This window comes from Periplaneta americana, chromosome 17 (genome assembly GCF_040183065.1).
Source record: "Periplaneta americana isolate PAMFEO1 chromosome 17, P.americana_PAMFEO1_priV1, whole genome shotgun sequence".
NCBI classification, from domain to species: domain Eukaryota; kingdom Metazoa; phylum Arthropoda; class Insecta; order Blattodea; family Blattidae; genus Periplaneta; species Periplaneta americana.
Window position 1 is genome coordinate 53,525,125 of NC_091133.1, and position 72,089 is coordinate 53,597,213.

Below are 72,089 nucleotides of genomic sequence, written 5' to 3' on the forward strand. Positions count from 1 at the left end.
ATCTGTGGTGTGACACCCCATCAAAGATCAAGACCGACCAGCTGGCTATTGGCCTCAAGCCCACATGTCTCAGCATAAGTATAAGATCATCCAGTCGACGAAGGTATCGTGTGGTTAGCACGATGATCCTCCCAGCTAGCTGGTTTTCATAACCAAATCCTTGCATAATTTTATATTTTAAGTATTTCATTGAATAGAAGTAATTTATACAAGTCCACCGCTGTGAAGTAACGGTTAGCCATCTTGGTCGTGAAATGAGCGGATTCAGGTTCAAATTCTAGTCAGGACAAGTAACCTGGTTGGGTTTCTTCTGGGGGGTTTTTCTTTAACCTCTCGAAGTAGAACTGCTGGGTAACTTTCGGCGTTGGAATCAGACTCATTTCATTAGTATCATTTTCATTAATCAGCTCAATAGTTTACAGGTCGACTAGAGGGACATTGCGAACGTGGTTCCAGGATCTGCCTATAAGCGACATCTGTCCGCGGGAGCTGCACATATCCAGCGAAGCCTCAGAAGCTTTAATGAGCGGATTGCTGGTGATCTGAGGAGTTTAGGTCCTTGGAAAAATGGCGCGTAGGTGCTTTCGTTGTCTCCATCTGATATTTGTTATTGAAGAACTGTAGACAATCACTTCGATTCATCCTGTCTTTACATTCAGCGGAGCTAGTCTTCAACAAACAAGAAAATTAGTCTTTAAATTTTATTTATAGGCCTACAGGTTAGACCTATCCTCTGATTTAAAATTGTAAATTACATTTTATTAAACGACGCTCGCAACTGCCGAGGTTATATCAGCGTCACCGGTGTGCCGGAATTTTGTCCCGCAGGAGTTATTTTACATGCCAGTAAATCTACGGACATGAGCCTATTGCAGTTAGGTACACTTAAAGGCCATCGACTTGATTTATAGTCACAAATACAATGTGATTTTGTGGTATAAAACATATCAATGAACGAAATATTTACTTTTGGTACTCAAAAAGAATATTTTGTCCACAGAACTCACGCTTTGCATTAAATCAAACCGAAACTAAGACCGGAGCTACATAGCGGCTTTCTCTACAATCTATTTCAGTTTGAGTCTTCTAGGGAGCAGCAAAAATTAAAAACTGAACATGTTCAAAGGCACACTATGCTGAATGTACAACAGTCTCCCCTACGCGTTACTTTAAACATAGTCACCATGCATTTAAATACTATTATAGTCGCAGGAAGTCGCAGGTTCTATTCCCGCTAGAGATTGTGTAATTTTTCTTTCATACCATGGCGTGATTGTGACTATAATAGTATTTAAATTCATTAATATGTCACATCAACGGACGTATATACGTCACCAAACATCGTAAGATGAAGATAGTCACCATGCTTGTACAAACACTTGTTACAACGGTAGACCAAGACATCGATATACAATGCTTGTCCAAACACTTGTTACAACGGCAGACCAAGGCATCAATGCGAGCATAGAAGAAATCTGCGTCAAGTCCCAGAAGTCACATCATGATGGCTTTGTGAACGACTGTATCGGTATTGAATCGCTTACTACCCAGTGCTTCTTCAATTGTCCGAAGAGATGTAAATCACTGATCGGGGCCGTAGGGTTGATGATCCAGTACCTCCCACTGGAAGCGCCGTTTCGTACCGTACTTCTCAACAAGTTGACGATGAATTCCTGCTGATGAGATGCTTTTGAGTACCAAAAACCGGATCACACTACGCAATTCCACTTTCGACCATGTTTACGTGCGCGCAACCATCTTACAACACTCATATTGCGAGTGTTTGGCGCTACATATGCGTCATCTAACAGCTGCATGATAAAGTTGTAGTTTGTTGCTACGGTCCTGGTGGAAAATTCGGACAAGAGAGGGAATGTGTCACCCGTGAGAGCTCTTGTCACAGTAATTTTAGAATTACCCTCGTACTTCATGCAGTGAAACTGAACTTTCTATCCAAACGCTCTTGATACGCGTGGCAGCATCGTGCTGTTGAAGTACTATCTCCGGCTACTCGAATTTCTCCCACTGTGCTTTTTTTTTCTATAACCGGTTCTGAACACTCACCTCGGTTAATCATACAGCTGAATTTTTTTAATGGATATCTGTATTGGTAGGCGGACAATCATGGATATTACTGCCTAACATTGTGGTATATTTAAGTGAAAGAATATGATCGAAGTCGGAAAAGCTGAAAGGAGGGAGGTAACTTGAATTTTAACCTCACCGCTCATCGAGTTTCTGTTTATTGGGCGGATTCTAATACTTATAGATAGGAACCACCGACCACTTGATATCTCTGCATAATGCAATTATGACTAAACCTTTTAAAAATTATACTTACCATCAGACCACAATCATAGTGCATAATTTTATTCGAGTTAGTGACCAACCATGCTCCCAATTCGCACGTACTCGTCTATTATTTAAGATTAGGAGCAATCGTGAGTCTGTGTGATTGGCGATCCATAGTACAGATATGGTTGATGGTACTGTATTCAACTGTCCAATCTAGCGTTTCACAATACACCACAAATGCTCAGTAGGGTTGAGGTCTGGGGACTCTGGGAGCCAGTCCAAGTGGCGAAAAGAATCATGGATAGTCTGTTTCAGAAACGGACGTACCGAAGTATCGTTAGCCTACAAATTTGACCTTAGGCAATTACAGATAAATCTGCAACCTCACCCATCACTGTCGTACAGCCACTGGTAACTCACACCGATACAGAACCGTGCTTTCTGCTTTTATCATTGCTATTTTCTTTTTTTTTCAATTTCAGTGTAGCGTAAGAATACCTACTGCATAAAAGTAGAAAATCCTTCTTTTCCTTCAGTGTGCGGAGAGTTAGCAAAAGTAAATTAATATGAATTTAAAATTATCTTGTAATTTTTTCTTCATTTCTAAAGATTCGTCCTTGAATTTGCACTACGTGAAGCTGACACGTTTCTCACATGAATGTTGCATTTAAACTCTCCCAATGACTCCCGCATAAAGGTGTGGTGTGACTTGCCTTAAGAAGGTCTATAAATTAATCAGTTGTTTTCATTCATTCATTCATTCGTACGCCAGTTCGCTCGTACATTCATTCAACATTCACTCACTAACTCACTAATTCCTTCACTAATTTTTTACTCATTAATTCACTCATCCACCCATTCATTCGGTCATTCACCCACTCACTCATTCCAGTCACTCTTTTAAATTTTAATGTTACTGTTTTTTACTTCACATAATTAGGAATATTAAATCCAGACGCTTGAGATGGGTAGATCATGTAGCACATATTGAAGAATCCAGAAATGCATATAAAGTGTTAGTTGGGAGGCTGGAGGGAATAAGATCTTTGGAGAAACCGAGATGTAGATGGAAGGATAATATTAAAATGGATTTGAGGGAGGTGGGATATGATGGTAGGGACTGAATTAATTTTGCTCAGGATAGGGACCGATGGCGGCAATGAAACTCCAGGTTCCTTAAAAGTCATACCACCACCACCACCACCACCACCACCATATTACTACCAATATTATTAAAACCACTACTACAACTACTGTGTATTAATTGAATGCAGAGTTGTAATTCAATGATTAAGAGTAATTTAAATTTCTGAAACAATTGTTTTGTCTGCAGAACCGTCATTTTTCTCTGATAATTTTTCTCAGAAAGTTTTCCATGCATTCTACTGAAGACAAGACTGCTGTTTCTTATACATAGAACTGAGTGCACTTCATAATAAGGGCGTACCATTTTAATTACAGCAGGCGAGACCAATTTCTTGGAATTAAACTACAATTATATCGTGCTCTGAATCAATGTGTCTCTTGACCTATTTGTCTACCTGGTAATTAAGTTCTATCTCCATAACCTTCATATTTGCATGACACTTCTTATTTTAATTTAATTATCATTACATCCTCATTATGTCCTGTAACTCAACAAAGTGAAGGAGTAGACTACGTAGGCCCACTATTATTTATATTCTAGAGCGTTTATACATGTTGTATTTATTTTTGTCTAAATAACTGAAAGTTCATAATAGATCATATTTATTAGTCGTGTCGTAAATATTTGCCAAAATTTACTCGAAATTAGTAATTTTTTTACAAGATTACAAGATTTTTATTGTAAGCAAAAATTACATATAATAACAAAGATTTTACAATACTATTGTAATACTCGCATATGAATATTCTTCAAAATTCGAAATTGATTACAAATCTCATAGTCAAATAGTCTACATGTTACAAATTATTGTATAAATACAAGGTAACTGGGTCACACCCGAAAAAGCAAGATACATGTGCCTATTCCTTAACTCGTATGAATTAACGTGAACCGCTCCCTTTTACCCAGTATAAAACACATATACTACCATAGGTTATATCCTTTTAAGGAGTTAGGTACGGCTTACAGCAGTAAAATTTTTGGAAATATTCAACATTTTTTCATCACTACTGTATCATGTATAATAATGAAAATTGGTATGTGTAAAATACTGTCCTTCTGCTATATGAAAAAAAAATATTTTTACGATTTAAAAAATATTATATATATAAATATATATATATATTTATATTTATTTTACAATTTCAAAATGGTGGCAGTTCACTGTGCAGTGATGAAGCCTTTCCCTCATAATTCATAAACTTGTTAGATTTTTTCATGTTCTCTCTCTTTTATTTTATTACTGAAACTCATGTTTATAACATCATGCTCTTTCAAGTACATTCCTTAATAAATAATATATATATATATATATATATATATATATATATTTTATTTCGTGTTAGAAGAAAGTACTGATACTTCACCATTTTTTAAATTAATTTATTTTTTACCAGACAATCTATCAAAGGTAGAGAAGTGGTCTTGCATCATATTGTAGATATAAAATGCATAAATACACACAAAAAATTTCATCACAGAATGTTGGATAGCTTTTGAGTAATGTGGGAAATGCTTCATCACTGCACAGTGAAATGAATTTTGAAAAAAAAAAAAATATATATATATATATTTTTAATTGTAAAAATATTTTTTCATGTAGCATAAGGATAGTGTTTTACACATACCAATTTTTAATTATTGTACAAGATACAGTAATGGAGGAAAAAAATGTTGAATATTTCCAAAAGTTTACTGCTGTAAGCTGTACCTAACCCCTTTAATTTTCAATTGTGACCTATTTCTAAACTTTGTTACATTCTTAATATATAATTTTGTTTATATTAAACAGGCAATATAATGGAACATATTTTAAAGGTTTTTAAAGTATATCTATTTTAGTCGCTTAAAGTCCTACATCATATATAACGACTACTATTGTAGTTACTGTTGGAAATGCTTGTTAGTGTTATAGTAGGAAATTTTGTCTATTATTTCGTGGTAATTGAAATCTAATTCAGCTTGCACCTTTAACTGCAAATTAAGTAGTTATTTTCATTTGTCGAAAACCGAGGGGGAAAAGAACTCAATCAGATTGGTTAGAACCGTGGATCGAACCGGTGACCTCCCGAATGCGAGACTAAGTCATCTCACTCCAATTTCTTTCCTTTTTTCCAATGGCAGGTACTTGACTTTTGTATAATTTTACCTAAGTGTACCCACCTAGGAGGAACAAGCTGTACTTGTAATAGATTCCTTGCTACAGAGCGTTGCCTTTGGTGCACCATGGAAGGTGGTCCACAGAGCACCAGTGTTGATTATGATAATCGGTGGACCAATGCTAGAATGATAGTAGGCAAACGGCAGTACCTCGCGAAAACTTTGTCCACTCAAATTCCACGTGGATTCACCGGTATTCGAACCCGCGTTACCAGCATATAAAGTTGACGCTCTAATCTTTCGGCTAACCGTGAGCCGATATTTAAAAATGTAGCTGTAATACTTCAGGAGAAGAACGCATTAAAATTAAAAAATAAAGTAGGCCTATCATTAAAAACATATAAAAAATTACGTGACATTATTATGCCTTCCTCATTCGTTCATATCGAGGTCAACATGGTGGAATAAGCACAACATATTTTTCAATCCTTTCCGAATCAAAACCTTAATGTAATAGTATACACACATAGAAATATATTTCTTCACTACTTTTGAAGCCCTGTCCTCCAAAATCGTGGATCTAGAAGGAAAAAGAAGACAAGAATGAAAAATATATAACTGTAAGAAGAATTACAGATAGTGATTGAAATAAACCTTGCGCACTTATTCCACTCATGTATCCACCGTGCTACCGCCACAATTAAATTTTGACTTGAAAGATAAATCATACCGGTAAGCAAAATTTTGTCTAGAGTGCTCTCATTATGGGACAGATATTTTATGTTACGACGATCAACGACACGGACTTCTCAGTTTACTTTCGTTCTGGAATGAGCAATTCTAAGAAATTTTATCACTCTCGATCGAGTTTTAACTGAAACACCTCCAATCCATTTGCAAGCGTGGAGAGAAGATGTATTGTATTTTCTAGGAAAAGATGATGTTTACAATTTTAGAGTCGAAAAACTACTGAAAATATCATATTAAGATGATTTTGAGACAGTGTGTGTATTTATTCTGTAACATCCTTTGAATTCTGACTGGCTAAATCTAATGGATCACAAAATACGGCTGGAGGAGTCCTGTATCTTCACACTGTATGTCATTAAAGTCAGTTCGGTTAAGATACATCGTGGTGTTAGGTGGGCGTGGTTCCATTCACCGTGGATAGTTGGTATACTAGAGTACGCCTCCATTGTCCTTTTAACCTCCTTAGGAGCACAGCAAAAAATGAAGCAGCGCTCGGCGTTCTCATAGTAACACGGCGTACATATGACGTCACAAGTGGTAATGCGTTACTCTGACAACAAAACGCGACGGTAGCGAATTCTGCTGGAAGAAGTCCAAACTGCTCCTCCGCAACAATGACTCGCCATGATTAATGGAGCGTCCTCATGACGATAATGACGTCAGAGTGATGTACTGTGACGTAACAGCCACTCAATTAACAACTGAGCCCGTCCCCGGGCGCGAAGTGCAGACCGCAGCTGTCCAACACAGCGGGTAGGTTCGTTCAACATGATCACAAGGAAGATACTCACTACACCAGTAATTTTTAAGTGACAAAAATACATGCCGCCATAGAAGGCAGAGAGATGGATATGAGATCTGAGGCGTAATTGGGCGTGGCTTCGAATCCCGTGTGGGTTGATTATCTGGTTGATATATTTCCGAAATTTTTCCAAAATGTAGTGCCAATATCAGGTGATCCCATGGCAAATCATTGGACTCATGTCATCAATTACAATCTCGATTCACCAATTGTAATAACAAGTACATCACATTAATATGAAAACGAAAAAGATCTATAATTAATCACAATCACAAGAATACTGTCAAACTCTGTAAGAGGAGCAAACTTGCAAGATGTGACATGTCACTTTTCAGAAAATGCTACAAATATGTGTGTATGTAATAAACGAATTCTTTTTCTGTGGTGAAATTTGATAATAATCTATACTTACTTATTTGCTTACGGCTTTTAAGGATCCAGCAGGTTCATTGCCACCCTCACATAAGCCTTCCATCGGTCCCTATCCTGTTTAAGATTAATCCAGTCTCTATCATCATATCCAAACTCCCTCAAATCCAGTTCAACATTATCCTCCTATCTACGTCTCGGCCTCCCCAAAAATATCTTTTTCCCTCCGGCCTACCAACTAATACTCTATATGCTTTTATGGATTCGTCCATACATGCTGCATGCCCTGCCCATCTCAAACGTCTGGATTTAATGTTCCTCATTAAGTCACATGAAGAATACAGCGCGTGCAGTTCTGCGTTGTGTAACTTTCTCCATTATTCATAACTTCATCCCTCTTAGCCTCAAATAAAGTAACGTTGCTAGGTGATATTGAGAACAAAGTGAGTAGTTTTGGGAAAATTGATAAAAACTGGAATAAATTTAATTTCTAAAAAAAATTGTACTTGGGGGAAAAAAATTGGGAAATGCGGATTGGGAGATAGAAATTGGAATAATTTTTTGGAAAAATTTTATTGGGAAAATAATTTTGGGAAAATTGTCCCTCCAACGCATGACCGACTTGTGGAAAACAGGCTCTTTTTTAAAAACTTGTTTCAGATGGTGCAAAACCAAGAAGCACCAGAACACTTAACTTAGAGAAACGAGTCCTCAATCATATTGAAGATAATAGCGGGAGTAGCGTCATAGACATAGCAGCAATTGAAAATATGAGTCATAAGGCAGTGTGGAGAATTCTACGAGAACAACAACTCCTTTGTCCATATCACCTTGAAAGAGTCCAAGGTGTTACAGATGCTTAATTTCCACCCAGAGCAGTATTTTGTACCTGGTTACAACAAACTTGTATTCAGAATCAACACTTCCTTTCTGCTATAATCGTCACCGATGAAGCGAAGTTTACCAGAATGGAGTGCAGATCTTTCGCAATATTCATGTATCAGATGACAGAAATCCCAAAAAAGTTTTGGAAATAAGACACCAACTAAAGTTGAGCATTAATGTTTGGGCTGAAATAATTGGCGACAAATTAATCGGCCCTTTCATTTTACCTGAAACATTGATTGCAGTATCATACTGCGACTTTATAACAAATGACACATGTTTTGTTGGAAAAGGTTCCACTGAACTTAATTCAGCGCATGTGGTTCATGCATGATAGGGCACCGCCTCATTTTCTCTTGCTGCTAGAGAAATTTTAAATCAGAGATTCTCTAATAAATGGATCGAGGAACCAACATTTTAGCCTGCTCGTTCACTTGACTTCAATCCTTTCTACTTATGGGGCCAAATAAAGGCCATTGTGTATTTAAGATCTATTCATAACTTGGAAATTCTTCGTCAGCGACTTGAAGAAGGATGTCAGCAGATAGGCTGACGCCTGGAATATGGGTGAGAGTAAGGCAGTCGATGATGAGGTGCTCAGAAGCCTGTATTAGAGCTCATGGTGGCCATTTTGAACACTTTCTGTAGAAATTAGAAATTTCTGTACAAGAAAAAATTATTGTAAGTTGCAAATAAAACTTTATCATCACAGATATGTACAACACAAAAAACAAAGCGAAATTGTCCATAAGTTTATATAATTTTTTTTCTTATATTCAAGTCATCTATCAAATCCCGAGTATTCACCTTCATTTTTATACACCCTATACAATAAGTAACGTATATTTACAATAGTTACTTTTATTTCCGCCATGTCGTCATACTGTCCCTTGAAATAAATTAAAAGGGACCAGTATGTTGCAATAAATGTAATAAATGCTACATTGCTATTTTTTGCACTCAACAATTATTCTGCATTAATTGGAGTTATGTATTGTAACTAATAAATGACGCATACACGGTAAGCCGTCTTGAAATCGATATGTTCAGCAATTACTGCAGTTAGACTTTATAATGCTATCATAGTGCGTTCTGAAATAATTTTCAGTCAGTCTTTGTAAGTAACATGTAAAGCTATTGCATTTAACCTTTTAATTAATATGTATTGCAAATATTTCTGACTGATTTTCAATTAATATGTTCTACAATCATTGCAGAGTCTGTAATTACTGAATGAAGTAACCTTTGTAGTCCGTGTTTGCAAGTAGCATGTAATAAAATTACAGTCATCGTTTGAATTAAAATGTGATGCAAACATTAAAGACTCTTTTGTAATTAATATATCATACTGCAAAAATTGAGGGGTGTTTAGCAAAAAGTCAGTTGCCCAAATTCAAATTTTGTGGGAATCTTAAAAAAACTTCACAGCATCAACAATAAATTGGCATTTGGCGTTAGTAATTTGTATGATCACACTTCTTAGTTATTACATTAAGTATCTGGAGTATTTTATTTACACATAACGCATAATATTTGGATAATGCGAGCAAAAAATCATTTGGACAAATTACATTTTTACTTGGAAATTTTCAAATTCACCATGCAGAATGCAAAATGCAACAAAACGCACTAGCGCATGCAGCTGTTACTCTGGTGAGATGGTGCTGCCAACACTGTGTAGATCAATGAAACCTGGACAACTGATATTCTTACAAGGAATAATGTGGACTACTGACTTTTTAACAGAAACACAATTTCTTAGAAGCCATTCGACACTGTACTATTGACGTTTATAAAGAGCTGAATACATGTGTTCATGCATGTCCCAGAGGAGCATCTGATGGCCGCTCTAACTAAAATTACCAGATTTAAGACAACTGACGTTTTTGCTAAATGCCCTTCAATTGCATTCAGACATTTTAATTGATGGGTGATATAGTCTTTGTAGTCTTTATAATTAACTTGAATTGAAATATTTTGTCATTCATTGTAATTAAAATATGAGGTAAATATAATAAAATAATTTGGTTTTAATACACGTATGTGTTGCAAACACTGCTCAGACTTTTCAGTTTAATAATTATGTGATCATTGTTGTCTCACTTTTTCAATTAACACGAGCTGAAATAATTTCAGTCAGTCCTTGTAATTTTATTAACATGTGAAAGAACTAGTGCATTCATTTTAATATTAACCTGTGGTGTAAATAGTACAATCTGTTTTACAATTAATATATAAGACTTATTACATATTACAAACAATATTACAGTAAGTTTACTTAATTGTGGGCCTATTAATGTTTGTAAATTTATAGATTTTGAAATGGCATATAACAGTGTTGCAAATGGATAGATTTGGAAGACGATGACTCGTTGAGAAATGTAGTCACTAAAATATATAGCTGCCGCATACACGACATATGTGTGCTAGAGAAATGACACTGCACTGGCCCGTAGTAGCGTTACGCTTTCTCCTCTACTCTACTCGCCTTGAGTTCTTTCTCTATTGCTTTGTTTGACTATTTCTCTTCTTCTTTCTTCATTTCTTCTTTATTTCTCAATTTATTCATTTCGCTATTTCTTCTTTTCCTTTTTGGTGTTTCCTTTCTTCCTCAATTTCTTAATTTCTGTCTCTTTTCTCCTTTTTTATGCCTTCTTTCTTTCTATATTCTTGATTTCTCTATTTATTTTCGTTTCTCCATTTCTTCTTCCATGCTCCATTTCTTGAATGATCTATATATTTTTTAATTTTTTGGTATTTTCTTTCATTCCCCAGTCCTTGACTGCTCTGTTTTGTCTTTTCTTCTTTCATTTCTGCTTTCTTACTGCAGTGAGTGACAACAAGCTTGCATACGAGTGGAAGGACAGCACTTTCAACAACTGCTGGACGTTAGATTTCATAATCCATTTCTGCTTCCGCCGTTGTGGACAGAATTTTACTGGCTGATGTTCGATCTGCCGCCCGGGAGCCAGATATCATGCTACGGCAGCCATATATATATATATATATATATATATATATATATATATATATATATGTTTCACGTGAATTGTACAAAAACTGTTCTACAATGATGATAACAGTCCAATATCAAGTGTTTCATTTGTTACTCTTTGCCGACAACCAAGTTGTGTATGCACAAGATGAAGTTGATATGCCCTACGTAACTAGAAAACTTATGAACGAGTATGGAAAATTGGAACTTATTATAAATTTAAATAAAACATATTTAATATGTTTGTATATGGAAAACATATACAAAACCATTGCATTTGATGGAATTAATAACTGAACGTTTTGAACTCAGCAATACACAGTGATAGTCATGTAATGGACACAGGCATTAAAATTAAAAAAAAATTAAATATTGAAATAAGATAGAATGTTTTTCAATAAAAAGAAAGAAGCCAAAACAAATTATATTCAACAGCTTGGGACAAAATATTCTTCATTGTTCTATATACACTTTTAACACATATATAATCACTGAATGACTTTATGACTACTGTGTTTCTATCATATTAACATAGTAGAGAGTTATAAAGTTAATAAGCAAAATATTCTATCATATATCGGAGAGATTTGGACTGTCACAGAACAGGTAAGTGAAATAGAAACATTTGAATTTGGTTTTCTAATAAGTTAGCAAAAAGAAGTGAGAATATATGGAAGTCATGGGTCCTACCTCCTCAGTGATTAAAAGAATACAGAATAGAGTCGTTAAATGTATGATCACATGATAGAACATATTAACCAGAATATTATGACATACACAGATATTAAACTGATCTCCGAGGGAGAAAAGAAATTGTGTTCACAAGCTCTTAAAATTGACATTTAATGTAATCATTTCAATCTGTCTTTGTGTATAGTCATTGTCGTTGTTTTTTTAATTATTCATATTCGATGAAATCAATGCAATTTTATTTGTAAATTGACATAATTAGAAAGCTAACACTGCAGTGTGTCTTTGTAATTTAAATCTCATTTAATAACTGCTGTCATACAATTGTAATATACATCTGATTTAATCATTGTAGCCATTCTTTGTAATTAATACCTGGAGTAATGCATGCATAATTCTTTGCACTTTTTATTCCTTGCAACATTTTAAATCGTTCTTTTCATTTCAATTCTGATATTGCAATGATTACAGTACTACTTCGTAATTTTATTGACATCCGAATCAATTATTGCGGTCATGCAATGTAACTGACATTAGATTTAAACGTAACAGTCATGAATTATTGTAATTTACATCTGATTTGACCATTGCAGTAATGCAATGTAACTGACAACTGACTTTAATTATTATTGTAGTGATGCATTATATTTTTGACGTTTGACTAAATCGTTGCAGTCACATATTTTAATTGGTATCTGAATCATTATAGTCATTGCAGTCATATCTCGTAACTGACATCCGATTTTTTCGTTACAGTCATTTAAAATTTATATCTGATTTAATTATTGCATGCATTCTTTGTAATTTGATATCTGACGTAAACTTTAAACCTATCTTATAATTATTAATATGTTATGTCATAAATGAAACTATGATTTGTAATTGATATCTCATATGTAAAAATTACATTTCTTTTCTTTTCGTAACTTACATTAGGTACAGAAAATTATTGTGAAACTTAATATTTAATATCCGATACAATAATTGCAGTAATCAGACTTTGTGTTTTATATTCAATGCAATCATTGCAATTAGTTTTTTGTACTTGATTACCGATGCCAACATTGCAGTTAGTCTTTGTACTTGATATCCGATGCCAACATTGCAGTAAGTCTTTGTACTTGATACCCGATGCCAACATTGCAGTAAGTCTTTGTATTTGATATCCGATGCCAACATTGCAGTAAGTCTTTGTATTTGATATCCGATACCAACATTGCAGTTGGTCTTTGTACTTGATATCTGATGCTAAAATTGAAGTAAGTCTTCGTATTTAATATCTGATGTCATAGTCTTTGTACTTGATATCCGATGCCAACATTGCAGTTAGTCTTTGTACTTCATATCTGATGCTAACATTGCAGTAAGTCTTCGTATTTGATATCCGATGTCATAGTCTTTGTACTTGATATCCGATGTCAACATTGCAGCAAGTCTTTGTATTTGATATTCTATGCAATCTGTACAACCAGCCCTTGTATTTTAAATCTAATACAATCATTGTATTCATTTTATTTGTTCGATATCCGATGCAATCACTGCAGTTACTCTTGTATTTGGCGTCTGTAACAATCATTGCAGTCTTGGCATCTGTTGCAATCATTAGAGTCACTCATAGAATTTGATACATGATGCTTTCATTTCAAGCCTTAATTGATATCTTACGTAATTACTACAGTTAGTTTTTGTAATAAATACATGATGCAATCAATGCAGACATTTTTTAAACTGATATCTTATATAATAACAGAATGTATTCTTTGTAATTCACATTTGACGTAATCATCTCTGTTTGTATTTGACATTCTTTGTATTTGATATATGATACTAACACTGCAATAAGCCTTCATAAATGACACGCGATGCAATCATTGCAGTTAATCTTTGTAACTGACATGATATAATCACTGCAGTCAGTCTTGTAATCATTGACCTATGATGCAAACATTGCAGTCAGTCTTTGTAATTGACATCTGATGCAATTGTTGCAGTCAGTCCTTGTACAGTAATCGGTATGTGATGCAATCATTGTAGTCAGTGTGTACTTGGCATATAGCAAATCATTACAGTTAGTCTTCTTACTAACATCTGATACAATCATTGCATTCATTTGTTTAATTATTGACATATGAAGTAATTATTGTTATTATTCCTTGTAAATGGCAACGAATGTGATCATTATAGTCAACCTTTTTATTATTTACATCAGATTTAGATATGGCTATCAGTCTTCGTAAGTAATAGATCGTTAATCATAACATTAAATTAACTATCTATAACCAACATGATTTCATTAATCAGCTTTATCCACAACATCGGCTCGTTCTAGGCCAGTGATGTCAAAGCAAGCGCATTTTTCTGACCTTGACGTCGTGCGCGGGCATCAAGCTCTAGGTATGGAAGGAGGAAGGGTTGTGTATATAAATGAGCAGCCTGTTGGATTAAGAAAACAGTGTACAAACTTCAAACGGAACGTGAAATTTTGTCATTATTTTTATATGGCTTCTTTCTGTTTGATAATGATTGTCTGTAAAACAAAAGTACTAATATCAATTTCTTAATATTGCAGTTGTGATATCCAGTGTCGAAATGTTAAAGGGATTTACTTCATGTTTCTTGTTTCCAGTTCATTGCAGTGTTGTTTGCCTTAGTGTAATTGACATAATTTTAATTGTTCTGTTCAATTGTTCCTGAACGGTTCCTCACTTAAGGCTTGGTCTGGCCCATTACGTCGCTATATGTGCGATAATTGTCCAAAACTACTGATCTGAGAGGCATTCATGAAGCCGATGCTGACAGAGGGTGCTGGGTCCCCTGTAAATTTCGTTATTCTGATTGCACTTTAATGACACTAAAAGCGGCTTTTAGCTAATTATGTCCCATAACCTCCACATTAACATATTGTACAGAGTGTAAGGTAACCTCGTCACCACAACGAAACTTATAATAGATCAGGAGGAGCGATGTTAAAAATCTAAATACACTTTTCTCTAACATTCATTGTCTTAAAAGAAAGTGTTATGTTTCTATGAAGCATTTGGCAACATCACGGCTACTGCAGTAACTCTAGCAAGCCCGGTCTGCACTCCTTAACTTCCCCTCCCTTTCTGCTGTGCTTAGTCGGTGCGCTGCGTTTCAAGATTTATTTTCACAATTTTCGGAATTATTCAATTTAAATTCATAACCAAACGGTTTGATTTGCAAAAAAAGATTCCAGACATTAACTGCTCTGATTATTTTTAAAGAAATCAGCCATTTCTCTGGGACCATTACCGCAATAGAGCGCTATAAACATTGACAAAGGCTATTTTTTTCCTGCTTGACGGTACTTCATCGAAAGAAAAGTGTAATAAAAGTTTTGTTGTATTTAACATGTAGAATCACCTCTTAAATTTAGTGCATCGGTTCCATTGCACCCTGTATAACGAATTAAACAGAATAAATTATGAAAGGTATTTAGACTTATCGTGTATAATGACAAAGTATGTGCCAATTACATAACAGCGTTCATTGGTCCACGTAGATAAATTATTATTAGAGTCATTCTTTAGGATGAGAACAGAGTGGAGAATGATAAATCCCCTTCGCCGGGAATATAACCCGGGGATACGTCAACTACCACGACACCACAGCTGTGCAGTTGTGTAACAAGATAACCGTATCTGCAAATAACCTAAGCGTATATTATAATGAGTTTATAAAATGCGTACCAGTGAAAAGTGGTTCGTATTAAAGTTTAAACAGCGGTTGGAGGTAGGGGGTGATTTAAAGTGGCATTACTCCACGGTGGAGCTACTTTCATCCCCCACAGATAAGTATAATTGTTGGATATTCGTACTTTTAATTAAGCCGCTATGGATGTAAATTTGTGAAAATTAAAACGAGTTCGAAATTCAAACAGCGGCGGGAAGTGTGACGGAGCTCATTTATTCCCCATTAATTTCCATATATTTTCCACCCCGCAGCAGGGACTCCGGGGTGAATGAACATCAAACACTCCATTAGAATCACGACCAACTCTTAACATTCTTATCGTTCTATCTTCAAGGATCTACTCTCGGATTCTGTCAACAAGACCGATGGAATTCCTCTACAGAACTATAGGAGGTGCTCATGCCATGCAAATAGCACTAACTCGAATCAGAAGAGTTGTTGGAACAATGTCAGGTACCTCTGCTTCCCTCATACTAAAGGAAGTATTCTTTATTTGGTAATATTCTGTCATAGTCTCTTATCTTTCTTGTTGCTTGTCTGTACAATGCTATTCCCGAATACTTAAGAAAACATCAGGTATTTCTATTTTTACTTCAGTTTTAGTAGGTTATTTAACGAAGCTGTATCATATGCTAGATTATTTAGAGTCAATGCAATTCAGGAACTGGATGTAGCTAATAAGACTGTTAGCAGGTTAATTTTGTTATTGCTTAGATGTTAAATATTTTAAGGGGAGAGGATGGTATTTTTTGGTGAAAAATGAGTAAATTAAAAAAAAAATCCTTAAAATACCCTGTGATATGTATGGAATGCATAGCATAACATTTTGTGGGTATTTGTGCCCTTATCAGATGTTGAGTTCCCATTTTAAAATTCCTGCGTTATGGATTTTTAAATCACTCTCCCGCTTTTATTATTATTTCCGGTAAATTAAAATTAAAAAAAAAATATTTTCTTTCAAAATACTCTTTTGCGTGGAATGCATTGCATAACATTTTGTGGGTATTTGTGCCCTTATCGGATGTTGCGTCGTCATTTTTAAACTTCCTGCACTATGGATTTTTAAATCACACGCTCGCTTTTATCGGTTTCCAGTAAGTTCATTTTTTTTTTGCTACATTGCCAGACAAAAAAGGATATAATTTCTGAACTATTAAAGATACATGCATGAAATTTAGAATACACATTATTTAGACTATTAGGAAACTTTTCTCTGTAACAGAATTTTGTTAATTGATTTCATTTTAAAAATATGTCCGTTTGTTTGCAAGAAAGGAAATTAGAAAATTGTTATTAAATTTTAATTGTTTATTTTACAAACGTAAGAACCAATATCAAAATTCTGTTACAGACGGTTTAAAACTGTTTGAACCTAGCTTTAAAAACGGTTTAGATATATCGGTTTTAGTACAATCCTGCATTGGGTATATATTTTTTTTTCAAATTTGGGCCCCCAAATAATTTTTTTTTTTTTTCAAAATATTTTTATTTGGTTGAGTTGCCACAGCTATGAGCTCTCTACATGCAAAAAATTAATATTTTACACCAAATAGGAAAAAAAGTTTTAAAAAATACCATCCTCTCCCCTTAAGCCTCTATTATTATGTTCAAAGTATCAGTTTTCTCTTTCTCCTCTAAATGGCAGCAGACATCTGTAAATCGTATGTACCTATTTGCATGCTTAACGCTGTTGCTACAGTGAAGTGCAAAGTGACGTAATTTTTAGTGGATTGTACTTCCATGCCATCACAGAGAATAGGACTTCTAAAATAATATGTGATATCGTTGTTAAATTGTTGCTGTTTAGTGAACTTCCCGAAGGCATATAACATGAATAAAGCATCACTCATGAATAAACTAAGCCAGGAGACAATGGGCTAGGGTGGCCAGTTCCTTTCCCCCTTCATACATAGTAACATAGCCACCGGCATGGCTCAGTCGGTTAAGGCGCTTGCCTGCCGGTGTGAAGTTGCGCTCGGGCGCGGGTTCGATTCCCGCTTGGGCTGATTACCTCTTTGGGTTTTTTCCGAGGATCTTCCCAACCGTAAAGTAAATGCTAGGTAATCTATGGTGAATCCTCGGCCTCATCTCGCCAAATACCATCTTGCTATCACCAATCTCATTGACTCTAAATAACATCGTAGTTGATACAGCGTCGTTAAATAACCAAGTAAAGAAAAACTAGTAACATATTACATTAATCACACTGCGACGCCGATATAACCACTGCAGTTGCGAGCGTCGTTAAATAAACCATAATTTTTTAATCGCACTTTAGATGTATACAAACAATTGTTCTTTCTCTGACACATATCGTCAAGTGAGATGTTCTACCTAATTATTAGTCTTCGAAGTTCGGGTTCCGATGGAGGAGATATAGGTTGACTGATAGCGGAGTGTTGGACGGTGGTGGAGGAACAGGCTAGAGCTTGTTTACTTTTTCCGGTCTGGTTGAAGGTTTCGTATTACTCGACCAAGGTGAGTGGAGCCACGGGCGTAATGTGAACTATCGCGATGCGGTATTACGAACGCAGGAGCAGTAGCGCCACGGCTCCGGGCTGCAGGACTCCACTGGCCTTGGTCGAGTAATACATAGTAGCACTGAAACTGGGGCAGTAGGGACAACATGAAGTCATTGCGATGTCGAAAACGAAATTCAATTGGAACAAATTCTTAAATATACGAGTACATTATTAAATTATTTCCACAAAAAGGAAAGCTTATAGTAGAAATAATAATTTTACTTGAAATGGCAAAATTCGTCACAATTGCTCGTCAGATAAATACAGCCTTCATTATGGACTAAAATTTTGAAGTACTGGTATCTATATTTAAAAATTAAACTGTATAAATCCTAATTAGAAATAGAAGATATTTAGAATATATAACTTAAATTATTATTAATACATATATTATATTTAGCATACTGTTTATTTTAAACAAGTTTCTTATTAACTTGTGATAAAGGTAGTTCATCTTAATTCATTTGATTCGCTTTTTACTCTATTTTGTTACCAAGTTAACCCATAACATTTTCATTTTGACTTCTTGCTAATATTAAATTCTTACTAAATAAAATACTTCGGTTATTTTCAGTTTAAATATATTACCTTCGTTTCTTGGTAATGAATTTTACTCATACAGGAGTAGATATATATTAAATAGAACATATTGTTTTCTAAATGTTTTATCTAAACATTCTTTCTTTTATAGTAATCTAATTAGTTTCAGACAAGTCTATTTTTGTGACTTATGTTTTATAATTACTGTGTTTATGTCGCCTTTTTTCTTATTTTGTAATTTATGTAGGCCTACAGTTACAAATTATATGTGTTCTTATAATAATAATAATAATAATAATAATAATAATAATAATAATAATAATGATAAAGTATTATTTTTGTTGTTTAGTCAACTGTCCGAAGACAAGTCTGAACCTCACTTATGAGGCAATTAGGACAGGAGATAATGGGGTAGCGTGGCTAGTTCCTGTCTCCCTAAACCACTACCACTATTATCACCACTACCACTACCACAATTATTATTATTATTATTATTATTATTATTATTATTATTATTATTATTATTATAAATATTAATTAATATAGAATTTATGCATTTCTTTTCACTCTTCTAAGTTTTTCAATTAAGATACACTGTAGTATGTTCAAATTAATATTCTAGAATAAACTTTACAGGAAAATAAAGTTCTAAAACATTCGGAACTTTTCTTTTGAGAACAAATAATAAGAAATTCGCGAAAGAGCCGATCTTGTATAAGAAGTTCAAGCCAGTTCATTCTCCTGAGTAAATAATGAATGCAGCGAAAGAAAATGAAAGAGATATAAAAGACTCCAATGATACAGGTGAACAAACTGTACAAATAGAAATCATAATCAGGAATGATGAAAACTTGCATTTCCTCTCAAATTCTGAAACATCTTCTTACTCAGTAAAGGTAAATAGTGAAAGAGACCCTTTCAAGCTTCAGAAGCAGTACAGAGTCTGTACTATTCATTACATTATGAACGGTCGTATATTCATAGCTTCACATTCTCTGCAGTAGAAAAGACATAAATCAAACCAGCTATCCAGAGAGCTATATTACCGACTATTACTATATTCCACATTCTTATTTATTATTATTATTATTATTATTATTATTATTATTATTATTATTATTATTATTATTCCACACCTGTGGAGTAACGGTCAGCGCGTCTGGCTGCGAAACCAAATGGCCCGGGTTCGAATCCCGGTCGGGGAAAGTTACCTGGTTGAGGTTTCTTCCGGGGTTTTCCCTCAACCCAATACGATCATATGTTGGGTAACTTTCGGTGTTGGACCCCGGACTCATTTCACCGGCATTATCATCTTCATATCATTCAGACGCTAAATAACCTAGATGTTGATACAGCGTCGTAAAATAACCCAAAAAAAATTATTATTATCATTATTATTATTATTATTATTATTATTATTATTATTATTATTATTATTATTATGATTAGTTATGAAAGTCATGCGCTGCTGAGTTCATGTTTTAAATCCAAACTAATTTTCAACATAAAAATTATAGGAAGGATATAAAGATAAAGTCTGACATTAAAGGAAGAAAAAAGAAAAAAAAAAACTTTATCAGAAAGTAGTCTGATACGCAGAAATGAAATCTTAATGAAGCATGAGTAGTCATAGGTTTCAATAACACACAAATACAAGGAAAACTGTAGTAAGCACATAGTTTCAGAATTCAACCAACAAAGCTAAAGAAATAAATGTATTACATGCTTCAATAAGCAAATAATAACATTTTTTTCTCATTCATCTTCCATCGAAGTAGAACGAAACTTTACATGTCAATGCTAGATTAGTAACACCTTCATATTTAGGCAGGGCTGATCATATTAGGAAGTTTAAATGTAGAAAACAAAGAACGGAGGTAGCAAAATTTTCCTTTGTTAACCGCACAATAGTAGACTGAACAGCTTACCTACGGCAAACTTTCAGGGTGGTCCTCTCAAAATCAGTACATTTAAGGAAAAGTTGAAAGGATTAGACTGACAATGTAATTTGTAGGTGCAGTGGAATTAACTAAGTTGATACGTAATTAAGTTGATATATGAATAAATTAAGGTGAGATGTAATTAATTAAGGTGATATGTAATTAATTAAGGTTATATATAATTACATAAATTGGTAATATTTGGGTGAAATAGGTTAGGTTTACTTTTGCTTATTGTAGGCGCTATTATAGCAAAGTTTTTATTTATAGTCCTAGGTTTGTTGCGTCTATTTATTTATAGTTAGAAGTAAATTTACGTTTATTTTATTTTTTATTGCTGTAATTATTGTATTATTGTAATGGTATTATTGTATGTTATATACCACTGCCACCGGATGTATACCCAGAGTGCAAAGAATTACCCTTTCAGAATCCCAAAAGACTGAGACCATGACCAGACCTTAGCCTCCATAGGCGTTTTTGAACACCTTTGAACGTTTGCAATAATCTCCTTATCTGCAAAAAGAAACCAATCTCAGCTCTATGCTTTGCACATACTTCATGTGCAATCGCTATTTTGGACACAAACTATATCACTGTCATTTAATGGAAAGTGACGAAACTACATGGAGTTATGCAAGAAGATTTCAAGGTGTTTTATGTATTAGTATTATTAAATTAAGTAGTGTCCGCAATATCAGTATAAATTATTCTTGTAGTTGGAGTGAAGGAATTAGTAGTAGTGAATTAAGTAGTGTCGGTAATATCAGCAGAAATTACTCTTGTATGGTCAGTAATATCAGTAGTAATAACTTTAGTGATTTTTAATTGTGATAACTGGATTAATAATAGTCATAAGAGTAGTACTAACAATAGCAGCAGATATTACTGCTCCTTTGGTTGTGGTAAAAGTATAGCTGTAATGTAAGGTGTTTCGATAATAAGAGTAGCGGTTACTGAAGTAATTATGAATGGCAAAGTCAATGGCGGTAGCAATAGTACTATTCCGCAACCAGGATATTAACCGTGAAAGGAATTTGTTTAGTATTGCGTCATCTATTGGAGTGAAGTAGATAGATAATATTACCGTTATGATGTCAGTTTAAAAAACATGCGCTCTCCTGCACATGTTATTTCCTGTATGGAGGGATTAAAAGACCAGGAGATTAACCGTGATCAAATTTTGTAACTAGGGTAATATAAATATGTGTGTATCAGTGTTATTGTTTGTGATTTCAGAGTTAGCCAATGGAGATGCGTGTACCCACGTGTGTGAACTTATGACATCTTATGACATCAACATTCATTCACAGCATTATCTCGATGCGTCGCATTCCCCTGAGACTTTCTCCTGGTTGGAGTACAGTAGCGATGTCAGTACTTTACCACAGTCTATACCAACAGTAATGTCAATATCGTCTATACTAGCAGTAATTATAGTAAAGGCAGTAGTATCGGTAATATCAGTTGTGTCCGTGGCAATTATTGTAGTAGTAATCATATAGACAGCAGTAATATAGTAATAGCATACTAATAATATCAATTACAACAGACTAGTAGTGGATGCAATACAGTAGTAATAGCTGCAGTCAATACTGTAGAAGTTGTAACAAAAGCAGTAGCAGTAGTATCTATTACTGTAGTAAGAGCAAGTCGGAAACGCTGTGAATAGCGACGACACGAAGTGGTCGTTGTTCGGAACCAGCCTAATGAAGCCAGGAATATCCGCGGTGCTGCAGTTCTCGTGATTAATTCGTCTTGCTCTTCGGCTCTCATCCCGGTGTCAACTTGCCGCCTTTGATCAAGGGTGGCAGGCGTTGATAAATGAGGGCGACCTTCACCCCGACACGTGAATCTACTTTGCTACGTCACTGTCAGCCGACACGAGCGCCCAAAGATGCCGTCAATTGTTTTATATTCTAATATTGTAACAATTCAGGATCCAAGCAAGGCTCTGTAATGTTGATCGGAATTTATTCATGTTTATTAGTCAAGTTAATAGAGAAAGTTTACTGTAAAAATAACGATAGATTATTTAAATATAGGTATTGCGTAAAAATAATAATCCAAGTTGTCTGTGCTGACTTTCTTTCCTGTCTCTTATCCATAAATAACAACCGTAAATAACTTTTTATAATGTTTTGCTACATATTTATATAAATTTTCAAAGTTCTGAACACATTAAATACAAGAATATATCTGCAGTGCCTGGGAAAAGTGACATAAGTCAGTTTCCACAAACATTTTTTGATAATTTATTGACAACTTACACTGGTTTATGTCGATTTGATTTTTTTCTGTATGAATTATTGTAATGGGAGAAATACTTATGTCTCTTTTTCCAAGCGAGCAGATGTTTCGTAAGTTGTCAATAAATTATCAAAAAAGGTTTGTTGAAACTGACTTATGTCACTTTTCCCAGGCACTGCAGATTATATTGTAATGGGTATAAAGGGCATCGAAGCTCTAAATAATGATACAAAAGATCAATTAGTATTTATTATGCCAGTATAAAACCCGACGATTCTAAATACTTGTAGTAGTAATAGTAGTAGTAGCAGGAATAGAGCAGAAGCAGTAGAAGTATAAACAGTAATAGAAGCCGTGGTTATACAAATACTAGTAATAGCAACAGTAATAGTAGAAGCATTATAGTAGAAACAATAGTAGTAGAATCAATAGTAATAACAGTAGTAGTAGTAATAGTAGTAGTAGCAGGAATAGAGCAGAAGCAGTAGTAGTATAAACATTAGTAGAAGCCGTGGCTATACAAATACTAGTAATAGAAACAGTAATAGTAAAAGCATTATAGTAGAAACAATAATAGTAGAAGTAATAGCAGTAGTAGTAGTAGTAGTAGTAGTAGTAATAGTAGTAGTAGCAGGAATAGAGCAGAAGCAGTAGTAGTATAAACATTAGTAGAAGCCGTGGCTATACAAATACTAGTAATAGAAACAGTAATAGTAAAAGCATTATAGTAGAAACAATAATAGTAGAAGTAATAGCAGTAGTAGTAGTAGTAGTAGTAGTAATAGTAGTAGTAGCAGGAATAGAGCAGAAGCAGTAGAAGTATAAACAGTAATAGAAGCCGTGGTTATACAAATACTAGTAATAGCAACAGTAATAGTAGAAGCATTATAGTAGAAACAATAGTAGTAGAATCAATAGTAATAACAGTAGTAGTAGTAATAGTAGTAGTAGCAGGAATAGAGCAGAAGCAGTAGTAGTATAAACATTAGTAGAAGCCGTGGCTATACAAATACTAGTAATAGCAACAGTAATAGTAAAAGCATTATAGTAGAAACAATAGTAGTAGAATCAATAGTAATAGCATTAGTAGTAGTAGTAGCAGGAATAGAGCAGAAGCAGTAGTAGTATAAACAGTAGTAGAAGCCGTGGTTATACAAATACTAGTAATAGCAACAGTAATAGTAGAAGCATTATAGTAGAAACAATAGTAGTAGAATCAATAGTAATAACAGTAGTAGTAGTAATAGTAGTAGTAGCAGGAATAGAGCAGAAGCAGTAGTAGTATAAACATTAGTAGAAGCCGTGGCTATACAAATACTAGTAATAGCAACAGTAATAGTAGAAGCATTATAGTAGAAACAATAGTAGTAGAATCAATAGTAATAACAGTAGTAGTAGTAATAGTAGTAGTAGCAGGAATAGAGCAGAAGCAGTAGTAGTATAAACATTAGTAGAAGCCGTGGCTATACAAATACTAGTAATAGCAACAGTAATAGTAGAAGCATTATAGTAGAAACAATAGTAGTAGAATCAATAGTAATAACAGTAGTAGTAGTAATAGTAGTAGTAGCAGGAATAGAGCAGAAGCAGTAGTAGTATAAACATTAGTAGAAGCCGTGGCTATACAAATACTAGTAATAGCAACAGTAATAGTAGAAGCATTATAGTAGAAACAATAGTAGTAGAATCAATAGTAATAACAGTAGTAGTAGTAATAGTAGTAGTAGCAGGAATAGAGCAGAAGCAGTAGTAGTATAAACATTAGTAGAAGCCGTGGCTATACAAATACTAGTAATAGAAACAGTAATAGTAAAAGCATTATAGTAGAAACAATAATAGTAGAAGTAATAGCAGTAGTAGTAGTAGTAGTAGTAGTAATAGTAGTAGTAGCAGGAATAGAGCAGAAGCGGTAGTAGTATAAACAGTAGTAGAAGCCGTGGCTATAAAAATACTAGTAATAGCAACAGTAATAGTAAAAGCATTATAGTAGAAACAATAGTAGTAGAATCAATAGTAATAGCATTAGTAGTAGTAGTAGTAATAGTAGTAGTAGCAGGAATAGAGCAGAAGCAGTAGTAGTATAAACAGTAGTAGAAGCCGTGGTTATACAAATACTAGTAATAGCAACAGTAATAGTAGAAGCATTATAGTATAAACAATAGTAGTAGAAGCAATAGTAAAAGCAGTAGTAGTAGTAGTAGTAGTAGTAGTAGTAGTAATAATAGTAGTAGTAGTAGCAGGTTATACAAATACTAGTAATAGCAACAGTAATAGTAGAAGCATTATTGTAGAAACAATAGTAGTAGAAGCAATAGTAGTAGTAGTAGTAGTAGTAGTAGTAGTAGTAGTAGCAGGAATAGAGCAGAAGCAGTAGTATAGTATAAACAGTAGTAGAAGCCGTGGCTATAAAAATACTAGTAATAGCAACAGTAATAGTAAAAGCATTATAGTAGAAACAATAGTAGTAGAATCAATAGTAATAACAGTAGTAGTAGTATTAGTAGTAGTAGCAGGAATAGAGCAGGAGCAGTAGTAGTATAAACAGTAGTAGAAGCCGTGGTTATACAAATACTAGTAATAGCAACAGTAATAGTAGAAGCATTATAGTATAAACAATAGTAGTAGAAGCAATAGTAAAAGCAGTAGTAGTAGTAGTAGTAGTAGTAATAATAGTAGTAGTAGTAGCAGGTTATACAAATACTAGTAATAGCAACAGTAATAGTAGAAGCATTATAGTAGAAACAATAGTAGTAGAAGCAATAGTAAAAGCAGTAGTAGTAGTAGTAGTAGTAGTAGTAATAATAGTAGTAGTAGTAGCAGGTTATACAAATACTAGTAATAGCAACAGTAATAGTAGAAGCATTATAGTATAAACAATAGTAGTAGAAGCAATAGTAAAAGCAGTAGTAGTAGTAGTAGTAGTAGTAATAATAGTAGTAGTAGTAGCAGGTTATACAAATACTAGTAATAGCAACAGTAATAGTAGAAGCATTATAGTAGAAACAATAGTAGTAGAAGCAATAGTAAAAGCAGTAGTAGTAGTAGTAGTAGTAGTAGTAATAATAGTAGTAGTAGTAGCAGGTTATACAAATACTAGTAATAGCAACAGTAATAGTAGAAGCATTATTGTAGAAACAATAGTAGTAGAAGCAATAGTAGTAGTAGTAGTAGTAGTAGTAGTAATAGTAGCAGGAATAGAGCACAAGCAGTAGTATAGTATGAACAGTAGTAGAAACCGTGGTTATACAAATACTAGTAATAGCAACAGTAATAGTAGAAGCATTATAGTAGAAACAATAGTAGTGGAAGCAATAGTAATAGCAATAGTAGTAGTAGTAGTAGTAGTAGTAGTAGTAGAAACAACTAATAGTGAAGCAGTAAGTAATAGAAATAGCAGTAATAGCATCAATAGTAGTAGAAGCAGTACTAGTAACAAGAGGAATGATGGTAGTAGTTGGAAATGTTGAGTCCCATGACACTAATAAATACCAAAACGTTTTACTTCTCAATCATATTTTTACAGTGAAAGCGAAAAAATGGATATTATGGAAGAATTATTTACTTTAGTAAAGAGTGTATTAACAAAGAGAATTAAACGGGACAAATTGCTTATCAAAAATAAGGGCTAGGTGGAACCTTCAAGCCAAGGAATGGTCTATGTGAACAGGTTATTAAACTATTAAGGGGAAGAATGGAAGAGTTATAAAGGGTGGAAGAGAATCTGTTACATTAATTCACAGAGGTCAATACGAAGAAGTTTTGTCAAATCAGTTTTTTGATACGTCAAATACTGTAGTTTTGAGAATACGAAATGTAACGTGTTGCAACACTGCAACGCTCCTTGAGGTCATTGCGCGGAAGTGGGGGTGAGTAACTGCAATTATCCACTCCTCAAGACTTGCGAGAGGAGAATGCAGACAAAAAGTCTCATACGTTTCGATCAAAATTACTTTACATTCGTAACACTTAACACATTACTCTAAACTTAATTTATTTTCTAAATCAATTTAGTTTTAATGTCTTCAAAGATAATAACTTAAATGGAGATTGAGTTACAGAATGTGTATTTGTAATAACGTTATTTTGAGTTAACATAAAATGTAAAGGAATATTTAATGAAAATAATTTTGTTTTATAAGAATGCACATTTTTACTATTTTTGTAATTACGTAAAAAGCAAAGAAATTAACAGTTACTGTGAATGTTATAGCGTAATAAATAATTTTAAAAATTAAACCATTTGCGTAATTAATTGATTCAATACTTTGTTTTCAGCTACAATAATTTGATCGAAATGTATCTGGTGAGACGTTTTGTTTACATTCTCCTCTCGCAAGTCTTGCGGAGTGGATGATTTCAGTTACCACTGGAAGCAATGATCTGAAGGAGCGTTCCAGCGTTTCAACACGTTACATTTCATGTTCTCAAAACTATTGGACGTATCAAAAATCTTATTCAACAAAACTTGTTCGTATTGATTTGATCTATTACTTGTGTGAATTACTGTAACAGTTTCCCTTCCATCCTGTATTTTACTGATAGAACCAAATAGAATTAAAGGGATCAATTTACATATCGTATTAGAAATTAAGCATGAGGAGGAACACCGTCATGGGAATAGGCCGTTAGGTTATTGCAAGGAAAAAATGGAACAAATGATTATTATTATTATTATTATTATTATTATTATTATTATTATTATTATTATTATTATTATTAATGACAGAACCAAACAGAATTAAACGGAACAAAAAATGGAACAAATGTATATTATTATTATTATCATTATTATTATTATTATTATTATTATTATTATTAAGTTAGAATTTATAAAACAGTTATATTACCGGTTCTTCTATATGGCTGTGAAACTTGGACTCTCACTCTGAGAGAGGAACATAGGTTAAGGGTGTTTGAGAATAAGGTGCTTAGGAAAATATTTGGGGCTAAGCGGGATGAAGTTACAGGAGAATGGAGAAAGTTACACAACACAGAACTGCACGCATTGTATTCTTCACCTGACATAATTAGGAACTTGAAATCCAGACGTTTGAGATGGGCAGGGCATGTAGCACGTATGGGCGAATCCAGAAATGCATATAGAGTGTTAGTTGGGAGACCGGAGGGAAAAAGACCTTTAGGAAGGCCGAGACGTAGATGGGAGGATAATATTAAAATGGATTTGAGGGAGGTGGGGTATGATGATAGAGACTGGCTTAATCTTGCACAGGATAGGGACCGATGGCGGGCTTATGTGAGGGCGGCAATGAACCTTCGGGTTCCTTAAAAGCCATTTGTAAGTATTATTATTATTATTATTATTATTATTATTATTATTATTATTATTATTATTATTGACAGAACCAAACAGAATTAAACGGAAGAAATTACTTAGGCATATAAAACAAAGGCCAGGAAAACCGTACACTAAAAGAATCCACGTAGGTTATTAAGTTATAATGAAATACTGGACAACCACACATCACAGCTGGGAGCAACTAATATCGTAAGAAACATCTTGAATATTAGGAAACGGAAACCAGTAAGAACCTCAAACCTATGAAAGAATTTATTACCTATGCGTAAAAGCTGTTAGATTATTTCAAGGGAGCAATAGAACAGCTAAAAGTTAGACGAATTGAGAATACTGGTACGTTAAAAAACAAAGACCAAGAAGATCCTTCAAACGACAGAAGAAATCATTATGTACACGAACATCCTAATAGTCTATTACAAGAACACAATTGGAGTCATACATTAAAGGTCGAATCAACAAGACTGTAAGAGAAAACTTGCATATTAGAATATGAAGCCCAAGAATACCTTCAGAACGACGAAAAAAGTTATCTATAAGAACAGCGTATTAAAATATTACAAGGATACAATAAAATAGGGACCAAACAAGACTGTAAGAGAAAACTTACGTACGTATTAGAAAATGAAGCCCAAGGATACTCTTCTAACGATGAGATACAAGTTATCTTTCCGTGCGTTTTTTTTTAAAGCGAAATGTGAGGCGCTGCACCAAGACCGTTATTTTATTACATTTCGTCGTTGTTCCTACAATAATTCCTATGTGCAAAATATAAAATTGTTCAGTAGGAAGCAAAAACACATTTAATCATCCCATAGCAGCCGTACAAAGGAGACAGTGAATTCTTACATTTTCGAAACAAAGAAATATACATATAGGAGATTTTTGTCCCGCGCCGTGGCGTCGTGGTCTAAGGCATCCGGCCTAGGACTCGCGTTACGGAATGCGCGCTGGTTCGAGTCCTCATGGACGAAGAAATTTTACATTCAAATATGCTTGAGGCAATGTTCTTGTGTAATATTTTAATTTGTTACTGTCAAATCCCACATGATCCTAACTGGTCACTTTCTAAACTGACATGTTCCAAACGGAGCACTCTCAGAACACTCATGATCCAAAGGTCATTGTCAGAACTCGTACGATCCATAATTTAAAGCCAAAGAATTTTTACTCCTGTATAAATAAATACGGTTACAAATCTGAATAGTAGTTTTTAATCATTGCTCTTTCATTTATTAACCTTCATTGTGAAGAAAATAGACTCCCAGTATTATAAATATGTTTTGCGTCATTTGTGAACATTTTCATTTCTGGAACAAATGAGTTATGACTAGGGCTAGGATTTTGATGACATATAAATCATGAAAAAATGTCCTAAAACAATGCATTTATGACCTAAAAATCTTTCAAAAATGCCCTTAAAATTCCCTAAAAAATGATCTTACATAATTGGCATAGTAGGAAAAGAGGTTTTGTATTACTTGATATTTAGACTAGTAATTAAATTAAATTTTACATAATTTTTATAAGTAGTACACTGTAATTAATTATTTTACCTGATGTTTCCATGTATGATCGTTCAACTCTGCGTCGGTATGTGGACGTGAGGTCAGCAGTCGGCTGGTCTGTCTTGGCCCTTCATGGGCTGTAGCGCCATGGATTTACTTTTAGTTTCCATGTAGTCCACCACAAGGCCACTCTTATCCGGAATTAGCAAGTATAGAGGAGTCTATATTGAAGGGGTGGTTCGACTGATCCATTACATGAGGTGTACTACATTAAAATGACAATATTTGTGTAGATAAACGAATAATATATCATACAAAATAATGGGTATTAATGGACAAAATATGTAAAGAATATATCAAAGGAAATAAACATTATTTTCATTAATAATGGGGATTTATGGCCAAAATTAAAGGAAAATGTCTAAAAATGATCGAATAAAAGAAAAGATGCTCTTATGAGTTGAAACAGGCTAAAAATTAAAAAAAAAATGCCCTAACAAATATGTCTTAAAACACTCATGGCCAGTTTGCCCAAGTAATTTTTAATTTTGCTTAACGAATGTTAAATTAACAGTCTGTTTATTTTTAACGCTTTGTTAATGTATTTTCCATTTGTTCAACATAATTTTGTTTAAGATAACCAACACTCAACTATAACGTCTGTTAGCACCATTTTAACTACTCAACAGCAGTTGGTAATGATTCTACACATGTAAGACAATTTTTGATTGGCTAAAATTAATCTTTAAATTCTATATTATAGAGTGAGTCATGAAACTTGTATAAAATGACAACCTGTTATAGTTGGCAACGCTCCATAAACAAACAGTTGACAAATGAAAGTTGTAGGTGACGTGCTGAATAATAATTACAAAGTAAGGTTATATTTCCTCTTTGCTACTATGGATACGAAATACGAAAGAAACAAAATAACACTGATATATTTAAACAGTCCAAAGTATTTTTTAAATGTTATATTACCAGTCATATGTTAAACATTCCCTACAGAGAGACACAAAATATTAATTTCGCAACTTCTGTTCGAACAGCTGTGGAGACATCAACAATATTTAACTATCTGCTAAACGAGTTAACTGCCCGAAATCGTACATTTAAAATTAATAAACTGTTAACAATCTGTTAAACCAAACTGGTGTTGAAAACATACAATCTTATTAATTAACAAACTGTTTACAGTTTAACAGTCGTTAAATTTTCTAACAATACTTGGAAAAACCGGCCATCAGTTTATCACATATACATATATATATATATATATATATATATATATATATATATATATATAATTTGAACCGGTAATGCAAATTACGGGAAAACGGCTGGACGGATTTTAATGAGTGACCCCTCATTTTGATGCCTGGCATCCAAAGTTTTTCGGAAATGTCAATTTTCATACATAATTTTCCTATTTTCCAAAATCCATCTATTGTCAGTTTTGAGAACTAATTTTATTGAATCACGGCCGACTTGATTGAATTTCAGAACAAAACGCACACTGCAATAAACAATAAGCTATTACACGAAGGCCATGACCTGCAGGATTGCCGACATATTTAGAGCTCAATTCAATTTGTTATTAAAAACTGATTTTGCAGTGTATAATTTTCTGAGTACAGCTGTGTATTGGATATTCAAATCTAATAAACTTGAGGTGGTTTGATGACATTATTACCATTATAAGTTAAATATTATTATAGTTAATATCATGATGCGTCTATTTTCCATTAATTCTACATAATATTGATGCTATATTGATGACATGAAAGTGAAACGTTTTGAGGTTATATAAGTAAATATAGAGAATATCTTAATTTAGATCTTCATTTCTATAATTAACTGAGTGACTGCTATATGTAACTACAAAACTTAAGTAAGATAATATTGTTATTAAAATCAAATATTTTTATACTTATTAACCCAATGGGGTTGGGTCTTTTTCATATACTTAATGGCGGTGTAGTGTAGATATTGATATGTGTCATTGTCTTCAGTATTGGCTCGAGAGAGCGCAAAAATTACAGTTCCTAAGGAAAGATAAAACGGTATTGCTTACTGATAAAATAAGAGGCGTAGAAAATTTTGTAGTCTCCAGATCATTTCAGCAATATCTCTTAGTAGGATAAAATGATTTTACGCTCTACATTTCAAGTTCTACATGGAGCAGCTATACGAAAATGCTATTGTTCGAAAGCTTAGCAAACCTGACATTTTTTTAACTTTTGCCTACAATCCATAATGACCTGAAATAGCTACTGCTATCGTCCTGACATTGATACTTGCGTTTTTTCGCGTTGAAACTCAAAACTGAAGTTGGATAGGTTCAAGAAAAAGTATTTGGCCTAAAAAAATCCATTCAGAGGGAGTATGTTTCATTATTATGGAAGCAAATAACTATCAAAAAGACAAGTATTCTTCATTGAAAATAAATCTGAAAAATTTTTATTTGAGCGTCTAACGAACTTAGTTTTCAGCACCATTTGCTGCACAAGCCACTAGTAACATATAAATACTAAAGCAGCAAAGTTTCTGGCTTATTAGAAAAAAGATGCAATTTCATCAAAATCCTAGCCCTAGTTATGACTCTAACCGACTCATATGGAAACACACGATTTGTAATAGACATCTTGTCTAATAAAATAATGAAATTCTAGGAAAATTCTTCACATAATGAAAGAGCGATCTATGTGAGGAGTCTATTATTTTACTGTAAGAGCAAAAGAAGAGGAAGAATAGGAAGAAGAAGAATAAAGAAGAGTAGAGTAACAGTTTAACACTTGGCGAGTCGTCGGCGCGCGCTACTTGGACACAGAGGTGCCGAGTCTGCCACCACTAAACTTCCGCCTATTCTGAATCTCTTAAACAGTAGTGGAGAGCTGAATGTCCTAGCATTCCTCTTGTACGGTCGGCTTCCTCTAAACTTCCCAAAAGTAACTGTTTGTTACTGCGCAAATGTGCGTAGTTTGCCTGACTTATCAGAGTTCCTCCATTAGCCGTGACTTCTGCTGGGCTGGCATAGCAGTGCGAATTCCATTTCTAATAGGAGGGGCACATGTAAAGGAGGAATTAATTACGCCTGTAACAGGACGATATACACACAGATCTTAAGGTTCCTATACAGCGACCAACCTTTAATTACAGATTGGAGCTGATGCGGTTGCCAGTATGTTGAAAGTTTGTTGTACATCGGAGCAAAAGGGATGCTGTAGGGGAGAATACAGCGATAACGGAGATTCGCATTCCTCCCGTCGGTAATTATGCTTCGGTCAAGCTATTCGATTTTTATAATGAGCGACATAGTAATTAACTCCGAAAATTAAATATCGTCGCTCTGCCTCCAAAATCCGCCATCGCAGGACAAAGAAAAATAATTGCCACTTTTAATTACCTTGATTTTCAAAGCTATTTTCGGTACAGTTTCAATCATGACAAGAAAAATAATGAAATTATACCGGAAGTAGCTTTGCAAATCAAGGGAATTAAAATTGGCAGTGCTTCTTTCTTTGTCCTACGAGATCTTCCTAAAAACAAATAACATATGACATAACCGAAACATCGGTTAACCAAAAGCGTTTCAGTCGAAAAATTTGAATTTGCGCACGCGCCATGCAGAAGTTTCGCTAGCGCTGTTTGCGAGATTTAGCGGCAAAAAAACGAGTCTCAGCTCTGAAGCCAAAAAAAAAAAAAAAAAAAAAAAGTTTGGGCTTCTTTTCCTAAACTGTAGGCCTACTTTAATGGCCATTTTGAACTTGTCAAACTAGGCTAGTCAGTTTTCTGTTTTATTTGTAAGACGTGTGATACAAAATATGGCTGTATGTATAGTTTTCTGTTTGATATCAGTGTTTCTTTGTTTCATACTGCTCCTATATCACCGGCACAATTTGTTTTCGTAAATGATCGGTTATCAGGAGAATCAATTGAGGGGCTTAGAACAAAAAGCAGGTAAGTGACAGAAACCTAGTTTTGAGGAAATTACAGTTAAAGTTCTACATGCAATAAAATATTATACACTAGTTTGGTGAAATGATGCCCATATAGCAGCACTGCACAGTGTGATCTCTTACCTGATTTTATCCCAAAGAAACATCCTTTTGGGCTATCACAACACGCACTTACCTCATTTTTTTAATAATGTCACTTACCTGCTTTTTGTTCTAAGCCCCTCAATTATCCGTATACCCCCCGTCCCCAATTGTTTCGGATAATCGATGCTCTACTGTACTGCTAGATGACAGAAAAATCTTATGAGCAAGGAAAAGTTCACTCATTTTTAATAGGCGTTAATTTTCTCTACCGCCTGTCAAAATATATTTACTTATAATTATAACCATAACATTCTGTATACCGGGTACCGGGTAAGACCAGGTTTGAGTGACAAAATGGTTAATAAGTACGTCTAACATAAGCATGTGCAATGCTGGAAATTATCTTGTACATTTGAATTTAATGAATTGTATTTCACTGTGTTTGTTTTTATATTTTGTGTGCTATTATTGAATAATGTAAATCGTATTTTCTCCTAATTTAACACTAATATGTATTCCACAGCGTTCATTTTTATTGTGTACACTTTATTAAATTGTGTGCAAATGATTTCATTATGTAAATCGTGTTTACTTAAATAACTTATCACTGACATGCAAAGGGACGATAGGGTGCAATTGAAGGAATGAAAAACGTATATAACGTTTCGTGATTAACAATTATATAAAAAATTAAGTTGGCATTTTCAGCAGTTTGACAACATCGCCGCTAACATAGTCGTCTTCCTGCTCATAATAAAGATGTAAGAGATGAACGAACTCAGGTCTGTCTTTCTTGCTAAGTCGTTGCAATCTGCTCGCATCGTTCAGTGGTTTGAAATTAGTGGTTTTTAAATTAAATTTACACGAAAACCGTCCACGCTATTGAAATGCGCTAGAGGGATACATGATTCTCTATTAGATTTTCTATCGATGTGAATAAAATTCACTATCCTACTCGCAATAGTTAACGAATAAGAGGATGTTAAACATTTGAGAAAAGGAAACTTTTTTTTCTGAGAAAACTATGGACTTTCCACCAATATGGTGTTACACTTTTTTGTTACATACAACATGAGCTATTCGCTCTGAAAATCTGCAAGGCTATTTCACTTCCGACCTGTACTATTTCACTTTTACCCTGTATATTCTGGGACATCTCATGTAAGAAAACTCTCTCTACTGTTGTGCAGCTACAATATACCATCCTTTCCTTCTTCTTTTTTATTCTTCTCAGGCTCTACAACTTCATTTGCTGAAAGTTTTGGCCATCTCTACAATTTTCCACCATTCTTTCCTATCATCCTTTCATTAATTTAATTTAACCCCAAACATCCCAGTCTATTATCACATTCACCAGCACTTCAAAACAGATGATTATTCGCATTGCAGATGACATAATAGAAACTGCGCAGTGAGAAATCACATCAAATTTCAATTGTCCCTAATCATTAGATCACTGATCTAGGGCCTACTAGTGATCAGCTGATCCAAGACCGCTAATCTTTCGTCGTCGTTGTCATTGGCAGCTGCAAATAGCATTTAATCACTGCATCAATAATTAAAATCATCGTGATCTGAAACGAACCATCACTGCTTCATCGATGAACGAAAAATCATCCGTACTCAGAGAGGAAAACTGGACAGACGACTACTAGACTAAAACCTGAAGTGACACCGGAACAGGCCAACAAATGGCCTAACTCCAATGTTAATAATCTGGCTATGGGAAGCTTATCTGAATGTTGTTCATCATTTAACAGCAGGGAAAGGAAGTTCATGCCCTAAAAACGTGAAGAATATGTATGCATTTATGCCGTAAAAATAGATAAATATGTTACAAAATATGAATTATCAGTCTGATATTATTTTAACAGAATAATAAGGTATAGGTAACTTACGTTTAGTCTATGGATTCTGAAGTGCTTGCCTCATTGCTGAATGCTCCATTTATGCTGTTACAGTTCACAACTAAGCAGTGACGTACGTTTTTTGTTGTCATTCTTCGCCTGCTGTCTCTCAGAATAGTTTTGTAGCGCGAAAGACTACGTCACAAGAAGTAAGAGGGGCTTGCACAAAAGCTGTGAGCTGTTCTATAGAAGATTTTGTTGATTTTTGGGGTGATTTTCCTTCGAGACTATCTTGAATTTCTTCAAGTTGATAATAGCCAGGGTTTTTGGAAAGAATATTTGTTGTTTTCTCGTTCACTTTATCTCCTACATTTCCTGGAACTGATGTTAAACTGGATATTTTTTAGTTGGTTATTTAACAACGCTGTATCAACTACGAGGTTATTTAGCATCGATGAGACTGGTGATAGCGAGATGGTAGTTGGCAAGATGAGTCCGAGGATTCGTCATAGATTCACCTTACGGTTGGCGGAAACCTCGGAAAAAAACCCAACCAGATAATCAGCCCAAGCGTGGAACGAACCCGCGCCCGAGCGCAATTTCAGATCGGCAGGCAAGCGCCTTAACCGACTGAGCCACGCCGTTGGCTTGGATATTGTTATATCGAAATCTGCTAAAGATTGCAGTAAAGGAATACCAATTGCTAACTTGAGAGACTCCCTATGAGGGCGTCATCGTTACGTTCAAAATTCAGAAACATAAATTAGTCGTGTTTACGAGGTTACACACTTTTAAAAACGAGGGAAAGACAAACATACAGTAGAGCATCGATTATCCGAAACAACTGGGGACGGGGGTATTCGGATAATTGATTTTTCGGATAACCGATCATTTACGAAAACAAACTATGCAGGTGTCATACGAGCAGTATGAAATAAATAAACACTGATATTAAACACAAAACTGTACATACAGTATATATTTTGTATCACAAGTCTTACAAATAACACAGAAAATTGACTAGCTTAGTTTGACAAGTTCAAAACGGCCATTAAAGTAGACCTACAGTTTAGGAAAAGAAGTTCAAACTTTTTTTTTTGCTTCAAAGCTGAGACTCCTTTTTTTTTTTTTTTTTTTTTTTTTTTTGCCTCTAAATCTCGTAAACAGCACTAGCGAAACTTTTACATGGCTAGCACGCACATTCAAATTTGCAGACTGGAACCCTTTCGGTTAACCGATGTTTCGGTTAATCAGTAGTCGGATAATCGATGTTCTACTGTACATAATATGCAGTTTCCCGGCATAAATGTTAAAATATGATACTTTTATAAATAAAGGCGAAATATGCACTTTTATGCACAATAAAACTAATATCATTGTATTCAGAAATTTGTGATTCATGTAGATAATCTTTCAGCATATTCACACAACGATAGAGAACAAATATGCAAATGCATGAACTTCCTTTCCCTATTTATCAGCAACCACAGTCACAAAGGTCACATTCCTTCGGCTCGTCATTTCCTGAGTAATAAATAAGATCTCTTGGTAAGTGAGAAATTAGCGATAGATTTTTCCAGAGGCCCTTCCATTTAGGGACAGGGTTATATTACGTGCCGCGAATCTACGTCACGGAGGACCCCGCTTCACCTATTTTCAGAAGAAAGGCATGCTGTGGATTTTCATTCTCAAAAATTCATTATTCTTGGTCTGGATTGAACCCGTGGACCTCGGATCAAACGCAAGCATGATCAAGGATGGATGTCTATGGCAAGATAAACCTCTCCAAGCTAGTAGCACCAGCATTTCCATTCTCCTTCAAATATCCTGTGCCTTCGGCTGACTTGAACCCACAAACCTCAGAGCAGTAGACATAATGGCATACGCAAATGCATCACGACAAAGCATGCGTCATTTATATTGTACAGCTTTTTTGTACAAGCAGACAATGGCGGACATCTCGCCGCTGGCAGTCTGAATGATTCTGTTTCAAATAATTTGCGGTGAAGAGTCACGGACGAGCTGCAAGACAATCCACGCGACTTGACACGAACAATGAAGAAGCAGCACGCCCCAAGAGGCGCGCATAGTCCTGCTTGTACACAACAATTAGAGCAGAAGACACGGACGAATTCCTTACATATTTCACCCGGCTAACACTCGTTACTGCCTTCTTGACAACGTCGTGTTTAAAACAGCCTGCACTCAGCGTTCAGTGTCAACAGATTTAGAAACTGGGGCCGATTTCGATATGAATGTATGTATTTATTAACACTACAATTGGATATACACCGGTGCAGTGATATATAATGTACAATAATACCATTATAATTCTACAATAATTACAGCAATAAAAGAAAAATAACAACAATAAAATAAAATAAACCTAAATTTATTTCTAACTATAAATAAATAGATGCAATAAACCTAGGACTATAAATAAAAACTATTCTATAACAACGCCTACAAGAAGCTAAAGTAGACCTAGATAAGTACTTCTATTTCACCCAACTATTACCAATTTAAGTAATTACATATCACCTTAATTGATTACAAATCAACTTAATTAAATATTATCTTAATTAATTACATATCACCTTAATTTATTTACATATAAACTAAATTACATATATGTATGTATGTATGTATGTATGTATGTATGTATGTATGTATTTACACTGCAAGTGGGCAAGCACCCGGTGGCAGTGGTATACACAATATAGATAATACACAATAAAATGATAAACAATACACAATAAAATTTAAAATACACAATACAATTATACAATACTCAATACAATTATATACACAATACAATAAGAATACACAATAAAATTTAACACAATAATTATAATTCATATTAAAAAACATAAATAAAATACGTAATTTTACAATATAACCTACATATGTATAGGCCCTACATAAGTTTCAATAGTCTTTCACTTTACTCTCATCTCACTCACTGTAGTGGCACTATGACGCATTTCACTGACACTTTGGGACACATTTCACTGACACTATAGAACACATTTCATGTACACTATAAATTATCACTGATCGGAACTATTCACTGCACTGTAAAACCATAACTTCACTGACTCACCTCGCTTCACTGATACAACAGTTCAAATAAGTCAAATAATTACACCCTTATGCATACTTATAAACATCATCTTAATTAATTACATATCAACTTAATTAATTACATGACACAACAGTACAGTATTTAATCACATCAGCTCTTCCCTCGAATCACATTCACAATTTTTTTATTTATTAGAAGCAATTCGTAAAAAATCTAAATCATAATAATACCCAATCCAGGAAATAAACATTTCAAGCAATTACATAACTAATTAAGCCAAGTTAAGAATTACAGATTCTTAACGTAAACAACCCGCTTTATCGAATAAATACAGATTTCGTTTAACGGATTTGTTCCGTCAGACAACATCCGGTTCACCCTAGCAATCAACCTTGATGTAAAGGATGAGTGGAACGGACGCAGAATTTCTGCACGGAAATATCATATGTACATCGTAATAATATATTGATGTAAAGCCCAGCAGAGTCAGTACATGACTACCTAACGATCTTCTGGCCACTACCTACTTTAGCATAACATAATATGTAAGTACAAAAATAATAGTGATTTTGCAATTGGAAAACAGAATCAACATTCAAAATTAATTATAAAGCAATTCTTTCAGATACTCGTGTTGCTGGTACGCTGGCTCTCCGTTCACGCTTGAGATAATATATAAAATATTAGTGTTGTGGGATTTAATCAGTTAATCTAATTGATTAATCGATCAATTTCTGTTGTGAGGTTAATCGATCATAATATTTAATCGAATAATCCAGTCGATTAAAATTAATCGGTTGTAGTTGATATTATTTATTATTTTGTCAATACAAACTCATACTTAAAATTTCGACAATATTTCTCTCTCAGAAATTGCTTACTCAAAAGCACAATATTACTGTTATTTTCTAACTGTAAACCAGATAGTGTAGGGAAAATCTTTGCACAAACACTTCAGAAAGAGATTGAGATATGAGGACAGTGACTTAGGCTACTTCTACTGAAAGTTGTAACACAATACGAAACCCTTAAGTTTTACAGTTTTCCAAGAAAACTTCCACCTTGTTGTCTGCTCATCTTCCTAGGATATGAAATGCATACTTTTCTGGGATTCGTCCCCCTCATCCTTATAAAATAACCATGTCTACACTGTGTGCAAGTGAGAGCGTAACTATCTTCTTCTGTTTCTAAAATCTGGTAATTCGATTACAATAGGGGCCAGTCTTCTGTTTTGACCGCTGTACTTTGGAGTTTCTGTACTGAGTTTGTATATGAAGGTTGTGTGTTTAGTTTGATAAGAAAAAAAATCAGTTTTCTGTGGTTTGTGAAAAGTGTAAACTCCATTATGCCATATGAGAATTTGAGAGGTAAACTCGGTGAAACATTTGGATTTAAATTGAACGATCGTGGAGAACAGTTTGAGAGCAGCACATAATTCGGAGCATGTGAATGCACTCACATGTTTAAACTCATGGATGAAGCAGTATTAACAATGTGAGTCTTCATACTATTTGTTATTTATGTTTGTGTCAAAAATTCCCGGAGAAATTGACACAATAAATTATAAGCCTCATAACAAATATGTTAATAAGTAATTAAAATAGTTGTTTTGTAATATAACGATACAATATATACAGATATACAACATTTAATACTTATGCTTATCATCGAACACAAGTTAAACTTAACAATAATTGAGTATTACAATACTTTAAAACATTTTTTCAACTCGATCAAAACTCAATTAATCGATTAAATTCAAATATTTAATCGATTAAATATTTTGATCGATCAACAGCACTAATAAATATAATGTACTTAATTATGTGAAAGCACTGCAACACTTCGAAGAAGTTGGAATATACCACATCATTAATTCATAATTTTGTCATAAAAGTATATATATATATATATATATATATATATATATATATATAGGCTATAATTTGTGAATTAATTTTAACCATATAACAGAATTAAGACTGACACAACGTTTACAGGGTGAACATGTAATTTTGTACTTTTAATTTAAAGTTAGTGCACAATTAAATTTTAACATATTTTAGTCTTTTAATTGATTTAATGTAAATCTATACATGATATAAAAATTATGTACTCATATTTGTTTATAGACTTTAATGTACTTAACGTAAGACAAATTTATTATATTGTATTAATAAAATTCATACATAAAAATCGAAATAATTTTGAATTGTATTCTCATAGTTATAAAACAAAAGGCATGAATTCTTTAAGATTGTTTGAACCAAAATGCAACACTCTTACAGTATTTAATCATAGTAGTAATTTAGGCCCAAGAATACATAACAAATTTATATTTAAATATCCTAATCTCGTCAATTCTAATAGTTCTAGTATTAAATTTAAAAAGTTATGTATGGATTTTATAAAAATTGAAAAATTGTAAATTTAAATTTATATACTATAATTGAAAATTGTATTGTATAATTATTAATTATAACTGTATTGTATAATTACTAATTTCAATGCAGGAATCCGCCCCCGAGCACGATTTCTACTCTTTCAGGGGCAAGCTAAAGTTTCTCTGTATATTTTATAATTTATGTTACAATTCTTAGCAAAATAATAATAAATAAATAATAAATAAATATTATAAACTAAAATATTCCGTCAACATACACCAGATTATAAACAATAATTGTATTCATAAATGGCAATATACAAACCTGAAGTTGACTATTTCATAGTCGAAAACGTTTGTGGAATTGAAACGTGAAAACAAAACATGTCTAACATTGAGGCTATATTTGTGTATGATACGTTATAGACTAGGGTTGCAGAACTGGGCGACAATTGTGGCGTTGCGTCACTCATCGTATACGTCACTCACCCCTTCCTTCCATCCCCGCTTCATTGACTTGGTAGGGAAGGGGATTTATATTCAGTGTCTGTGTTATGTGATTGCGTACGGGCTACAAATAGTCACTCAACACCGGTGGACTGTGAACGGGGAACCAACGCTTTCCCCATGCTTTCCAACCCTCTCTCGCCAGTTCTGTATCCCTGTTACAGACGGACCTGATAAAAATTTTACTCCCTTAGCTTAGAACTTTATCGGAAAATAAAATATGTCAATGAAGATAATACAAATTACAGAACTCCACTTTTTATTAGGCACATTAAGATTTTAATAATGTTTATGTAAAAATCTTGAAATTTATCTCTATATCACTACATTGTAAAGGTAAAGAGTTAAAAAGTACCAGTATTAATACACATTAAAAACGTAGCTTATTATTTTTAATGTCGTTCTATAAAAGATAATTACACCGTGTTCTACATAATTACGCTAAAAGTATACATACAAACGACCCTAGAGGGTAATGTAACGCATGGCTTCCACGTATTTTCTGGATCTTCTTTCCGACTGCTTTTCTGTGAAAGTGCATGCATAAGCAAAAGCATGAATATCTTTCATCCTTACGAAAGCATGAAAGAACTCGTATTCGAACTTGTTTGTAATCATTAAATTTCCAGAATGTTCTGAAAAGTTGTTCTAAACTATAAAAATTCCAAGAATAGCTTACCTTACGATCTTACAAACTGTTAAAAAGAAAAAAAATCTCTATAATATAACTAAGTGTGCTCTAATTTAAAAATTTAACCTGAATATTTCCTCCACTAATAAACATCAATGTATGCATTTTTATGAGCAATAAAATCTGCGACATCTTTCTCATAAAAGTGGGAACGTGCACTTATAACTTGGAAATAGAGGTCATGAAGAAGATATGACATTTTGGAATTTAGAGTTCCGATGTTTATTAGTAATATGCCTATTATTAGAGACCGGCATAATATGAACAGAATTTTGCTGAGATATTAAATACTTCAATAATAAAATAGACTATAGCCTATTCGTCCCTAAACCATCCGGAGAGATTGTCATTATTATTTGCAAAACAGTTTTATCTAACATACTACCATATAAAATACAACAAATCTGCTTAATTAAACAGTTTTTCAGCAACATAAAATCATTAGGTCTACCTGAATGCAAGAACTAGATAATTCTATTTTTATACACTGAGGAGAATAAAAATTATTTCTTGCCTTGCCCGGACGGAACACTAGTTAATCTAAGATAAGTAACTTTTCTGCCTGTATTTTCTCGCGAAAGCTTACATCTCTGTGAGATAATACTATTTGGTACGATGAAAAAAAAAATTAAGTAGACAGAAAAATTAATGGCAAACCCCATTAAAAATTGAATTACAAGGGTGGAATAGGAACCAATTATTTTGTTTTGGCATTTCGATTTCATTAACGCTACGAGGTCCATGACTCCAAAGAGGAATTTGTAGATTCCACTTACCCTTGTAAATCCCAGAATGTTCACAGAATGAATGGCTTGGATTTTATTAACAGTGATTTCTGGAAAGCATCTCTATTGTCCCCTTATAATTTCTGTCACGCCCGGTTTAGTGGTAGGTATATAAATAATAACGGAGGGTGAATAAAATACCGGTAGTGCGACATATGTAAATATATGAAGATTTTTTTAATGAAATACGAAATGTTAAAAAAATGTTATGGTTTATTTAACGACGCTCGCAACTGCAGAGGTTATATCAGCGTCGCCGGATGTGCCGGAATTTTGTCCCGCAGGAGTTCCTTTACATGCCAGTAAATCTACTAACATGAGCCTGTCGCATTTAAGCACACTTAAATGCTATTGACCTGGTCCGGGATCGAACCCGCAATCTTGGGCATAGAAGGCCAGCGCTATACCAACTCGCCAACCAGGTCAACATGAAATACGAAATTTTAACAATTTTTTTTTTTATGAAATACGAAACATTTTTTTTCTTTTTTTTTGGTGTTACTTGCATTTTACAAATCGTCAAGGCTCGACTCCACACCGCTAGTAGAAATAGTATAAAACGTTAAATTTCATATTTTGTCTGTCTCTAAATATTACTCTATTCATCTCTCGACATTTAATAACGGGTGAATAAGAAGAGGTTCCCAAACGTGCAAAATGATTACCGATCATTTTTAAAGTTTAGGTCCGAGGTGGTGTCCGTTCTGTTTCGAGCACAGTGCCCGAAGCGGTTTCCATAATCCGGAAAAACAATATTTATTTTCCACAAAGACTTAAGACTGTCTATTAGAGACCGGCGAATCCTCATTCAAACCTGCCCATGACTGTTTCACTTCGTGAGTGGGCTACGCAAGATATCGCTCGCCTGTCTTCAACCTTCCCTCACAAGCAGACAGGCAATGTCGTTCCACGTGACGTCAAACAGTCCTATAGTGACTCGAAAGAACTGTTGTATTTCGCCGACCTGCGCCAGACTGCTGCTTTCAGATGCATGATAAATATAAACCACGCCTTCAAACCTGACAGAAAGCATACAGATATAGACAAACTATTGAAAACTTAATTTGTCGTCTTCTCTTCTCCTCTCTTATTTCCTCTCCTCTCCTCTCCTCTAGTCACAAGTTACGAAATGTTACTATTTTGTTGGGTCAAATACACTTTGTAGGAATATGAAATGTATAATATTGTCTTATTATTTTATGAAATTCTGTAGCGCAAAAAATTGTAAAACTATGTTACTTTAATCAAAAATTTTCTGCCGTGTTGGACCAGGAAATAAAGACTTTTTGAAGCCAACGAACTTAGATGTCAAAATAGTACTGTTTCATCTTAACCAGCGTAGACTGGCTTCCATGAATGCAAGTCACTCTATAATACGATCACACAGGCAGGTTTCTCGGATCCCGCCTTGACTGGACTTATAAAATCCGGGCTGAATGGGCCAGTCCTAAATTTTAACCTGCTGTGCAGCTACGCCGGAACCCAAACCTGACGGCAGGCAGTTACGGGCGTGAGTCTTGTCTCATTTGCCTGTCTCTACTGTCTATGTATGTAGGTATGGTTAAAAATATTATTTTTAGCTTTAAAGCTGATTGTGTTAAAATATCGTTTCTAGCATTGTTGTCGATTATTATTATTATGACTTCATCTTGTGACGACACATCAGAAACATCAACGTCAGACTGAGGATTTCACTTATGATCAGGCTCAAACTATTGAAGACGACATAGATTTGTAGCAAACGTTGCCCAAGAACATAAATTGCGAAATTATGCCACTTGTAAATGTATTAATTTCTTATTGTATAAACTGTTAAATTTTTAACATGTAATTGTGAAGTAAATTTAATATTTCTATGAAGCGAAATATACTATATTACGATGTGAGTTGTGAAAGTTAGTAGTGAATTTATTGTGGAATTAATGCAGTGGTTTGTATTGTATTTTTAGCTGCTACTATCTCTGCCCACATAGTTCACATATTTAGTGAAAAGTTAATATAGCTTCTTAAGTAACTGTTAAGAACACAATTAAAGAACTCATCCAGTTGATTGTGATTATGCTTTTTTGACATCACATTTTCAGTGAAATAGCAATGAAAATATGTCTGACGACAGAAATGTTAGTATGAAAAAAACACTGAAGTAGCTATCCGAGCTCCAAATCATTATTGTTATACCTTTGCAACAAGCTTCGAGCGTTAATTTTCTTCCACCATGCTTGTTCAAGATGAAATGTACAGTCCTTAATGCTTAGCTGTCCCCAAATTTCTCTTACTGACAAATGGATAGAGTTCTCAAATTCACAACACATTATCATGTCCGGATTCATGTGATTTCGAATAGTGAGGAAAACGTTCTTGTAAGTAATGTTTAACTTATTAGGCAGCAAGGAAAACGCTAATGAAATGAAGTGAAGTAATGCCCAGTAGAGCAGTGAAGGCGGACTTACGTCGGACATGTCGTTTATTAAACTAAGTCGGGAACCCACTTGGGATATTTCAGAGTTATTAAGAGCGATTAAATTCAAGGTTCTATCCACTGACCAAGTTGAACCACGTTTACATCAACATGTAGTAACTATGTTACGAGGTATTTTTAACGTTTGTTTTCAACTCTTGTTTTTAATTTGTTATCTTGTTAATGTGTAGCCTATGCTCTTAACATTTTAAAGTTTAACTTGTTGTAACATAGTGTCATGCTTCAATCATGTCTATCATACATCAATTGGTTTTGTGCTCATGTAGCCTATCTGTTCTTAATACCCTGAAGATGACCTAATAGGATCGAAAACGTTTGTTAATTAAAATATTTACAACATAATGTAATGGGTCATTAACCTGTTACCTATTTGATATGTTATTAGACGGAACCAACCTTGAATTTAATTGCTCTTAATACCTATTTAAGTCAAAAGAAGGCTAGAAATGGCAAAAGACTTTTAATAGAAAAAGGAGCATTTTCTACGGACTTCTGGGAAAAGAACTAAGGAAGAGACTAGTGAAGTGATTTGTATGAGTGTGGAATTGTATGGGGCAGAAACATGGACATTACGACGAAGTGAAGAGAAGCGAATAGAAGCATTTGAAATGTGGATATGGAGAAGAATGGAACGTGTTAAGTGGACAGACAGAATAAGAAATGAAACTGTGTTGGGAAGAATGGGTGAAGAAAGAATGATGCTGAAACTGGTCAGGAAGAAGAAAAGGAATTGGTTGGGTCACTGCCTGAGAAGAAACTGCCTACTGAAGGATGCACTGGAAGGAATGGTGAACGGGAGAAGAGTTCGGGGTAGAATAAGATATCAGATTATAGTCGACATTAAGATACAGTAGAGTCTCGTTAATCCAAAATACGCTAATCCGAAAATAAATTATTGTAATAGTACAAAGTACCGAAAAGAAAAAAAAATCTATGAATTCACTCAATTTCTTTTACTTTAAAAATTATGAAAAGAGCACATTCAAGGGTACTTACAACAATTAGTGTTTTCTGTACATACTTTACAGGTCTGTCATGCTCATAAAATCATTAATTTTCTGTTGTCGTAATGAAGTGAACCTGTTGGTTGTGGTTCTAAAAATAGCAACAAGGTACTCCTATCTCTGTCTCTCAGCGCTCGTGAATAGCATGCATTGCATTACAGGAAATATTTCGGTTAATCCGAAAATCTTGTAATCCAAATAGGTATTGGTCCGAATTAGTTCGGATTAACGAGACTCTACTGTATACGGATCTTTTGAGGAGACAAAGAGTAAGGCAGAAAATAGGAAAGAGTGGAGAAAGCTGAGTTTACAGTGAAAGACCTGCGCTTGGACAGAACACTAAATGAAATGAAATAGTTATTTGACTTATCTGAAAACATGGCTATGAAATATTTCAGAGTTGTTTACCATATGCTATTGGCGAAGCACTTCGGCCTCTTACAAATGGGGTTGGGAACCACTTCGGGCAACCCATAAATAACAAAAATATTTTCTTAAGCATAACAGAGTACAAGCGTCTGAAACAGGCCTGGCATTACAAAGGAACTGTAGAAATTTCAGACATAAAATAATAAAATTACTGCATTTTCCAAGTCGGAGGCTCGGTAGGGAAACTACTGCACAGTGAGTTGCACCAGGACACGATCAGCAGTAGCGGACAAGATACCGTCTATCTACTGCATGTTGGCAAGTCCGAGCCTTGCATCATCTGCGTCGTAATGCCGCGGATAGAACTGCTGCTGATAACAGCGAGAGTGATAAGCGGAGTGCTTACAGCGCGCTGCGTAATCTCTATTCCCTTGGCGCCCGGGGAATCCCCTGAATGTGGGGATAACAAATGGCGGGCAACATAATGCTGCCAGAGCCACTCAACTCCAGCCCGCGTCCAGGCGTGACACACGGCACAATAAAAAGCGGGAGATAATCACGTGGTTAACATTAACGTTAATATTACTGCGCTCCTACCAATACTCGAGCAACATTTGTGAGCTCGGTGCAAGTTCAGAATTTAATTCCCATCAACATTTAAACGAAAGAAAAATAAACATAATAGGCTATGTACTGGCACTGACCCCGTTTTTATTGCTACTGAGACCTGAATGTCGGGACACTTGCGTCTTCAAGAGAGAAATAGAAAATTAAAAGAATAGTCTCTACTTTCTTCTTTTATTTAATCTAAAGAAGAAATGGATTAAATCTTAAGACATGTTGTGCTCCCTCCAATTGATTAGCATTTGCAGTAGTGCAACAATGCATCAGGACGCTTAGAGCGTTGATTACACTTAGGTCTTCAAGATATAAATATAAAATTAAAAGAATAGTCTCTACTTTCTCCTTTTTATTTAATCTAAAGAAGAAATGGATTAAATCTTAAGACATGTTGTGCTCCCTCCAATTGATTAGCATTTGCAGTAGTGCAACAACGCATCAGGACGCTTAGAGCGTTGATTACACTTAGGTCTTCAAGATATAAATATAAAATTAAAAGAATAGTCTCTACTTTCTCCTTTTTATTTAATCTAAAGAAGAAATGGATTAAATCTTGAGACATATTGTCCTCCCTCCAATGGATTAGCATTTGCAGTAATGCAACAACGGGAGTGGGGGTAAGGAGAAGATTTACCGCCGAAAAATCAAAGTGGTAAATAGTACCGTTTTTATCCTCCTAAAATATTTGAAAGTTATATGGTATAACTGCAAGAGACAGATTGTGATGGAAGGAATTAATCTGTAGATACAATAAACTCAATTGAAAAGTGTTAAAGAGTTAGAATCAAGAGTGTAAATATAAGTGTATTGATATACAAGTCTCTAGAATAGGGTATTAATATAGGGTAGATATAAGCTTGTAAAAAAAGGTAAGTGTAGAGGAATAAAGACACAGTAAATGGACAGTAGCTCACAGGGATTGGCTTACCCGGTTAAATGTTTTCTTTGATGGCTGTAAGTTCTATAGAAGTAAATTGAAATAAAATCTGGATTCCTTCGGGGTTATGAGCTCTAAGGGAAAAAGTAAAAATTAAATCCAGCTTTCTTCTAGTGTTATATGCTTCATAGAAAAAATGAAAGTAAAATGTAGTTTTACTAGAGTTATAAATCCTACAGAAATAAATAAAAATGAAGCTTTTAGGAGAGTTATGACTTATGTACTACTTATTTAAACAAAAATAATGTCTAGCTCTCTTCGATGGTTATAAGCTCTACACAAAAAATAACATTACAATCTATGCTCGTCGAGGATTATAAAGTATATAGAAAGGAATAAAGATGCAATCTAGCTTTTTTTGTTTAATGTAATAATTGTGTAACATTATAAACGTGTTTCATACGCAATTTTTTGTACGACATCTATACTAATAGTAAATCTGTAGCCGAAATTTTTCTGGTAATTTTCGATTTTCTAAAAATAATTGGTCCTAACATATATAATTAACCACCCTGAAACCGAAAATCGCTTTTTTGAAATTTTTGTTTGTATGTATGTCTGTCTGTATGTTTGTTACCTTTTCACGCGATAATGGCTGAACGGATTTCGATGAAAATTGGAATATAAATTAAGTTCGTTGTAACTTAGATTATAGGCTATATGGCATTCAAAATCCATTATTTAAAAGGAGGGTTTATAAGGGGGCCTGAATTAAATAAATCGGAATATCTCGCTTATTATTGATTTTTATGAAAAATATTACATAACAAAAATTTCTTTAAAATCATTTCCGATAAGTTTTATTCTTTGAAAAATTTTGATAGGACTCATATTTAATGAGATAAATGAGTTTTAAAATTAAAATAACTGCCATCTTAGGCCGTGTAATGAATAAATGACTTCGTCTATAAGGGGCCTTGGTCAACAACAATCGAAAGCTATGAATCATAGCCTACAGAAAATGTTTCTGTGTTTGTATGAAGCAATATCGGAAGCTAAATTAACCGATTTGTATAATTAATTATTATTTCACCATTGGAAAGTGTAGTTTCTCTGTATGGACATAATGCTATAATGTTATTACAGTAACTTCTGAGTGAATTGAGGACAGGTAAGATTAAAATAGCTTCTTATGCACAGAAAACTTGATAGGCTATTCTGTGTATTTGTTTCCTGTATTTCTTAAAATAATGTTTATCTCAGAGAATTAACGAACAACGAGTGTGTATTGATTTAGTATGCAGTAATAATATGTTAGCTTAGCATTTCATTATTTTATAATCCAAATTTTAACTATGCTCAATTGAATCGAGTTAAAATACATAAAATACATATGCATTAAATGCAATGCAAAAAATTTGGGTAATGAGCCAAGCAGATTATGTTGCCCTGTTGTAAAATAAAATTTGTTCCTCCTGAGATGCAAGAGCCCCCATAACAAATTAAAAACTTGCTTATCGGTGTACATCCGTTATCAACACATTTCTTATATAATATAATATAATATAATATAATATAATATAATATAATATAATATAATATAATATAATATAATATAATATAATATAATATAATATAATATAATTTAAGTTATTTAAGTTATTTGAAGGGTTCAGAACCATAGTGGGCCAAGCGCCATTTACTGAATACGTAGAAAACAAGAGTTAAAATTAAGTTATTACCATAATTCAATGGAAACGTATTATAACAAGTAAAATAAAGTATACACATTAAATGTAAACGATGTCAATGTTCATTGAACTATGGATGCATGTAATAAAAATTAAGAAACATGTTAAAGGAATTGTCATTGCATCAAATGAGTGCTCTCTGGACCAAAATGATTCCATTTTAATTATTTAAATATAATTTAAATTAAGTAACATATTAAACGATTTATCCTTCTATCAAAGACGAATATTCCCTGGATCAAATGTCCTATTTTAATTATGTAATTACTTTATATTTATTTCTAACGGGTGCAGCGGAGCGCACGGGTACGGCTAGTTATAAAATAATTAATAAAGAAATAGCGTCAGATTTTTAATGCTCAGAAGTTTGATTTCATAGTCTATGAACAAAGAGGTTGTTATGACAACAATGATATTATAGCATTGGCAAATCGTTTCATAGTATTAAGTTAATGATACAAGTTATGCCTTTTTAATATTTTTACGGCACTAACGAGATAAAGTCGCATATTATAGGCCTACATGATTTTCACTAACGATGAAGACTGTTCATAATGCTGACGTTCAAAAAAAGAAATTACAATAATAGTTTGTTTTCTTCTTGGGTTATAAGTTCTCTAGATAAAAACTGGAATAAAATCTACCTTTCTTCAAGAGTTATAAGCTCTATAGAAATAAATAAAAATAAAATTATTCTTTATTCGAGGGTTTTAATCTTTATAAGATAAATGACATATAACCTAGTTTGTTTTACATCTCTAAGTTCTTCAGAATAAAAAATAGCATTAATAATTCATTATCGATGGTGATAATAAAGTACAGTATATACGAGTAAAATAAACCTTTCGATAAGGGCTAATAGAAAGAATCACATTATCATCAAGCACTAGGTTACTAACCCTATGGATAGGAAAACGAAAAGAAAAGAAAGCTCTTTTAAAGTTGTAGACTTTATAACAAGGAAAATAAGCTTAGGCTTTCCTTACAAGTTATTTGCTCTACAGAAAGAACAGTAAGTCAAGCTTCCATCCAGAGCTATAAGCTCTGTGGAAGGAGACCAAAAGTATAATAAAAATAAAGCATACAAACTTATTTAATGAGGTTAACTAACTGTCGTAACGCCCTTAACATTTCGATAACCGAGAGAACAGCTGTGACCTCACACTAAATGAAAAATGTACCTTATTAAAGTGCTGCAGTTTCACGCTTCTTTCTACAAGAACTGGTTATGCAACACTGATGAAATATAGTTCTTTCCTTAACGACCATTTAAATTGCTGCTTTGATATGAGCTATTTAACAATGTCTCATAAAGCAACCGTGAAAACATTTGATAAATTCCATAAAACATATACCAACCAAAAACTGTAACAATGTGAACTTTCTGATTATCTCCTTCTCAAGAAAAGGATTCATAATAAATATCTACGGTTCAATTTATTACATAGAATCACTCCTTTAAAGGAAGCTCTTACGTCATATTTAATTCTTATATACACTTATATACATAACATAGCAATCTGTGGCACGACAGTCCAAGAAGAGCCATGGCCGATCAGACGCATGCCAGAATAGAGGTCAACAATCATCCATCTAGAACGGGATAACGTGTGGCCATCAAGATGATCCCCCAAGCCGTTATAGCTGGTTTTGGAAACCAGATTTCGCTGCCTGTCGTGGATATCGCTTCCATACGCTGGCTGAATTTCATGAGAAAATTCCTTCCTCCATGAGGACTCAAACCAGTTCTCATTCTGTAACTCGAGTCAGGAATAATGCCTTGGATCACGATGCTAAGACACCCGCGATGTAACAATATCCTCGAGTTAAGTTATGAATTCAGACGGATTTTTCACATCAGCTTATATTCCAAAATGGTTCTAGGGTCAACGGATTTTTTTTCAATAGAGTCGATGTTCACGGAATTAAACCCGGCAGAGGTTGAATTCCCTTGGGAATTTATATAAAGTTAGCAAACCCGTGACATACATTAATGACACGTAAAATAGTGACGGTGGTGGTGGTGGTGGTGGTGGTGGTGGTGGTGGTGGTGGTGGTGGTGGTAGTAGTAGTAGTAGTAGTAGTAGTAGTAGTAGTAGTAGTAGTAGTAGTAGTAGTAGTGTCCACACCTATGGAGTAACGGTTAGCGCGTCTGGCCGCGAAACCAGGTGGCCCGGGTTCGATTCCCGGTCGGGGAAAGTTACCTGGTTTAGGTTTTTCCGGGGATTTCCCTCAACCCAATATGAGCAAATGCTGGGTAATTTTCGATGCTGGACCCTGGACTCATTTCACCGGTATTATCACCTTGATCTCATTCATACGCTAAATAGCCTAAGATATTGATAAACCGTCGTAAAATAACCTACTAAAATGAAGTAATGGTAGTAGTAGTAGTAAAAATTCCGTGGCGCTACAGCCCATGAAGGGCCAAAACCGGCCAGCCGGCTGCTGGCCTCACGTTCACATGCCGAAACAGAGGTGGACTATCATCCAACCAGAATGGACGATGATCCCTCCAGCCGTTATAGCTGGTTTGCGTAGCTCTCCAAGTGCAACACGATCCTGAATGGGCACTGGTCCCATACACTGGCCGAAATTTCATGAGAAATTTTCTTCCCTCACGAGGACTCGAACCAGCGAGCATTCCGTAACGCGGATGTCTTAGACCGCGATGCCACTGTGCGGGACAGTAGTAGTAACAAGCAGTTATAGTGGTGGTAGTAGTAGTACTAGCACTTGTAGTGATGGTGGTAGTAGTAGTAGTAGTAGTAGTAGTAATGATAGTGGTAGTACCAGCAGTAGTAGTAGTAGTAGCAACACTAATAATAGCAATATTTCATTGAAAGACGAAGTTTGATGAGAAATGGCCGACGAATTCCGCCAGGAGTCCTCTATCAAGAATAGTTCTTTTACGACCATCTATGACACTTCATCACACTTCACTTTGCTTCCGAAGGAAATTATGAGGACTTTGTTTTCACTCTTTAAAATCCATCGTCTTCAGCCAGGTGGCGTAGGCAAACTTGTCCCTGAATGAGAGAGGTGCATGGAAAACTTAACGGTCTATTATTCGCAAATATAAAAATTTATCAATGAATGTCCATTTTTTCTTTTTTTCTTTTTTTTTTTTTACGAAATCGAGTTATATATGATTTCTTATTCGAAAAATGTAGACTCGCGATATTATGAAGACTATTACACTCTTACTATGTCATACTACTTTTGACCAATAAAACGGTACGAAAGGACGTATTTCAACCAATCATGGCTGCTTATCGCACAATTTCATCGCGTCCCTAGCATTTGTTTAATTCTATCGCGTCCCTAGCATTTGTTTCTTTGTTTGCCAACATTTGAAACTGCGCTGGTCTGGACGTCAAGAAAAAAAAAAATATATATATATATATATATATATATATATATATATATAAAATTACAAACCACTCCAGTCGATGCACAGCAGTTTCAAATATGACTCGCATTGGCATTCAAGAACAAGAATTAATAAAAATCACTGATCATACCTATGCATCTTCTGAAATCCGATTTACAAATAAATGAAGAGCACCATTCGGAAATCCTGAATAAGTTGTATACACCATGTAGGCCTAAATCAACGAGTTCCACTTCTATTACGCACACGTCCAATATAACATCAATTGAACCATCAACCACATTCAAATTTGAAAATTTTACATTCAATAATTATTCCTTTTAAAATTATTCATTCGGAAATCCTGAATAAGTTGAATACACCATGTAGGCCTAAATCAACGAGTTCACTTCTATGACGCACACGTCCAATATAACATCAATTGAACCACCAACCACATTCAAATTTGAAAATTGTACATTCAATAATTATTCCTTTTAAAATTATTCATGTTTATTTTTTTATGTCATCATCGTTAATTAAAACTTTTCTTACACTTGTGTATATTAGTTAGGTTATGTTATAGCTTCTGCTATATGATATTATGGATAGTCACGTATCAGGGATTGTTTAATATTAAGATTTATTGAAAATCATCTGTCAAGTGACGTTGATTACTGGGATTCGGATAACTGAAGTGGAATGTTGCATTTTAATAAAAATGAAACTGAATCAACAAAGCCTTCTTGACTAGTAACATTGCCATCGTGTACAATAGATCGAGAACTTCTAGACGAGAAGTCATTGCTCACTACTGCCATCTGGCATGCATCTAGCGTAATATTTGTAATGTTAAGATGATACAATAATACATTTGAAGACAGTTGTATTTTCGTAAGTCAATATTTTATTGTATTGGAGTACTTCGTTACTTCTAATCTTTATATACTTTCTTCTAATCGTGTAATAGTCAATTAAATCCCACTCGAGTTTTGATTTTCTCTAGATAAATCAAAACGTCTAGTGAGATTACTGTTGAGAAACCCCCACATATTCCCACCAATATTCATTTTAGCTAAAGTGTTAACAAAAAAATAATACGAGCACAAATCTAGGATCTGAGATGTTTTTTTGTATCTCCTGAGAAGTTTAGTTTTACAGACATGTGACGTTTCTCAATATTCCGGTTCAAATACACAAAAAAGTTACAGTAGTTCGAGTAAAATTTCAGTACATAAAATAACTTACGGGTATAAAGCGCAGTTTACTTTGTAGAGAAACCCACAATATGGCAAGGAAACTCGAGTCTCCAGGGTTTGAACCCAGTCTCGTGCGTCTTGGAACACAATGGTCCCAGTGGGATGGGGTTGACGGAACTGTGGTGGACGGAGCGTAACCGCTGCGCCTTGAGCAGCTGCAATGCTCTCAACACGCAGCCAGCTCGTTTCAGTTTACGGTTACATGCAGCCGAGATGACTCGGTAACTGGAGTTAGCTGCTGAAGGACTCATTACAGGATCAGATGTGATACACAATACGAATGCTACATTAAAATACTCTATTTCAGACCGATCAGTAACACAGGGCAGATAGAATAAATAATCCAGCTGTGATTACGGTTTAGATACAGGTTCTACGCTTGTGTGAAGACACAGTAATGAATTGAAGTACCGCGAAGTAGGCTTAACGGGATGTATAGATGGCTAGATTGGCAAAGAAGCAAGGTAGACAAATAGACGGACCGTGGGAGATGTAGACAGACATAGAGAAAATAGATTAGCCAGATTAGCTAAGAATAAATTACGTTAGATTTAGCTACAAAGACGAGTATTAGGTTGGACAAGAAAACTTAAAATAAGGTGGACAACTTTATATTGGATATGAGCCGTTCAGGGCAGAAGTGGTGTAAGTCAATTTCGGTCGTATTATACAAATTTAAATGACATGAATAGTAATGCCGCACTTCGATTATTGTGACGTTTTGTTAAGTGATCTAAGTTCTGAACTGTCAGTCAAGTTACAGCGAGCTCAGAATATGTGCGTCAGATACGTGTGCAACATCCGACGATATGACCACATATCACCGTCCTTCGCAAGTCTTTCGTGGCTCCGACTTAAAGAACGCAGAACTTTACACTCTTTGTCTTTACTCTTTCGAATTCTGCACACCTTAACACCAAATTACCTTTCGTCTCGTTTCTCTTATCTATACTCTAACCACGACGTAAATAGCAGATCACTTATCTGTGGCACGCTAAGTATACCTCTTCATAGAACATCTTGTTATTCATCATCTTTTACAGTATCCACCTCGCGTCAATGGAATTCCTTGTCACAAAGTATTAGGGGCTGCAAGACAATAAACACCTTTAAGAACAGCTTAAAAGATAACGTTATTAGCATTTCACTCCAATCATACTGATTTAAACTATCACTGACTACATTGTTACTTCTTTCATTTAGACATCATCCTGATTGTGCTGTACTTTCAAAATTGTCTCGTAATAATCTCTTTCTATTATCTAATATTATTTGAAATATATTAACAACATTCTATGTATTTTAGCTTAATTCTGCTACACAGTTTATTTCAGTGTTTAATTAATAGTTCATAGTATTTTGTTGTTTAATTCGTAAATAACTCTTGTATACATGTAACTCTAATCTAAATCAAATTGTTGAATTCTTTGTAAGTTCATGCATATGTATATACTCTTTTTGCTGGTTGAGTGGAAGAGAAGGCCTTACGGCCTTAACTCTGCCAGCTAAAATAAATCATTATTATTATTATTATTATTATTATTATTATTATATATTTTGCCTGTAAATGTATATACGAAGAACAGAGAGATTGAGAGAGAATGAAAACAAAGAGAAAGTAGGAATTGTATTTTGCATATTATTTATTTGTGCCATTCAGAGCAAAAGTGGTGTAAGTCAATTTTGGCTTACACCACTTCTGCTCTGAACGGCTAATATATTAGGCAGGTTTATGCAACATTAGATTATGTATATAGGATTAGAGAACATTTGATTGGATGAACCACAGTAAATTAGGCGACATTTATTAGTTAGGTAGTTACATTAGATAAATTAATTAATATTAGATTATGTAGCCGAATTAACATTCCATGAGATAGATTAGATAAGGTAGATGGGATCAGATAACATTTCATAGGTAGATTAAATCACATTATATTATATACAACAGATACACATTAGAAGAATTAGTTCGCACAGATTAGACTACAGACTGGATTAGGTTGATTGCATAACATTACATAGAATTATATAGAATGATTTGCTAAATTAGATTAGATTACGTATGATATTTAAGAAAATGTCATATAAATTAGTGTATATGAAGTTGTATTAGGCAAAATAGATTAGGGAGATTAGATAAAACTAGATTATTATAGATCAATTTAAATATACAGTAATATAAAAGATTACATTACGTATTAAATTAAATAAGCAGGTTGAATACGTTAAGGACACTTGGTAGTTTGCCAGCTGTTCCGTATGCTTTACCTTACCTCAAAGAAACTGAATTTTCTTCAGAACTATAGCAGATCGTTACTCATGGTTTTCAAAGAATCCGGAGGTTCATTACCGCCCTCACATAAGCTCACCATCAGCCCCTATCCTGTACAAGATTAATCCAGTCATTATCATCACATCCCACTTCCCTCAAAACCATTTTAATATTATCCTCCCATCTACGTCTCGACCTCACCAAAGGTATTTTTTCATCCAGCCTCCAACTAACACTCTAAATGCATTTCTGGATTCGGTCATACGTGCTACATGCCCTGCCCATCTCAAAAGTCTGGATTTAATGTTCCTAATTACGTCAGGTGAAGAACACAATGCGTGCAACTCTGCGTTGTGGAACTATAGCAGATAGAATAAAATGTTGACCAATCATAAAACAAAACCCGCTGAGTTGATTAATATCCATAATATATAACCAGTATTATTTTCTTTCAATTTACAATAATGACATAATGTAGAAGCAATTTATTTCTTTCATTTTATACTGTTATTATTGTTTCTGTTCTTTGTTTTTTCGTCTTATAACATTTTCTCAGAAACTATTTGTCACAACTTAAGAAAACTTTTATATACATTGTTTATTAGCAATTTTAGATTGTAGATGAAATCTTTTTTACATAAAGTCTTAATTATTGTTTTTATAAATTATTCTTTTACTCGGTTATTTAACGACGCAGTATTAACTACTAGTTTATTTAGCGTCGATTGGATAGGTGTTAGCGAGATGATATTTGGCGAGATGAGGCCGAGGATTCGCCATAGTATTCCTGAAATTAGCCTTGTGGTTGGGGAAAACCTCGGAAAAAGCCTAACCAGGCAATCAGCCTAAGCAGGCATCGAACCTGCGCCCGAGCGAAACTTCGGATCGGCAGAGAAGCGCCGGTGGACTTCATAAATTATGAATTCACTTAATATAAATTATGATTATGTTAATTAATAAATACAAGAACTTCATGTCAAAACCTCCTACATACAACAGGGCTAGGCATCGGGAGCGATTCCAATCTCTAAACGGGGACGCTTAATATTCATCCGTCACTGAATCAACGCTGCGCGGTGTTCGACTGGGAAGAAAGGGGATGAAGAGAAATCATATGGCTCCCCGTGAGAGAGTAGAATTCGCTCTTGCTGCCCAGCCCTGACCTACAATGTCAAATTACTAGTAAACGATGTGTATAGAATTGTCATTAAATCTGACGAATAGTTTCTGAGAAAATGTTAACTGACGAAAACATCATAAATAAATAAATAAATAAATATATATATAACATAAAAGATACATAAATAGATAAATAAATATATAAACAAATTAATGCATGAATGGATGAATAAATAAATAAATAAATAAACAAATAAATAAATAGAAATTGTCACTTAAATGTTTATTTATTGTGAACCGAAAGAAAACAATCCTAGTCAGTTCTTGTAGAAATAAATCAGTTCAGCTGAGTCCGCTTAATGATTGGTTCAATTTTTGTCTACCTGCTATAGTTTTGGAGACAGTCAATTAATTTTGAGGTACAATAAATCATACTTAAATTAGATAGGACAGGTTAGACGGACATGGATAAATACATACCGTCGTTGTTCCTGCAATAACTCCTATGTGCAAAATACACTATTTTTCAGTAGGAGGAAAAAACACATTAATTCAACCTATGGCAGCCGAACATAGGGAATTGTGAATTCTTATAGGGTATTTTCGAAAGAAAATTAACATATAGGAGATTTTATTATTTGCTGTATCACTATTTAAGTTTATTTAATAGAGCAAAATTCTGAAAATCAACAAAAAATATGTCACATAGGAGTTATTGCAGGAACAACGACGATACATAGGTAGAGATGCGTAGTTAGGCAGACAAATATATACAAACAATATTGTTATACACGAAGTCTTAACCAGATCGCCAATGCCATTTTATACCAGAAGATATAAACACGTAAGAATAATGAACACAACGTGCTAATTAGAGTTGTGATTTGTGAGAGTTTTGGAATAATAATAATAATAATAATAATAATAATAATAATAATAATAGTAATAATAACGTTCGTTAATTCACGGAAAATGTGACCAGACGACGAGTCTGTGACATGAAAGGTACTGCTGGTGTCCCTAATGGATCATTAGCGGAGAGAAGTTGGCAAGTAGTCGAAGTTTGGGGATAACTTCCAACTTGTATATTTTGAACTCCCTAAGTACAATCCAATATTGTGTGCGGATATAGTCTCAAACTTTAGATGTATTACATTTCCGAGACAAGCGCAGTCATTTGTTCCGTAGCTAAGTGCTGTCCTAAAACAAAACAAAAACTTGTTATTTAATTCATACACAAAAAATAGACTACAAGTATTTTTGGCAGTCAACAAACACAATGTTTCTGTACAATTTTCCTATATCACGTCAAGTCAGGATTTAATGAAAATTTTTGCTTACTGTTGTGCTGGATATAACTTCGTGATTTTGACTGTTTTTGTTGCGACCCAAAAAAGGACCGAAAATTCAATATTCGAAAGTAAACTTAAATATTTTTACTTGATTTAAGCAGGGAAAATGTTTAAGGGAGAAGGTACACTTATATGGATAAAAAAATTAAGTTTTTTAATCTATTCTTTTATACAATACATTTTTATTTCTTATGATAACCAAAGTTCTGAGTAAACTCTAATAAGTATCTAAGATATGCCCTTAAAATTTCCCCATTTTTTCTTCGCTTTACGTTTACTCTTGTCACTCATTTTCTCAATCGTTACATTTACATTTGTTTTGCCGGATAACTCAGAAAGTTTTAGATATTTTAATGAATTTTGCACGTCTGCTTATTTTTACATGACTATTACAGTTTTACTACGGCATACTATCTTTGACCAATAAAACGGTACGAAAGTACTTATTTCAATTAATCGTGGCTGTTTATCGCTACAATTTTATCAATTCCCTAGCATTTGTTTGTTTTTATCACTTCCCTAGCACTTGTTTGTTTTTATAACTTTCCTAGCGCTTGTTTCTTTGTTTGCCAACATTTCAAACTGCAAATTCTTTACGTCACTAAGACATGCTTTGCGATCATCATGCGGCTCCGTTCAAACGTTTTGGTGAAGCTAACATTAGTTAAATAGAATTTCAGTAAGTCAGTTAATATTTTATTGTATTAAGAATACTTTATTTCTTCTAATCTTTATATACTTTCTTATAATCGCGTAATAGTCAATTAAATCCTACTCGAGTTTTGATTTTCTCTAGATAAATCGAAACATCTAGTAGATTACTGTTGATAAAAACGTGAACTATAATCTTAGCTCTAGCATTAGTTATTTATATTAAAAAGACATAGTCCTATATCGTGAAAATATTATAACACTGAAGTGGGGGATTCATGAACGATAAATTGCGTCATTTTTGTCGCTCATTTGTATTTGCTGCACCATTCTCACCGTGGAATCCAGAACAAAATCGTCCTTCTGTCTTCCTCCCTTTAAAAATTCTTAAATTTTGTGGAAAATACCAGATAAATTCATAATGACTGCAAAATTATATCTAAAATTTTGGAAATGAATAACTGTTAATTAAAAATAGTTCACTGAAACTATTCAAAATACAGAAGAAAAGTATTGCAAGTTTGTTAAATTTATTTTCAGTAGGCCAGAATGACACTAAGGTACAAATGTTCTAAGTACACTTCATTTATACAATTGGAAACATACACAACCACGCTTAAATTAAAGCTCTTCTACTACTATGATGAAATTGATGATAGCGAAATGCTATTTGACGAATTCAGGCCGATTACTTGTCATTTGATTACCAGAATTTCGCCTTACAGTTGGGAAAAACCTTTGAAAAACACAACCAGGTAAACAGCTAAACTGGAATCGAATCCACATCCTAGCGCATTCGCAAATCAGTAGGTCAATGCCCCTACCGTCTGTGCTACACCATTGGCTTTAATGCTTGCTTCAAAGGAGAGCTTAAACAAAGTAAAGAGAAAGAATTCCAAAGGTTGAGTAGAGAGCTCAGACTGTTAAACACTTGCAGCGCTCCGAAATGCCAATGTAAACATAGTCTAATTTGTTCGTGACATACGGGGCCAATTACCCGAGACAATAGTGCACTAGATGCTTGCTTGTGAGCAGGTGGAAAATTAATGAACGCGTCGGCAAATCAAATCTTGGTCGACGCCATGCTCGAGAAATTAGATTCAGTCACACATTGTTATGTGCAAGAACAACCAACTGTTATGTACGGTCCATTGCGACAGGCATTAACAAAACTTTTCCAACCATGTTAATACTATTTTCTTCCAAAGATACAGTGTGCTATAAATTACGACTAATCTACAAAGTGCTTGCTTATACGGCAGCACGGTACTTTGGCAAGGACTTGACACCCGCCAACAGGGATGTGATCCCCAGTGCTCACTAAAATGCACATATTGTAGAGACCAATATTTTAGAATGACGGTTTTTTCGGTATTCTCCCATTTCCCTCAACGTACATAACTAATTTCATCATCACTCTCTATTTTATTCCAATCTTCATTTATATTAATATATGTTTTATTATTAAAGAGTCGGGCAGGGTAGCGCAGTCGGTGGAGTGCTGACCTGTGCCCGAGGAGCAGGTTGGTGACGAAATAAAAGGCAAACAAAACAGACGAGACACTGTCGCCGAGCTTAGCAGAAAATAAGATCGCTTAAGGTGACGAAAATGCGATTTGTATAAACGTTAATAAAATCTAGCAGTATGGGATGAAGATAAATTTAAATGAGACGAAGACCAAGCCCATAGGAAGAAAAGTAAAGAAGTTGTCGCTGCTAAGCAACCATGATAGTAGCACCACACCGAATACTAGCTACAGTAGCACTTTCACTTTGCGTTTGTTACATTCGCGTTACGAGCCAAAATTAACAAACGGGTTGAACACAGAACTTCATTAACTTCTTCCTAGAAGCTTGGAATAATTTTCGTTACATGTTCCACTTTTGTCTAATTTCTTAATTTTAATTCTCAGGAAAACATCAGGCGACACATTTTCGTTCACAGATTTGGATTCAGTGATGTTTAATTTTCATTCAGAGGAATACCAACATTTGAAAACTGTCAATCAGTAACAATCAAGCGGAATACAACAGTGGAGCCTTATTATTCTTCAGTAACTGAATCAAAGAAATTGACGAAATCACGTGATCGACATTAGCAGATGTGCCTTCATACGCGATGGTCACTACAGTAATTGATAACAGGCAGAATATACACTGTGTCCACACTAAAATTGTACAGAAATAACAGTTTATATCGTAACTTGGATAAGGTGTATTAAATAAATTTCTTCTGCATTGTATAGAGTAACTGAAAAAGTTCTTATTTCCACTAGTACACTTCAACATGAGCACCATTTATAGCTCGACAGGTATCAAAATGATACTCAACATCTCGCCAGGTGTTCACCAACATATCAGGTGTTATAAGCTCAACTGCTTGAATGATACGCTGCCTCAAATCAATCAGATTGCGAACTTTTCTGCTGTATATAAAATTTTTAATAAATTCCCACGCAAAAAATCCAAAGGAGTTAAATCCGGGGATTTAGTTGGTCAGGAAGATGGCCCACCTCTACCAATCCAATTTCTTGGGAAGGTTACATTTCGATGGAAGTGTGGTGGAGCACCATCCTGCTGAAATATTTAACCTGACGGAAATTACAGAATAGCAAAGTTCTCCAGGATATCAATGTATGTGACTCCCGTCACTGTAGGCTCCATAAAAAATAATGGGCCAATTGCTCCATTTTTGTGCATTCCCAACTAGACATTGACCTTTGACGAGTCCCTTTCATGATCAATCATTCTGTAAGAATTCTGAGAACCCCATATGCGGCAATTATGACGATTAACCTTCCCGCGAACGTGAAAGGTTGCTTCATCACTGAATAAATCGAGATACCTGGGACTTTCAACGATGCGCCGAATCATCTCATCACAGAAATTAGCCCTCTTGCGACAAGCATCTGGTTTGAGTTGCTGTACCGTCCACATCTCTATTGACAAGGAACTAGACTGATAAATGCAAATTTTCATTCATGCAACAATAAACTTGAAACGAAACATTTCACACAACAATGACCATGAAAAGGTATGAAACGAAATCTTGGAGAGTTTTTCTATTGATTGAGCTTTATCTTAAGGATATAATATACAGTTGTGAAATTATAATCTATTATTTCTGTATACTCTTAGTGTGGACACTCTGTAGAACATTTTTGTAGATTCTGCAAACCGAAGTTCATGTCATTTTATACAAATGCGTTGTCATAGCAAAGAAAACTCACTCATGAATATATGGACAAATAAGCCTAAACAAAATGTAATATTTATTGAAATTTTACTATTTCTGAGTCATTTATGTAATATTACACACATCTATTACGTAGGAATGGAGTTGTTAAGAGGGTATATACATAAATCCTAATCATAATTGCATGGAAGGACCTTCATACGTGAGCAGAATAGAACTAAAGGAAATATAAATGTAATTATTTGGGCTGGAGGAGCAGATGTGAACGGACTGATTATCTGATATTCCCCAGTGCCACACACAGCGATACTAGCATAATGTAAACAGAAATTAAGTCTAGCAATCGCAAAACTCACGACCACTTTACTGCAGCATAAAAGGGACCCAACAATGAGCGTCCACTTTATTTGCCATCAGCTTATTCCGGAACTTTATTGTTTTCAATAACAGTGCTGTAAACACAACGCCGCGGTCCACTGGTTTGCCCTCCATTAGAGCACAAATTCCGCTGCACTCCAAGTTAAGAAAGAATTGATTCAACAGGAACTGTGTCACGTAGCAGTGCAACTCAAAAGTGGACCGCAGACCGGCACCGGTCCCCGATGAACAGAGGTAACATTTTGACGTATGTTACGGAGTGAAGTTTCCTAGAAGTTCGAAAAGTTTAATTAACGGTCCGTACGCTTAGAGGAGGAATGATGCATTGCTTTCAAAAGAATATGTAAATGCTGCGGGGAATGTGGAACGTTTACTATGAAATGCATCACACGGATTATTCTAGGAAACTGTTCACTCGATAGTTATACAGCGTGTAAGGGGTATAAGTGCCGCACTTTTCAAAGTCGTCGGGAACGGTCTACAACCCTACAGCATCAAAAATATCCATACAACATAGAGACAAAACATGATAGTTTTCCCAGAAAAATATTTATTTTGTTATTTTATTTGGGTTATATGTTTATATCGTTAGTAAAATTACGTAAACAATTACTTCAGTAGGTATACTCGTAAATAGCAAAGCGTTAATATTAGTTTAAATAAATATTTGTGTGTTCTATTACATTTTTGTGAAATGAAATAAAAATGCATGCTTAAATTTGTTAATATTCTAGCGTGAGAGGCGTGGCAAAGTTCAGCAGGCAGTACTCTGTACAGACGTAAGTAAGAGTCAGTTGAGTTCAAGCTCCCTTTCCATAGCTCTACTGCCGAGCGGATGGCAGTTCAGTACAGGTACTCGATAAACAACTTACAATGTCATTCAGAGCTTAGGAATATCATATGTTATTAAATGGAGAAAGTCGTCGTAATTCAAGTGAGACAAGAAGGATAACAGTCAGCGTTTTCCTCAAAGAAGGTTACCTAATCGGTGAACTTTTTAGCACTTTCTCAACGATTATTAGAAACTAGAAGTCTCTTACCCCGTTTCGACAATCACACAACCAGAAATTTGTTTAGAAATGATACTGCTTTACGGAAGCGGGAGAGATTAAAATGTTGCATTACAAAATAATAAAGTTCTTGTGATTTTGTGCAGAAAATCATTATTGTTCATTCTTTAAACGTACAATTAAAAACTGAGCAAAATTGTTACATTAAATGTAAATTTACCATAATGTTCTATTAATGAGACTGAAAGTTTGTTTTTGCTGCTCGTTTTATGTAAACAACAGTATTGTCATGGTCGTTCCTGCATTAGAACAGAGGATTTGATTTGTACCGGTATGTCTGCAACCGCTTGAGTTGTACTGTGTACTTCTATACCCCCTCCTCCCCGCTTAAGCTGTATTCTGTACTTCTAAACTCCCTCTTCCCCAGCCAGCAAAGTTGCAAAACGTCTATTATTATAAACTTTAATAATTAGTGTAATATTGCAATTAGAACAAAATTGTAAGGATATTTTTTCTTTAAAATAATGACACTTATATCCTTTACACTCTGTATATATTCCAAGCTCACACAACTTAAACGTTTCGGTACGAACTTTCTACCGCTGGTTATTATAGTTTTTGCTCTTGCCCTTAATCATTTTTGTAATATTCTGCAGGTATTTTGTAAAATGCATTCAGCAGGCATATATAGCTATATACCACGGCAATTTCTACATTCTAATCTATGTTCTTTCTATATATTGGAACTACAAGGACTGTATTCTATTCATTCGACACATGACCATATTTCCAAGAGACAATTAAGTCAACTGATCTGAAGAACAGTGGAGAAGGAGATTAAAAATGAGATGAGCATTAATTCTGTCAGATCCTGTGATTTCTTATTTTTACATTGTATTGTAATTATACTGTACATAATTGGGTCCATATTTTCATTTTCATAAAATATTATTTTATTTATGAGTTATCCGGAGGTCAATAAATTAATTTGACTATTTCGTTTCCGACATTATATTAACAGTTATATTGTCTTGTTTATTCATTCTTTCATTATTTTGAAGGTTTTATCCTTTCTTATGTAGACCTCGTTTCTTATTTCGATTACATTTTATTTTTGCTTTCGTGTTTCATTTTACAAACTTCTTTCTGTACTATTGCTGCTTTTTTACTATAGATAGTCTATTTTAAGATTCAAATTATATTCATCATTCGGCCATGTCCTCAATGAAACATTTTAAAATAAGTAAAATCGTATTATTTGCTAACGGCAAGGCAATCTTGATAAACTACGCTGACCCGTGATCTACTTCCATAGCGTAATAAAATAAAATCAACATGCTCAACTACATTTATGGCTTTTACATGGAAGCAAAATTTTGCATCACACATTATTACTATCATTCAATTAAATAGTTTAATAAGTATATTGTTCGCACGACAAATGTAAGATTAAGACTAAGGGAATGAGGTGGTCATGCATCGTCTGGGAGATTGGATAAAGAACCCAAAATACGGAAAGAAAATATTTAAGTCTTATTTAAAAACAGAAAAGCACAAACAAACCACGAGGCAATGAAACAAGCATAAATGTGGCATCATTAACTTCCTCTGATTTAAGAGATAATCCATGAAGAATAAAAAGTTCTTTCAGACTGTAAATATAAATATGAATGTAATATTCAAGTAAAACAAGGAACAATAGCCAGAACAGCAAGGGAATGTACGCTGGTGCCAAGCAGGGATTGTACAAGTTTAAATTTATCCATATAGCCACCTCTTAATCTGTTTCAGCTCAAATAGCTGTTCAGATATGAAGTCCGTACTACGTGCCAGAGATTGTGTTAAAATGCTGGCTGTGGAAGAAAAAAAATCATCATCTACCTTCAGGGGTTGGATATCATTTTGCCCCTCACTCTTATAAGCAATATAACCTAATATTCACAAAGAGCAAGACCCCTGGTTCTGCGGTAATTGTGACTGAAGACCACAAAGGCCATTGTTTAACACAACAAAGAGCAGACACAATACGATGGAAGATTCGTAAATTTCCATTTTTCTATCGGGACCAAACACGGTTCGTTGTAATGTAGGACTTCTGATTACAAACCAGGGTTTGTAATCAGAAGTGCTACATTACAACATAAATATCAATACAATTCTGCATCCATATTCACAACGACTGTATATTACCAATTCTCCAAATTGGCAGTTAGATCTTATAGAAGATTGACATCTCGTATCCTGTAGAGCCTTCAGAGCAGAAAAAATATCAAATGCAAATATTGGAAGTCTTCATCGCTAATGCTTGATTGCTAGACGCGACTCCACATTAGAAACCAACCAATCTGATAGAACTGATATTTAACCCTTACAGTGAATTTCGGTGAAGTTCAGAAGGCCCAATTAGTCAAATTCACTCTCCTCACTTCCGCGCTGGGGCTCTCTGGGATCTTTTAAGATGCGAAAGAGAGTAGTGTGCGGAATGCAACGGGAAGTTACCGCATTTAACTTTCCGAAGAAAAACTCTGGCTGAAGAAAACTGCCTGCTGAAGGATGCACTGGAATGGTGAACGGGAGAAGAGTTCGGGGCAGAATAAATCAGATGATAGATGACATTAAGATATATACATCATATGCGGAGACAAACAGGAAAATAGGAAAGACTGGAAAATGCTGAGTTTGCAGTGAAATATCTGCTCTTGGGCAGAACACTATGAATGAATGAATAAATTAATGAATAGGTAACCGTTTATTTATGTAGGGTAAAGTTACCAAATTCCGTGACACTTCTAACTCCGTGATACCTTTTTTCACTGAATGTCACGGGGTTAGGTATCTTGCTAGGAAGTTCACCGATGTCTCAAAAGTAGGCGAAAGATACAATCTTTCGAGAAAGATGTCTGGCGCTATGGTCGAATGACAACTTCGTGTCTTGTTATAGTTTAGGCCTAATTTAGTTTAGCATAGTAAAGTCAAAAAGTGTATGTGCTAGTGTGAGTAATAGAACATTAGTGAAGTGAAGTGAAGTGAAGTGAGTGAGTGAAGTGAAAATGTGCATTATGTCAGATAAGTGTGGTGCATGTCGAAGGAAAGTGTGTCAAGGTGTAAATTGTATACAATGTAATATATGGTTTCATTGGGACTGTGCAAATACTAATGCTGAAAAAGTAAATAGTCAATGGAAATGTAAGTATTGTAAACAATTAGATATTGTAAAGGAACAGGCGGAAACCATCACCCATTTACACAGACAATTAGAGCTTGCTAATGAGGAAATTGCAGCCTTGAAATCTATAAAGCCTAAAGTTAGAAGTAAATCACCAGAGTTTAAGGTGGTCTCTAACCAGAAGCGTAAAGGGAAGAGTTCCAGTGTCCCTAGTACTGCCACTGCTACCTCTAGCACTGAAGTGGAACTGAGCAACAGATTCTCTGTTCTGGATTCTCTAGAACCTGAATCTGATGCTCGTTCCAACTCAGTATCGGAGCCCAAGCGTAGGAAGAAGATACTTTTGTTAGGTAGCAGCCATGGTAGAGGAATAAGTCAACGGCTCCAGGCTTCATTGGGTGAGAAATATGCTGTTACCAGCTTTTTCAAACCCAATGCTTCTCTGTCCAATGTTGTATGGGATCTATCTGCGCTTGCTAAAGATCTTGATAAAGAAGATCATGTAATTATAGTGGGGGGTGCAGGAAACAGCCTAGACAGGAACCTCAATTATTCAATTGATGGAGATATACACAACATTGCACAGAAGAGTGGTCATACGAATGTGGGTTTTGTGAACCTTTTCCAGAGGCATGACAAGCCGTGGATGAATAGGAGGGTTGAGAGTGTAAATCTGCGGATTGACTTGACTCAATTGGAGAGGGACATGGCCCACATTAATATTATAGACACATCCTCCATTGTAAGAGAGCAATACACTAATCATGGACTGCATTTGAATTCTCGAGGCAAGGACTCGCTAACGCGTCTCATTGCTGACAGTCTTCAATGTGACCATGGCAGGTGTGACAATAAAATTCCTGTTGTAATCCGTCATAAGGCTTGTCCTTTTTAGGGTAAATAAAAAAGTCAAAACAACAACAATAATAATAATAAACAGAATCAACAAATCGTAATACAATCAACATTCAGTGTATTCCATCAGAATATAAGAAGTATAAGAAATAAGACTGATGAACTCCTTGCATCCTTAGTTTCCGAACATTTAAATCCGAATGTGCTATGTATTACCGAACACCATATGAAACAACAGGAAATATTCTCTCTCACCGGAAGGATATAAATTAGGTGCTAGTTACTGCAGACAAACTCTTGAGGATGGAGGCGTGAGTGCATTTCTCAAATCTGACCTTAAATTCAAAAATATTGATCTTTCACATTTTTGCAAAGACAGGGATTTAGAAATTTGTGCTGTTGAATTAGAAAATGAAACATATAATTTCATTATAATATGTCTATATAGAGCACCATCTCGAGACTACGAAAATTTTATTCATTTATTGGAAAAGGCACTAGAATACTTACAGAAACTGAAACGTGAATGCATTATTTGCGGAGACATCAATGTCGATTATCTAACAGAAAGCAATAGGAAAGATCAACTAAATTCATTGCTAGCATCTTTCAATTTAATTTACACAGTAAACTTTCCGACCAGAATACAAGGGGATTCAGCTACTGCAATAGACAACATATTCATCGGAAAAGAAAAAATAGGTATATCACAAACAACCCCAATAATTAATGGTCTTTCGGATCACGATGCTCAACTCCTAAGTATAAATATTAACACATCATCAAAAAAACCAACTAAAGTGAGATTCAGAAATATAAACAGGGAATCATTAAATGATTTTGAAATAAATCTTAAAAATGAAACATGGGAATCAGTATACAGTCAAAGTGATATGAACAGTAAATTCAACGAGTTTCATAAAACATTTCTAAATATTTTTGAATCCAGTTTTCCTGTAAAGTATAAAAATGAAACAATATGTAACAATAGATGGATTACACAAGGTATTAAAATCTCATGCAAAACCAAGAGATCATTATACATACAGAGCAGAAATAGTAATGATACAAACTTAAAACAACACTATAAAAATTATTAAAAAATATTACACAAAGTAATTCAAAAAGCTAAAGAATTACACTATAATACAACAATACAAAACTCTGATAATAAAATCCAAACAACTTGGAACATAATATAAAAAGAAAGTGGACGATCAAAAAGTAAAGTAACAAACTATATCCTTATATCTAACAATACAAAAACGTCAGACCCAAATGAAATTGCAAACATATTTAACAAATATTTTCTTACAATAACTGATAACCTCAACATCCCCCAAGATAATGTTACTAACAGTTTAGATTCTTTAACACAATATTTTCCGACAAAATTCCCAAATATTCAAATATTTCCAACAAACAAACAAGAAATAATTGCAATTATTAAAAATCTAAAGTCAAAAAACTCCTCAGGGTATGATGAAATAACAAGCAAAATATTAAAGGCGAGTTCACATATTATAGCTGGGCCATTAAGTTATTTATGTAACTATTCAATGTTCAATGGTATATTTCCCGAGAGATTGAAATATTCAGTGGTTATTCCTATCTTCAAAAAGGGAGAAACAACGTCTCCAGAAAATTACAGACCCATATCACTTCTACCAGTCTTCTCCAAAATCTTTGAAAAAGTAATGTATAAAAGATTATATCATCATCTAGAAAGATACAACATTTTAGTCCCAGAACAATTTGGATTTAGGAAAAATAAAGGCACAGAAAATGCAACATTTAGTTTAACTGACAAAATTCTGGAGGCAGTAAATAAAAAATTACAAGTTGGAGGGATTTTCTGTGATTTATCCAAAGCATTTGACTGTATAATTCATACAATGCTGCTAGATAAATTAGATTATTATGGAATTAAAGGTGTTGCACACCAATGGTTTCACTCATATCTCATAGATAGGAAACAGAAAGTTGAAATCAATACAACTATGAAATCTACATCGACATGGGGAACTATTAATAATGGAATTCCTCAAGGATCAATATTAGGTCCCCTACTTTTTCTAGTCTTTATAAATGATCTGGCCCCCCTTATAAAAGATGTAGGTCATCCCATATTATTTGCAGATGACACAAGTATAGTAATTACAGCCAATAACTCCAACACATTCCAATCTTCAACAGAGGAAATTCTCTTCAAAATATGTGACTGGTTCTCAGTCAATGAATTAGTATTAAATTGTAACAAAACTAACATAATTCAATTTAAATCCTGTCCAAATTCAACGTCGCAAATTTCTAGCGCAATAATTAACAATAGATCCCTATTAGAAACAACAACAACCAAATTTCTTGGCTTAAAAATCGACAATGCGTTAAATTGGAAAAATCATATTAAAGAAATTACCCCCAAACTAAATTCAGCTTATTTTGCTATTAGATCTATGCAAAAGATAGTAAATATCAATACCTTAAAAACAATATACTTTGCATACTTCCACTCGGTAATGAGTTTTCGAATAATATTCTGGGGAAATTCCACAGATAGTAACAATATATTTCTATTACAAAAAAGAGTAATTAGAATAATAGTAGGTGCCAAATTTAGGGAATCGTGTAGGACTATTTTCAAAAAACTACAAATAATGCCCATTGCTTGTCAGTATATCTTTTCATTAATAGTCTTCCTCGTATGTAATCGTGAAAACTTTGTAACTAATTCGACAGTTCATAGCATAAATACACGTCAAAAAAATGACTTTCATACTCCATCGGCAAGTCTATCGTGCTATCAAAAAGGAGTGCGTTATATGGCAGTAAAAATTTTTAATAGCCTCCCTATCGATATAAAAAATGAAACTCAAAACATAAAATTATTTAGGGCCAAATTAAAGAAGTACCTAATTTCTCACGCCTTCTATTCTGTAGGTGAATTCATGACATTCAATAACACTTCATGAAATTGATACTAAAACTATGTGTTGTACTAGTAGACTATATTGTAAATCTCGTCTGTATATATTTCATCTAGACTGTGACTATAAATTAAGATTTTATAATAGTATTAAGTTTTTTGACTTGTTCTATATTCTAGCTGTAAACATGTATGAATACCATGGAATGTTAATAAATACAATACAATACAATACAGTGGCAAAGGTTTGACTGACATTATATTTT